Below are 72,089 nucleotides of genomic sequence, written 5' to 3'. Positions count from 1 at the left end.
TATAGAAAATTGGCATTTTTGAATGTTTTAGAATTTCTTAAGTTTGGTTTGAAGTTGATTTTGATGTTATCGATGTCCGTTTGGGGTTTCGAGCCTTGGAATAGGTTCGTATCGTGATTTGTGAGTTGCACGCAAACTTTGGCGTCATTCCAAAATGTTTTGATATGGTTCGGACGCGTTCATCGAAGTTTGAAAGTTTGAAAGTTAAAAGAAGGATTTCAACCGTCGCTTTGCAGTTTTGATGATGTTTGGCATGATTTGAGGCCTCGACTAAATTTGTAATGTGTTTTGGGATGCGTTGGTATGTTTGGACGGGACCCCAGGAGCCTCGGGTGCAAATCGGATTGGAAACGGATCGAGTTTGGACTTGGGAGAACTGCTGAGGCAGCTGGGAAATGGTGTAATCGCACCTGCGGAAAAAAAGTGGTTTATGTGACGCCGCAGAAGCGACCAGGCAAGCGCAGGAGCGGATTTTGGTTGGGAAGTGCTGGGACTGCAGATGCGGTCATTTTTGCCACAGAAGCGGAACCACACCTGCGGAGGGGAATCGCAGAAGCGGAACCGCACCTGTGGAGGGGAATCGTAGAAGTGGGGGCGTGATCTCGTCCAAGTCACACCTCTATTTGAGGTTATGAAAAGGTCGATGCAATAGTAATGCCCAACAGAGAATCGGGGTCGAATTCCAAAGAGAGCTATATGAATGGGATTTAGAAGTATATATTATGGTGAATGAGCTTGAACTATCTTAAATTACACTTCCACAATATTTGGTTGATTCTAGATCTAGTTTAAACTAAGATTGCAAGATAAATAATTAAAACTAAGAAATTATTTTTGTTGTTGCTTTCAAATAGTGTAAAAGGCCTAGGGCTATGACCTTCACCTAGGTGTTTGACTAAGGGGTTGTAAACTGTAAAGCTTGTTTCGTTGGTCGTGGTGTATTATAGCTATCAACACTCAAGTACCCACTCAATACCTCTCAGTAAGAGAGTGATTTTTTCCAATTTGGCTTTCTCAAGTCCAAATGGGTATTGAACAAAATAGTTGATAAAATGCTCAAGTCAGATTTTATTATCTCTAGGTTCAACCCTTTAATTGGGACTATCAATCTCTTGATTTTGTCCCAAATTCTTGTTAGCCAAGTTTTCCTAGACTAAGTCTCCCTTCCTCAAGAAGAGACCAAGTCAAATAGGCATGAACTAATGTTTGTAACCATTAATTCTACAATCAAAAGCAAGAACAAGGCTAAATAATAAACTCTCAACCATAAACAAGCCATAAATCAAACACCCATTAGGTTTACATACTAGGGTTGGGTTACAACCCTAGTTAGAAATCTAGCTACTCATAATGGGTATAGAAGAAAATAAAGAAGAAAACATGATAAAACTGATATATTGCAAGATTAAAAGATAAAAATCCAATGTTAAATCACCAAAGTAAGCTAAAGTTACCTAAAAGGCAAGTAAAAACGGCTACAGGACTTTCAATATTTCAAACTTGACCTAATTTCGTGAAACTAGTCTATTTATACAAAGCTGGAATTTTTAGACAAAAATGCCCTTTTGGAGGTTCTGCGGCCGCACAATTCCATGTGCGGTCCGCACTTCTCTTCAGTCTTGACAGGAGTTGACTCTACGGCCGCACAATTCTAGATTGCGGCCGCATCTCTCATATTTTGCGGTCCGCACAACTCTTGGTGCGGCTGCACAACGCTCTTTTGCAGATCGCACATTTCTGAGTGCGGCCGCGTAGCTGATTTCTGCGGAGGCACAATTATTGTGCGGTCCACATTTATTTTTGAGATTGAAATGAGACTCTCTAAACTTTAGCTCTTGCATAGCTTCTGCGGCCTCACAAAAATTGTGTGGTCCGCACTTTGCACTTGGACTCTGTTAACTTTCCTTCACATTTTGCGGCCGCAGATAAAAATCTGAGGTCCGCACTTGAGCTTCTGTGCCTGATTTTTGTCCTTGAGTTCAGATCATTCCTTTTTGAGTTGGATTTCATCTTAGTGTCTCATTTTTCAATACTCCTGCAATTAAGCATATTTCATCAGTTTTCGAGAATACAATTAAATTATTTTGGACTAAAACGAGAGTTAAAAAACGCTAATAAGTAGTCAAATTCCCTACTTATCAACTCCCCCAAACTTAAGCTTTTGCTTGTCCGCAAGCAAATAAGGTAATTCCCATCTCCACAAGATAAGAACTATTCCAGCTAATCTAAGGTGTATCAAACACACATCAATTGGGACCAACAATTACCCACAACACTTATGAATTATCAACAAGGCAATGATTTGAAGTTTAAAGCACAAATAGTTCTAATGTGACACTTGAGCATCAAGAGTTGACTTTATTCATCAAGGAAGCTCGATCTTTCATGTAGGTCATTATGGATTCCAAACTCCTCTTCTTCTACTCTCCGTTTGCACCTCACTTAAGAATGTAATACTCAATTTAAAGTTTTGTGAAAGGTTCGCTCATCTCTTTTAAAAGAATGTTGCAAGTACGGCTTTAAGTACCATAGGCTTGCCCCCCCATGTAAATCACCACTAATGTAAGCTCACTCAGCTTGAAATAACATAGGGCGTTTTAGGAATGTAATGAAGGCTTTTGGACTAAGGTTGGATATACTATGATAGAACGGGTTCATCTTTCCTTAAGCACTCCATTTTCTCTTATCGGCTCATGCTATGCCACTTTTAGGAGGCATTTTCTTTCCCATAGGCGGGTTAGAAAGACTTAGCATTACTCTTTCTTGGTTATGATATTCATTTCCTCCTTCTTTGTTTTCTCCATGCTTTGCATCATTACCATTCTTTGAATTCCCTTCAATTTTTCAACTTATTCACTTTCTTTTTTGCATTTTTTTCTTTTTGTTCTTCTTTCTTTTTCTTGCCTTCCCTTTTCTTCATTTCTTTTCTCTTTTTATGCCTTTATACCTTTTTCAAACTCCTCGTTTCTCCCCCAAGCTTATGTTTTAGCCAATTATTTCTCAAGAGTGTTAAGGGGCCAAGAGAGTGTCACTACAAAACGGGTAAAGGCTTGTAACATGTTTATCAAATGAGAAAGGTTTTAGGTTCAAATGGGTTGACTAGGGATAACAACTTCGACGGGTCATGGAAAATTTCAAGCGGGTCAAGGAGAGCCTACAATCACTTCTCAAGCCAAGCAAAACTTAATATTTCGCCTAGAAACACATTCGGGGCAAGTTCTAGACCATTTGCACGGGTACTTGGACTTGCAACAAAATCATCTCACCTCTCACGCAGCTGGAATGTAAAAAAGGATATAGTCGAGGGCCCATAACGACCATATTCAAGATTGAAAATCACTATGGCTCGACTAAACCATTCGATGATTGCCTAAGTCAACGCAAGAGTCACAAGGTCGCTAATTAGAGCTACTTCTTTCCCGAGAAACTTGTTTTTAACCATAAACACGTAGTTAAGTGTGCTGGTACCAAGTGAAGCATGTTTGACTCTTTTATTCATTACTACTACTATTCTTACCTAAACATCAAAAATGGACTCACTCCCTTAAGAAGGTTGTCATGCCATCCATCGTTGGGAAGAATCACCCGGATCACACAAAAACTACCTTTGGAAAGAACCGTGGCATTAAAAAACCATAGGCTTATTGACTACTAAAAACATAAAAAGAAGCTACAAAATTAAACATAGACTAATAAGAAAACAAAATAAAGAAGCTACAAAGAAAACTACTAAAGACATAAATGAATGTACATACTGAGAGGGGAAAATATAGAATATATACATCAATAGAGAAAGAGGGAAGAATATATACCTAAATAAAAGGAAAGAGGAAAATGTTATCAGTTATTACAAACCAAATGTCAAATATCCAAATATCAAATAAACTCCACCCCCTGAATAAAAATAAGCATTGTCCCCAATGCTAAACAAAATAAGAATAAGGAAAGGTAAGAGTAAAGAGGACTCCCTATGTGGCCTTGGACATCTATGTGTCCATATCAGCGTCACCGCCCTCAGTCTCCTCTAACTGGATCTTATCATCCCCAGCTCTGGGAGTAACTGGATTAGTGAACATCTGGCGCACCGCCTCAGCAGTGTCGGCAGCCATGTATGGCTTCTCAGACTAGCCAACTGGATCTACTGGTGCTACTGGGTCTGTCCCCATCAGCATGTCAAATGGAAGGTCACCAGCTGCTGCTATCTTAGTTACCTCTCTCATCAGTCTGTCAACTGATTTCTTGGACGCCTGGGATTACTTCATTTTCTTTACCTACTTCCCAAGCTCCTCAATCACTATGCCATGTGCTACCAGGGTGTTCATGATAGTGGCCTGGTTCTCCAAGATCTTCTTTAATGTGTCCTCCACTGTCAAAGGAATTTGGGGTGCCGAGATGGATGATTGTGCTGCAACAGCACTGGATTTGTCAGTCAACTTTGTAGTGGTTGTCTGCATCTAGTTGTTGAGGCTCGCCAGTGTTTGGGAGACTCGTAGTGCAGTTAGTGGATGAGCAGGCATGGGCACTGGCTTCAAAACCGATGTGGAAGGCACTGATGCTGAAGGACCTGAAGAAAGAGGTGGAGGCATAGATGCTGCACTATCAGAAGGATTTGCTTAAGTAGATGGCATGTCAACTATCCTAGTAGCTACCCCGGCAGGCTCATCATACTGTCCTGCAGTAGTAGAGGGCTTACCTATCTTTTTTGGGTTTCCACCATCCATCAACGAATACCACGAGAAAGGCTTCTTCGCCTTCACCTTGGTGTCAAAATCCCTTGGTTCCACTGCCGCATCTGTGAGGTACTCAGTGATAGTGTTGGGATACGGGTAGGAGGTGTCACATTGCCTGGAAATCAAGGACATGTTGACCGATATCACAGCACCCACATTGATTGGGTACCCGTCCATGATCGAGGCGAATAGCACTGCTTGCTGGATTGGTAGATTTGTTGTATTCCGGCATGGGTCTATTCTGCTACACACAAATGTTTGCCATCCCTTTGCCTCAAAATGCAGGGTGTTCCGCTGAATTGGAATCCATGTTGTATCCATGGTGGTGGTGGTTCCGGAGCTGCCAGAAGCTCAGCTAGCCATGGGAGAGCTGCATCGCCCATAGCCAGTTTTTCCAAGTATTGCACTGGCTCCACATCCTCCAACCTTAGGTATGTGTTCAGGGTGGTTTGGTCAAACCTCACTTTCAAGTTCCTCACTTTCGTCACTTTGGTCCCCTTCTTGATGTGTGCCACGTTGGCATAAAATTCCCGGACCAAGTGCTCTTTGGCATCCACTACACTTTGAGTGAACCATTTCAACCCTTTTATTTCCCGAAATTGTCTTAACACATTTGGGTTGTATCAATCCAGATCTTTCAACACAAGCTGGCACTCAAGAGTGAGCGATCTCTGCGGCCACCACTCTCAGAACCTGTTGAATGCAGTCAGGCTCACAAACCTATCTTCCTAAACGTCCTTTTTCTTTGACCTCTCCAGGCCTGCAACTCTGGTATCACTGGTATCGCCCCCTCGGCCATCATTCGGGATATCAACCACATCCACTGTAGTAACTGGTGCATTAGGGGCATGTGTAGATGAAGGCTCTGAAGCCTAACTGTTCCCTTCCGACCCCTCAGAAGTACTCTCAGAAGAGGTAGGCTCATTTCTCAATCGGTATCTATCCTGGGGTAGTTGTGGCTGTGATTGCACAGCAGGCTGCCTTTGCACTGAGTCGCCCTCTGATACTTCCCTAGATGGGGCATATGAACTTGATTCGGAGAGCTCCGACTGTCTACCTCGGCCTGTTGTTGCCTTCTTACTGGTCATTTTTTGGAGGGTGAGGGGTAAGGTGTTTTTGCCTCTGCCTCTAGAAGCTTCAGCCCTCCCCTTTGATGTATCACCACGACCACGTGATCTAACCATATTCTGCACAAAATAGCAGTAAGAGTCAGTTCTAGTTAAGTGCAAGTGAGCAGAAAATTTTTAGAACAAAACATGTTGCAGGTTAAGGAAGTGCGGACCGCACATTTTTTAGTGCAGCCACAGATGGGGTTGTGCAGACCGCACAATTTGAAAGTGCGGTCGCAGTGATGATTCTTCGATCCGCACAATTTTGGGTGCGGCCGCACATTGAAACTTCAAAAATGACAACTCTTTGAAGACAGAGAATTGCTTGATCTACGGCCGCACACACTTTTCTGCGGCCGCGGTTCAATTTATGCGGACCGCACAATTTTGGGTGCAGCTGCACATTGAAACATCAAAAATGACAACTCTCTGAAGACAGAGAATTGCTTGATCTGCGGCCGCGGTTGAATTTCTGTGGACCGCACAATTTTAAGTGTGTACGCACAATCATTCTACACCAAATGCCCTAGCCTACTGATTTGCGGACCGCATAATTTCTTATGCGGCCGCACAATTCAAAACTTTATCGGGCAGATTCTAGGGTTTCTACTTTTACGCACAATTTGGACATGGTAGTAGCAATTAAACTATATAAACCAAATACCTATCCCCCATATAGCAACTAGGAGTTTAACCACACAAAATACAGTCCATATGGTTATGAATTTGACAATTGGAAATAACTAAACAAATTATCAACTAAATTAAGAAAATTGAAAAATTCTAAGGATGATTTGAACATACCAGTGATGAAGTGGTATTAAGGAGTGATCAAAGATGATGAAATGAGTGTTAGATGCGTGAATCAATTGAGTGCATTGTGTTTGCCTTTGTGTTAAATGTTCAAAGTTCGTAAAGTCTCAACAGTAGTGAGAAGGCTACTATTTATACTTGACCGGTTAGGTCAAGAGTTCAAGAGATGAGTGTGGCCGCACAATTTAATGTGCTGTCCGTACTCCTTTACCTGTTACACATTTACCCTTTGTTAATCTGCGATCCGCACATTTTTTAGTGTGGCCGTAGATTTTGGTGCGGCTGCACTTTGGCCATTTCTCTGACAGGCAAACTTCAGAGAGTTTGCAATTTTTTAATCTCCAGTTGTGCGGTCCGCACAAGAATTGTGCGGCCGCAGATCCCTTTCTACTATGGCATTCCAAATTGTGCGGTCCGCACTTTTTTCACACTTAGCCATTTTTTCTAAGCACAGTCCCTGTAAAGCATAATCATTCCTGCAACACACTTCAAAACCAGTTAGCACAAAAGAAGATCTATCTAAAGAAGAAGAAAAAGAATAAGAAAAAGAAACATGGGTTGCCTCCAAAGAAGCGCCTGATTTAACGATGCGGCACGACGCAGATTACCATCACTTCAAATGAATCACTGCCACCACGTGGACATCATCAACTTGTCCCAAATAATGCTTCACCCGATGACCATTGACTCGGAATACCTCATTATTTTTATTCTTCAAGTCCAATGCATCAAAAGGTGTCACACCCACAATTTCAAAGGGACCACTCCATTTGGATTTCAACTTTTCAGGAAACATCTTCAATCGTGAATTGAACAACAACACAAGATCACCTTCTTTAAACTCCTTGTTCTGAATGTACTTTTCATGGAGGTACTTCATCTTTTCCTTGTATTAAGGATGAACTTGTATATGCATAATGCATGTTATCGGAATTCATCTAGCTCATTCAAATGTGCAACCCGCAATGCGGAAGCTGCATCCCAATCAAGATTTAGCTTCTTCAAAGCCCACATGGCCTTATGCTCAAGTTCCACCGGAATGTGACAAGCTTTGCCAAACACCAACCGGTATGGAGACATCCCGATAGGAGTTTTGAAAGTAGTCCGATAAGCCCATAGTGCATCATCAAGCTTCTTTGATCAATCTGTCCTATTAACATTTACTGTTTTGGACAAAATACTCTTTATCTCCCGGTTGGAGACTTTCACTTGACCACTTTCTTGAGGATGATAGGGAGTCGTAACTTTCTGAGTGACACCATACTTGGTGAGTAAGGTATCAAAATCTTTATTGCAAAAATGCGATCCCACATCACTTATGATAGCCCTTGGAGTTCCAAATCTTGTGAAAATATTATTTTTCAAAAACGCCACCACACTTATCGCTTCACTGTTGGGTAGAGCAACGGCCTCAACCCATTTTGACACATAAGCAATAGCTACCAAGATATAGGTGTTTCCAAAAGAACTCACAAAGGGACCCATGAAGTCAATACCCCATACATCGAAAATATCAATCTCCAAAATGGTGGTGAGGGAAATTTTATTTTTCTTTGAGATTCCACCGGCCCTTTGACATTCATCACAACGCTTGACGAGATCACTTGCATCCTTGTAAATAGTGGGCCAATAGAAACCGCAACTTAACACTTTGGCCGACGTTCTTGCTCCACCATGATGACCACTATATGGCGAAGAATGACAAGCCCCAAGAATTTCACATTGTTCCTCCTCCGGTACACATCTTCTAATCACTACATCCGTACAAATCTGGAAAAGGTACGGTTCATCCCAATAATAGTCTTGGCAATCCCGTTTGAGCTTCTTCCTTTGGTTTGAAGAGAACCCATCCGGTATAATACCACTCATAAGAAAATTTTCTAGATCCGTGAACCATGGCACCTCTTTCATTGAAATGGCTAAGAGTTGCTTATCGGGGAAGGAGTCATTGATTTCAAGGCCATCATGCGGCCTCCCCTCCTCCTCCAAATGAGACAAGTGGTCCGCCACTTGGTTTTACTTCCTTTTCGGACTTGGATGTCTATGTCAAACTCTTGCAAAAAAAGCACCCACCTCATGAACCGGGCTTTGGAATATTTCTTGCTCATAAGGTAACAAAGTACCGCATGATCCGTGTGGACACTCACTTTTGCACCCATCAAGTACAAGCGGAACTTTTCAATAGCAAACACAATGGCAAGGAGCTCTTTTTCGGTCACAGTGTAATTGACTTGGGCATCATTCATTGTCTTACTAGCATAGTATACCGGATGAAAGATCTTGTTGATACGTTGCCCCAGAACTGCTCCAACCGCCACATCACTAGCATCACACATGAGCTCAAAAGGAATGCTCCAATTCGGGGCGGTGATAATGGGAGTAGTTGTCAACTTGAACTTGAGCAATTTGAATGCTCTCATGCAATCATAATTGAAGTGAAATTTAGCATCTTTCTCCAAAAGCTTGCACAAGGGTTCACCACCTTGGAAAAATCCTTTATGAAACGCCGGTAGAACCCCGGGTGACCCAAGAAACTTCTCGCGCCCTTCATGGATGTTGGAGGTGGAAGTTTAGAAATCGCCTCTATTTTTGCCTTGTCAACCTCAATCCCCTTCTTTGAAATCTTGTGGCCAAGGACAATACCCTCCTAGACCATGAAATGGAATTTCTCCCAATTCAACACCAAGTTTGTCTCTTCACATCCTGCCAAGACCTATCCAAATTTGCCAAGCAATCATCAAAGGAATTCCCGACTACCGAAAAGTCATCCATGAAGACTTCAAGGTAGTCCTCTTCCATATTCGTAAAGATCGTCATCATACACCATTGAAAAGTTACTAGTGCATTGCATAAGCCAAATGGCATCCGCTTGAAAGCGAAAGTGCCATAGGAACAAGTGAAGGTTGTTTTATCTTGATCTTCCGGGGCAATAAGGATTTGATTGTAGCCAGAATATCCATCTAGAAAGCAATAGAATGCCCGGCCGGCCAACCTATCAAGCATTTGGTCAAGAAAGGGTAATGGGAAATGGTCTTTCCTTGTGACTTTGTTTAGTTTCCTATAGTCCATACACACTCTCCACCCGGTTACTGTTCTTGTTGGAATCAACTTGTTCTTATAATTGGTGACCACAGTTATGCCCCCCCTTCTTCGGAACGCATTGCATTGGAGAAGTCCACGAACTATCAGAAATGGGGTAGATAAACCCAATATCCAACCACTTTATGATCTCCTTTTTGACCACCTCTTGCATTGCTTTATTGAGTCTCCTTTGATGTTCAATGGAGGGTTTGGCATCTTCCTCCAAATTTATCTTGTGCATGCAAAATATGGGGCTTATTCCCCAAATATCCACCAAAGTCCACCCAATAGATTTCTTCCTCTTGTTGAGCACCGCCAATGTAGAGTCAACCTGCACGTTAGTCAAACAAGAGGAAAGAATAGCCGGTAAAGTAGACCAAGGGCCAAGAAATTCATACCTGAGATGTAGAGGCAATGGCTTCAACTCCAAGATAGGAGGCTCTTCAATTGAAGGCTTTGTAAGAGGAGTTTTTCTATTTTCAAGATCCAAGGAAAGTTTCCGAGGTGCATAATTGTATGACCCCATCCCTTGCAAAGAATTTACACATTCCATGGAACCATCCATTTTTCCATCATCAAAATTTAGCAAAACGGCCTCCAACATGTCATCCACATTAATCGTGGCACTTGTATCATTAATAATAACATCGGTCACCAAGTCCACACACATACTTCATTGCTATTCGGTTGCCTCATAGATTTGCACACATGGAACATCGCATTTTCATCACTCACCCGGAAAGTGAGTTCACCGGCTTCCACATCAACAAGAGCCTTTCCCATAGCAAGGAAAGGCCTACCAAGAATAATCGGTACCTCATAGTCCACTTCACAATCAAGAATAACAAAATCCGCCGGGATAATGAATTTATCAACATGAACCAACACATCATCAATTATACCCAATGGTCTCTTCATGGTACGATCCGCCATTTGTAATCTCATAGATATGGGTCTTCGTTGCCCAATTCCCAAAGTCTTAAAAACTGAATAGGGCATCAAATTGATACTTGCCCAAGGATCACAAAGAGCTTTAGCAAAGCTGGCACTTCCAATGGTACAAGGGATTGTGAAAGCACCGGGATCTTCCAATTTAGAAGCTATTGAATGCACAATTACACTCACTTGATGAGTCATCTTTATAGTTTCACAATTCATCGACCGCTTCTTTGTCACCAAGTCCTTCATGAACTTTGAATAACCGGGCATTTGCTCCAAAGCCTCAACCAATGGCACATTAATAGATAGACTCTTCATCATGTTAATGAACTTTTTGAATTGATTCTCGCCATTTTGCTTGGCAAGCCTTTGAGGATATGGATGAGGAGGCATTGGCATTGGTGCCTTAGCCTTTGGCTCTACCGATTTTGGTATGTCAACAATGTTCTCCCAAGATGGGTTCACTTCGTCTTGAGTCTCCTCCACATTGTCATCAATATCAATTCTTATTTCATCATTTGCTTGCACCACATTGTTTGAGATCTCATCTTCTTGTACCACTTACTCATCATCCATAATTTTCCTTTGACTTGAGGTATGTGCATCCCCACCTTTTTCACTCCTTGTAGAAACTGCCATGGCATGTCCCGTGTTGTTCCCATCCTTTGGGTTCACCACCGTATCACTTGGTGCCCCCTTAGGACGAGTGTTTAAAGCTTGCAAGATTTGCCCCCAAAACTTCCAAATTGAGAATTGAAGTGTTGTGAGAGGCTAGTTGGGCATCAGAGTCGGCATTCTTCTCCATCATTTGTTTTAACATGTTCTCAATTCGTCCCATCTCATTGTTGGAAGAGCTTGGACCATGGGAAGGATAAGGAGGCGGGTTGCTCGGTTGTTGATACATCGGGGGCCTTTGAAAGCCCGACCCCCAATTTCCTTGGTTATTATTCCATACCCCTTGGTTGTTGCCTCCCCAATATCCTTTACTATTGCCACTCCAATTGCCTTGGTTATTTTGACCATTCCAATTTCCTTGATTGTTTTGATTGTTCCAATTCCCTTGGTTGTTACCACCATTCCAATTACATTGGTTGCTAGAATTCCAATTCCCTTGATTACCATAAGGTCGCCATTGTTGTTGATTCGGGCCTTGAGAATTGTTTCTTTGCCCTTGGAAGTTGTTCACATATTGTACTTCCTCCTCTTGTTCATTGTAAGATTCATCTTTATCAAATCCACTATCTTCTTGCACATAATGTTCCGCACGGTTTTGCACTTGAGGACCCTTTTGCCTTCTCTTGTTTACCATCGTATTAACTCCCTCCATTGCATTGACTTGCTTAGGACCTTGCACTTGTTGAAGTTGAGCCTTGTCTAATTGATTCATTGTGGTGGTCAACTCGGCAATTGCTTGCCCATGATCACGCAATTCTTTATGTAGGTGAATCACGTTTGGATCACCTTGAGCAAAATTTGCTCTACTTTGCCATGCCGATGAAGTATCCTCCATTTCATCTAAGATCTCACAAGCTTATGCATATGGTATTGTCATGAAATTTCCACTGGCAAGTTGGTTGACCACGTATTGATTGGTAGTATTGACCCCTCTATAGAAAGTTTGTTGAATCATGGCCTCCGTCGTGTCATTGTTTGGGCACTCTTTCACCATAGTTCAGTACCTCTCCCATATTTCATGCAACAGCTCATTAGGTTCTTGTTTGAATGCTAGAATCTCGTCTCTAAGAATAGCCATATGCCCGGGAGAAAAGAACTTGAAAATAAATTTCTTCGCCAATTCATCCCATGTATGTATGGAATGGTTTGGCAACCTTTCTAACCAATCCAAGGCTTTACCCCATAGAGAGAAAGGAAATAGCCTCAACCTTAAAGAATCCTTGGAGACGTTTGTCTGTTTACTCCCCCAGCAAGTGTCCACAAACCCTATCAAGTGTTTGTACGCATTTTGATTCGGAGCCTCGGTGAAGAATCCTCGTTGCTCTAGCAATGTGAGCATAACAATTGTGATTTAAAAGTTTCCCGCCCTAATGCGAGGCGGGACTATGGCACTTGCATACCCTTCATTCGGCAACACCTGGTGTGGAGCCGCTCTTGGTGGAGTTAGGGGTGGAATGGGAACGTTGTCTTCAGGCGGTCGGCCTCGTCTATTTTCTTGAGGTTCAAGAGGAACCTCTTCTACTTGGTCATCTTCCACGTCCACATCCCCCAAAGGCATATTTCCGAGAGGATCATTGTTGTTGAGAGCTATTGTTTCACCTACAATTGTTTCACCTACAATTGTTTCATCAAAAAGATTAGTAACATGGAAGGAAAAGAAGACAATTCACACACAAAACCAAATATATAGCTAAATTCATTTTTAGCTCCCCGGCAACGGCGCCAAAAATTGAACTCGTCCAAGTCACACCTCTATTTAAGGTTATGAAACGGTCGATGCAATAGTAATATCCAACAGAGAGTCGGGGTCGAATTCCACATGGAGCTATATGAATGGGATTTAGAAGTATATATTATGGTGAATGAGCTTGAACTATCTTAAATTACACTTCCATAACATTTGGTTGATTCTAGATCTAGTTTAAACTAAGATTGCAAGATAAATAATTAAAACTAAGAAATTATTTTTGTTGTTGCTTTCAGATAGTGTAAAAGGCCTAAGGCTATGACCTTCACCTAGGTATTTGCCTAATGGGTTGTAAACTGTAAAAGCTTATTTCGTTGGTCGGTGTGTATTATAGCTATCAACACTCAAGTACCCACTCAATACCTCTCGGTAAGAGAGTAATTTTTCCCAATTTGGCTTTCTCAAGTCCAAATGAGTATTGAACAAAACAATTGATAAAATGCTCAAGTCGGGTTTTACTATCTCTAGGTTCAACCCTTCAATTGGGACTATCAATCTCTTGATTTTGTCCCAAATTCTTGTTAGCCAAGTTTTCCTAGACTAAGTCTCTCTTTCTCAAGAAGAGACCAAGTCAAATAGGCATGAACTAATGTTTGCAACCATTAATTCTACAATCAAAAGCAAGAACAAGGCTAAATAATAAACTCCCAACCATAAACAATCCATAAATCAAACATCCATTAGGTTTACACACTAGGGTTGGGTCACAACCCTAGTTAGAAATCTAACTACTCATAATGGGTATAGAAGAAAATAAAGAAGAAAAGATGATAAAACTAATATATTGCAAGATTAAAAGATAAAAATCCAATGTTAAATCACCAAAGTAAGCTAAAGTTGCCTAAAGAGGCAAGTAAAAACGGATACAGGATTTTCAATATTTCAAACTTGACCTAATTTCGTGAAACTAGTCTATTTATACAAAGCTGGAATTTTCGAACAAAAATGCCCTTTCGGAGGTTTTGCGGCCGCACAATTCCATGTGCGGTCCATACTTCTATTCAGTCTTGACAGGAGTTGACTCTGCGGCCGCACAATTCTGGATTGCGGCTGCATCTCTCATATTCTGCGGTTCGCATAATTTTTGGTGCAGCCGCACAGGGCTCTTCTGCGGACCGCACATTTCTGAGTGCGGTCGCGTAGCTGATTTCTGTTGCCGCACAATTATTGTGCGGTCCGCATTTCTTTTTGAGATTGAAATGAGACTCTCTGAACTTTAGCTCTTGCATAGCTTCTGCGGCCGCACAATAATTGTGCGGTCTGCACTTTGCACTTGGACTCTGTTAAATTTTCTTCACATTTTGCGGCCGCAGAAAAAAATCGGTGGTCCGCACTTGAGCTTCTATGCCTGATTTTTGTCCTTGAGTTCAGATCACTCCTTTTTGAGTTGGATTTCATCTTAGTAACTCATTTTTCAATACTCCTGCAATTAAGCATATTTCATCAGTTTTCGAAATACAATTAAATACTTTTGGACTAAAACGAGAGCTAAAAAGTGCTAATAAGTAGTCAATATCCCCACGTATCAAGGCGCAGGTGCGCAACAAGCACCGCAGATGCGGACGCCGACCTGGCCTGGGTTCTCGCAGGTGCAAAATTGAAGCCGCAGAAGCGGTTGTGGCAGAAGCAACCAGGGGACCGCAGATGCGAAAATATTGTTGGGCAGAGTTGTTTTAAGAACGTGATGTGGCTCTTCTTCTTTCATTTTTCACTTGGGTTGGCCGAATTTGGGGAGCCATTTTGGGGGGATTTTCATAAAAAACATAAGGTAAGTGATTTCTCACCTATTACAAGTTAAATACATGGGTTATATATAGATTTAAACATGGAATTTAGTAGAAATTTGAGATTTTGGTAGAAAACCTAGAATTTTGTATTTTTGAATTTTGACCACGAAATTGGACATGGAATTGGGAATAAACCATATATTTGAGTTCATAGTGTTATGGGTAAAGTTTATCTTCGAAAACTTTGGGAATCCAGGCACGTGGGCCTGAGGGTTTATTTTATTGACTTTTCGAGCGAAATTAGGAATTGTTATGAATTGATTTATTATGAGTATTAAAGTACATTTTTATTTTGTTTGCACATTGTTTGACTAGTTTTGGAGCGACGAGCATCGATTTGAGGTGCTAGAGAGGTTTTGGAGCATGTTATTTTGTTTGCACATTGCTTCCGGTGATCCTCTGGGTGTAGAAGCGCAGCTTTTGCGGGGACTTTTTGGTGAGCTACATTTCCTTGTTACGATCCGCAACATACAGAGTCTCCATCATCGTTATTTATTATCCCCATCTAACTTGTATTTCAGACGGTTGTTGTATTATTCTTGTACTCCTTAGTAGATGTTCATGTACTTGTGACACCGGATTTTGGGGGTTCCTACTGATTGTTCCTTATTGTAGTTCATGCAATTGTTATCATTTCACTTTGAAACTTATATTTTTATATAGGAATTGGAAAAATAATATCACCTATTTTCTACGAGTACCAGCTTCTATACTATTTATTTATTGGGAATTATGATTTTAAAGTAATCAAAATAAGTAATTAAGTTGACCGATCACGTTGGCTTGTCTGACGGCGGCGTAAGGCGCCATCACGACCTATAGTGGGTTTTGGGTCATGACATAACCTGGCTTTCTTGATAATTTAACCTATTGTATTCGAGGCATACTATAGGAATAAAGGACAAAAATGTTGGAAATGTGTTATAGCATGAAGAGTAAATTACTACAAGAAATAACGATGAAACGATATACTAAACCACGTAGTATAACTACGTATTATTTTGATATTTTTGTTGTTCCTTATTTTTGTTTGACCCAAAATACAAATCTTGGTTCAACCAATTAGATTTATATAAAGAAGAGTCAATCTTAGCTAATAATAATATCCAAAAGATAAAGTTATTGGTTTTATGACAGATAATATGTATATTTGACCGAATGGTAATGATGTGAGCACTAATAATAGTATTCAATGATCCAACAAGGTGGAAGATAGCATTAAATAGTAATAAATAGCAATGAATGGCATTTAAGTAAATAAAAACGTGTGACTCACTCGAAAAGGGGTGGGATCCATGGATATTCTTTCTGACAATGAAGAATGATTGATGAACCTTAGAACACTCAGGTTGTTCTCGGATTAAATGGAAAAGCTAGACAAGAATCTTAGTAAAAATGTTGTTTTCATATGCTTGTAATATGATCAGATTCTTTCTATAAAGTCAATGTATTTTCTTACAAGTGTATATCTCTTGTCCCCTATAATTGTGTCTCTTTCTATTTATAGGGGAGATATTTCTAGAAACCCTAATAGTACAGGTACAAATAATATCCATTAGAATATTCTCTTAAGTGTCATATCTTAAAACTAGCTGTTATAACTCTGTCTAAGATGCTCAACCTTGACCTTGACCTATGACAACTTCTCGACCTTGATCTTTACTGACTCCTCAACCGCAACCTTCATCATTTCTGGAACCACTTCGACCTTGGACAGGTCCCCATTAGAGTCGTATTAGTGACATATGGTAGTCTGTGAATGCCTCCTTAATGTTAACATAGTTTGATCATATTAGAGATAATTTTTGACCCATATAGTTAGTCCCTCCGCTTATTGAGGTCGTCGTCGTAGGTGAGCTTAATGAGCGAATAATGTCATTTTCGGTTGAACTTATCGAGTAAGCTGCAAGAGTCGTAATCGTCATGTCGAACATGCCACGTTGCCCTTTATGGGCCGTATATTTCAAATACCACAAGTTTCCCGGGCAATTTTGTTGGAGTTATCCTGTCCAAGGAATAGAATGACATCATAATATCAGGTGTCATTATGACGCAAATTCCTGATATGTTGCCTCAATTCATGTGTGACTCTTGATTGGATCTACCGTTTCGATTCCGGTGCCAATTAAGATGAACCGTTTTCGGGTTTAGTGCCATGATCTCTATAAATAGAGGTTTGTGGACTTGAGTTTGAAGTTTATTTCTTCTAACTTTCTAGAGCACCATCCTTCTTTTTGCCATTTTATTCTCTAAACTTCCTTTCCTCACTCTGTTGCCCTACTTCATTCCCATTCTTTCCCGCTTGTTATTCTTCTTTACTACCTTGCATCAAGTCTAATTTACCATCAAACACTGGTGAAGGGAGTTGCATTCATCCTTTAGCAGTTGTGTTTCCTTCTCATGGGGAGGGTACTTCCACTATTGTTGATGAAGAAGCATTTCCGTCAGTGGAGAAAATAATCCCCCGCAATCCTAACGTTAAGTCCGACCTCACCAAATCACTAGACATCGTGCCTGGAATTTTCCAATCGACGATGACGCCTAAAGAATTGGCAGAACTCAAGGCCAAGTTTGGCCTTCCAAACCATGTCGAACTGATCCCGGTTGGTGAGGATGTGGTATAGGTTCATCGCCCCGGATACTGCACTCTATATGCTTATCCCTTCCTCATCGGTTATTCGTTCCCCCTCATTCCGTTAGTGGGAAAATTCTGTCATCACTACGGTGTCTGCCCTACTCAGCTTGCGTCGTACGTCTACAAAATTATTAGAATGCTGACCAAATTTACCGAGCTGGCCGGGTTTGAACTGACACTGCAGTATTTGGATCATCTCTTTGCCCCTACATTTTATAGAGGAACGATGCTGAATCTTTGCCATCATGGAGGCAAATGTTGGGTGGTGAAGACGGATGATAAGTGCAGTCGCTAATTCTGACTCAATTTTTTCTACTTCAGGACCGAGGACGTGATGGCTTTCCCAAGGCTTGGAATTACATATGTAAGTGCTCATTCTTTGTTTGCTTTCCTTTACTTGCTCGGCATTAATTGAAGGACCTTCCCTTTCCTTGTAGCAAACAATCAGCCTCCCCTTTTAGTCACGTGCATTTCTGACTGGGTCGAGCAAATCCTTCCCCATGTCGTAGGGATCCGCGACTGGCCGAGCTTTATCAAGAAGTTCAGACCAGATCTTCCTTCGAAAGGTAACCTCTTCTATTTTCCTGTGGTATTTTCATTTTTTGTTGTACGTCGATTCATTTTGCTAACTTCAACATTTGTTTCTTTCCCAGGCTGGGGGTCTTTTCGAAGGAGTCGGGCACCGGTGCCAACCTTTTGAAGGAAGGCTGTTGTACCTTTGGCTTCCGCCCCTATTGCGACTACCGTCGCTTCTGTGCCGACCCCTCCCTCGGCTACCGCAGTCCAAGAACTTGCTTCTGTTCTGTCTACTATGACGATATTTCTCCTGAGGACAGTAGTCTAATGCCTCGTAAGCGGAGAGCCACGGATGCGGGAGGAGAAAGGCCAGTAGTCATCGACTTGGAAGAAGGAGATTTCATTCTTCGAGAGATGACAATAATGCATGTTGGAGAAAGCACTAGGGTGGACTCCGAGGTTTCGTATTTGGAGGACATGAACGTGAGTGCACCGATGCATACCACGGGGAAGACGGTCAAAGGCGGGATGTTTGACGATGGCCATGTACTTTCAAGGCAAGAGAAATCTTCATCTTCTAGGGCTACAGTGGATGTCCCCTCTTCTACTGGTGGCATAGAGAAGGTCGTTACTGAAGAGGACGTCGGATCTGACTCCGATATGGATCTACACGAGTTGAGGATGATCGACGAGGGACTTACTCAACTCGAGGTGAGGTTGGAAGGGGGCTCCAGAACTATTACGATCCCAATGGATCGTAATCTTCTTTTAAATTTCGAGAAAGTAGCCCCTACCCTTGGTCCTCTTTATTCTGAGGTTGAGGGTACGACCCTCGAGATGATAAACGACAACACTCTGTCGAATAACAATTCTGCTCTCCGTGTAAGTACGACTATCGTCTATTCTTTTCCTTATGCTTTAGTTTCTTTATAAGTTCTAACTCATTTTATTTGTTTTATAGACGGTTATTCTAGAGACTGAGAGTGCTCGACAGGAGAAGAGATATAAAGACATTTATGTGAGGATGAAGGACAAGTATACAAAGTGCCTTGGGAAGTATCAGGAGCTCCGGTGTCAGCTTCACGAAGGCGGCCATGTTCGGATCCTGAAGGACGACTTAAGAAGAGGGACGAGGAGCTGATGTGGGTTGTTGAGAAATGCAGTGTCCTTGAAGGGATATTGAGGAGCAAAAAGGAGGAGCTTGAGCTTAGTAGGGGCATAGAGGCCCAATGCAGCGATCTCCAAGCCCAAGTGGTCCAGCTGTGAGGCCAACTCGAAGAGTGCCAGTTCAAGGCAGAGGCTCTCAGTGGCGAGGTCACCAAGAAAAAGGAAGAGCTTGATAAGGCAGAGTTTGCTCGGTCGGAGGCTTGGAGAAGGGTGGAGTTCCTTGAATTAGCGAACTGAACCCTTCGTTCTGAGCGATAAAATGACTTGTCGACGGTGAGAGCTAAAGAAGAACGGCTCGATGAAAGGATTGGGGAGTTGGAAAAAGACACCTCCGATCTTTATGATTGAGTTGCTACTCTGGAGGCCGAGAAGGCCAAACTTCTTGCAAGGACTTCTTCATCTACAGTTTTTGGCTTCCCCAACATTACTTGTGAGCTCTATGAAGAATTGATTCATGCCGAGGAACAATTAGATGTGCTTCGTGAGTTGCATGTGGCGGGCTCCGATCCCGCCGTGCACTTTGAGGATGCTCAGGTCTAGGCTCATGAGGCTCGGATTACTTGTGGCTACGACTCGTCTATGCCTCACCCTGGCGAAGAAGAGGAAAACGGGGAGGATATTATAGATCGCCTTGAGGATGAGGCCTGGTACGATTCTATTTACCCTCCAAGCAAGGATGGAGAGGGCGTTGAAGATCGAACCGGTGAAGACGTTGTGGGTGGTGATGGCAATGGCCAACAGTAGTTTGTTTTTAAAAGTTTGTGTATTTTTGCTGGCGTCTTCAAGAGCCGTTGTAAGAAACCTTTGTAAAGGTCTATAAATATCATAGTTGGTTTTTGCTTTCATTTGTGCCTTTCTTATTTGTTGTGGTTTGTTCCTGTACTTTGCATGTTTTGCTCCTTCATACTTTTGTTTCTATTCTTTGACTGGTTGTAGTCTTTGGATTGAATAGCTATGGGCTGAATTACCCCTTTGTCCGTATAGATCAAGTATGTCTGCGGATCGATCGGTTAGGTTTGAACTTGGTAGGACTTAGCTTTTTTCGGTTAAGTTTAACCTTCTATCGAAATGTGACTGAGGGCCAATAGGTGTCATTTGAACTTGGTCGAACTTAACCTCTTTAAATCGCAGTTGAGGGCCGGTAGGTGTTTCTCGAACTTGGTCGAATTTTAACCTTTTGCAGGTATTGTTCGAGTTGGGTCGAACTTGATCTTTTATTAAGGTGCGACCGGGGGCCAATAGGTATTGTTCGAGCTGGGTCAAACTTATACCTTTTATTAATGTGCGGCCGAGGCCCGATAGGTGTTGTTCGAGCTGGGTCGAACTTAAACTTTTGTTAATGTGCGGACGAGGGCCAACATGTGTTGTTTGAGTTGGGTCGAACTTAACCTTTTGATAATGTGCGGGCGAGGCCAATAGGTGTTGTCCGAGTTGGGTCGAACTTAACCTTTTGTTAATGTACTGCCGAGGGCCAACAGGTGTTGTTCGAGCTGGGTCGAACTTAACCTTTTGTTAATGTGCGGCTGAGGGCCGATAGGTGTTGTTCGAGCTAGGTCAAACTTTACCTTTTATTAATTATGCGGCCAAGGGTCGACAAGTGTTGTTCAAGCAGGGTCGAACTTAGCCTTTTGTTGAGGTGTTTCTGATAAACGTAAGTTTCTTATTACTTTGATGTTGTTGCTCTGATAACATGATTAGAGAAAGTTACAAAGTTTGGGCATTGGCTGGCGTTCCAGTCCTAGTCCCAATCTAGTTAGTCCCTTCATTGCTTGACAAGGCCTTCTTCATCTATGGCTTTTGGCTTCCCCAATGTTCCTTGTGAGCTGTATGAAGAATTAATTCATGCTGAGGAACAATTAGATGTGCTTCGTGAGTTGCATATGGCAGGCTCCGATCCGGCCGTGCGCTTTGAGGATGCTCGGGTCAAGGCTTGTGAGGCTCGAATTACTTGTGGTTATGACCCGTCTACGTCTCACCTTGGCGAAGAAGATGAAGACGGGGAGGATGTTATAGATCGCCTTGAGGATGAGGCCTGGTACAATTCTATTTACCCTACAAGTAAGGATGGAGAGGGCGTTGAAGATCGGACCGGTGAAGACATTGTGGGTCGTGATGGCAATGGCCAGCAGTAGTTTGTTTTTAAAAGTTTGTGTATTTTTGCTGGCATCTTCAAGAACCGTTGTAAGAAACCTTTGTCTATAAATATCATAGTTGGTTTTTTCTTTCATTTGTGCCTTTCTTATTTGCCGTGGTTTGTTCCTGTACTTTGCGTGTTTTGCTCCTTCATACTTTCATTGTTGTACTTTGACTGGTTGTAGCCTTTGGATTTAATAGCTATGGGCTGAATTACCCCTTTGTCCGTATAGATCGAGTATGTCTGCGGATCGATCGGTTAGGTTTGAACTTGGTAGGACTTAGATTTTTGTTCGGTTAAGTTTAACCTTCTATCGAAATGTGACCGAGGGCCGATAGGTGTCATTTGAACTTGGTCGAACTTAACCTCTTTAAATCGCGGTCGAGGGCCGGTAGATGTTGCTCGAACTTAGTCAAATTTTAACCTTTTGCTGGTGTTGTTCGAGTTGGGTCTAACTTGATCTTTTATTAAGCCAATAGGTATTGTTTGAGCTGGGTCAAACTTATACCTTTTATTAATGTGCGGCCGAGGGCCGATAGGTGTTGTTCAACTCGAACTTAACCTTTTGTTAATGTGCGGATGAGGGCCAACAAGTGTTGTTCGAGCTGGGTCGAACTTAACCTTTTGTTAATGTGCAGGCGAGGCCAATAGGTGTTGTCCGAGTTGGGTCGAACTTAACCTTTTGTTAATGTGTGGCCGAGGGCCGATAGGTGTTGTTCGAGTCGGGTCGAACTTAACCTTTTATTAATGGCGCGGCCGAGGGCCGACAAGTGTTATTCGAGCAGGGTCGAACTTAGCCCTTTGTTGAGGTATTTCTGATAAACGTAAGTTTCTTATTACTTTGACGTTGTTTCTCTGATTACATGATTAGAGAAAGTTATAAAGTTTTGGCATTGGCTAGCATTCCAGTCCCATTCACAATCTATTTTGTCCTTTCATTGCTTGACTTGGAGAATATTAAGGAGTCGGGCAATGAAACAGAAAAACAGTCCCTCCCCTGCATACTTTGATTCGAAGTGCCCCTTTTGTCGCCTCGTTAAAAACCTCCTTAAGAAAACCCTAATGGGACAAAACTCAAGTGGGGGAAAAAGAATACGACTTAGGGACACCTCTTCCTTTTAGAAGTTGAAGTATTTGAGGTGGTTGATATTCCAATTGTTTGGTAATTGTTTTCCTTCCATCGTCTCTAATTGGAACGAACTCTTGTTTGCTTTGGCTGTAATTTTGTAAGGGTCGTCTTAGTTCGTTCCTAGTTTGCCTTCCCGCGGGTCTTTGCTTGCTTGACTTTTGGCTTTCAGTACGTAATCCCCGACTATAAACGGCCGAACCTTTTCTTTCTTATTGTAGTAACATTCTGTTGCTTTTGGGCGACCATCCTTATGTATGTCATATCTCTTTGTTCGTCGATCTCATCGAGTTCCTGCCTTCTACTCTCGTCATTACTAGTACCGCTTTCATGGGAGTACCTTGGCTGGGTTCTCCGACTTCGACTGGTATGACTGCTTCGATCCCATGGACCAGAGAGTAGGGTGTCTCTCTTGGCTCGTCTTCGGGATTGTTTTATACGCCCATAATACTTTTGGGAGTATCTCCGGCCACAGTCCCTTAGCGTCTTCGAGCTTTCTCTTCATGATGTTTAATATGAACTTGTTGGAGGATTCTACCTGCCCGTTACCTGCCGGGTGATACGGGTTGAAAGTATCCTCTTAATATGCCATTTCTCGAAGAATTTGACTGTTTTTTTTTTTGTGAAGTGGAGTCCGTTGTCGCAGTTGATCTCCTTAGGTTGGTGATCTCGTCCAATTTCACTCCTCTATTTGAGGATATGAAAACGGTCGATGCAATAGTAATACCCAACAAGGAGTCGGGGTCGATTTTCCACAAGGAGCTATGAATGGGTCTTAGGGATATATATTATAGTGTATGAGTTTGAATTATCTCAAATTACACTTCCACAAACTTTGGTTGTTTCTAGGTCTAATTTTAAACTAAGATTACAAACTAAGAATTTAAACTAGGATATTATTTTTGGTTGTTTTTCAAATGTTATAAAAGGCCTAGGGCTATGACCTTTATCTAGGTGTTCGCTTAATGGGTTGTAAGCCTTAAAGCTTGTTTTATTGGTCGGGGTGTATTATAGACATCAACACTCAAATACACACTGAATACCTCTCGGTCAGAGAGTGATTTTGCCCAATTTGGCTTTCTCAAGTCCAAATGGGTATTGAACAAAGCAGTTGATAATAAGCTCAAGTCGGATTTTACTATCTCTAGATTTAACCCATTAATTGGGTTTATCAATCTCTCGATTGACCCAATTCCTTGCTAGCCAAGTTTTCCTAGACTAAGTCTCTCTTTTTCAAGTAGAGACCCAGTCAATTAGGCATGAAATAATTTTTGCAACCATTACATCTTCAATTAAAAGCAAGAACAAGGCTAGATAATCAACACCCAACCATAAACAAGCAATAAATCAAACACCCGTCAAGTTACACACTAGGGTTGGGTCACAACCCTAGTGAAAATCTAGCTACTCATGCTTAAATTAGAAGATAAAGAAGAAGAAGTGATAATTAAAACCATATTAATGACTAAAATGATAAAACTAATATTCAAAAAGCTAAAAATAGCTAAATCTACTAAAAGAAGCAAAGTAAATGGCTGCTGATGTCAAAAGTTACCAAAGTTGCCCTAAAAAGGTGAAACTATTCTATTTATACAGTGCTGGAATTTTCGGACAAAATTGCCCTTACGGAGGTTCTGCGGCCGCACAATTCCATGTGTTGTCCGCACTTTTCTTCAGCTTGGCAGGATTGGACTTTTGCGGCCACACAATTCTGAATCGCGGCCGCATCTCTCCCTTTCTGCAGTCCGAACATTTCTGAGTGAGGCCGCACATGGCTCTTCTACGGACCGCACAAATGTTGTTGCGGCCGCACAACTGATCTTCTGCGGCTGCACAATAATTATGCGGTCCGCACTTCCTTTTAGCTTGAAATGAGAACTCTCTGAACTTCTGATCTTGCTTAGCTTCTGCGGTCGCACATTTCATGTGCGGACCGCATTTTTCATTTGTCTCCGATAAGCTTGCCTTCACAATCTGCGATTGCAGATGATATTCTACGGTCCGCACTTTGAACTTTTGTGCCTGTTTTTGTTCTTGAGTTCAGATCACTCCTTCATGAGTTAGATTTCATCTTAGTGGCTCATTTTCCAATATTCCTGCAATTAAGCATATTGTATCAGTTTTCGGAAACACAATTAAACGCCTTTGGGCTAAAACGAAAGCTAAAAGGCGCTAATAAGTAGTCAAAATTCCCACTTATCAGTAGGCCAAATCGGCAGATGTTGTTTCTCTATATAAAGGGGATTACCTCTTGCTCGCGTATTTGGGCGAACGCTCCTGCTTCCACCCATTTAGAAAAATAGTCAACTAAAACCAAAAGGAATCATACATTACCTCACCCTGATGGGAGGGGACCCACGATGTCCAATCCCCACTTGATGAACGGCCACGGAGAGGTGACTGAGTGGAGATGTTCGCCTGCTTGGTGAATTATTGGGGCGTATTTCTGACATTGTTCGCATTTCTTCACAAATTATGAGGCATCCTTTTTCATGGTGGGCCAATAGTATCCTGCCCGTATGAGACATCTAATGAGTGCTCGATTGCCGGAGTGAGCGTCGTAATGGCCTTCATGGACTTCTTCGAGGACGTGTTGGGTTTGGTTTAGGCCCAAACATTTCTCCAGAGGTCCACTGTATGTCCATTGTATGCTAATGTAAAATGGGAGATTGCATACCTTTACTTTCTCGGATTAGGACTGCACTTACTGCCACTTCGGAGACGGCCAGGTAAATGAGGAGATGTTCCCCGGTTTTGGGCTTTGAGATTAGAGGTGGTGATGACAGAAACGCCTTCAGTTCTCGCAGAGCATGTATGCACTCAGCCATCTATTCGAGGTCGTTATCCTTTTTAGTATGCCAAAAAATTTATGACATCTATCATATGACCACGAGATGAATCTCGATAAGGCGACGATTCAACCAGTCAACCTTTGGACTTGCTTCTTGGTAGTCATGAGTTCTGGTATCCCTTCGATACCTTTGATTTGGTCTGGATTGACCTCCATCCCCCATTGCGACACTAAGAAGCCCAAGAACTTTCCCGAGGCTACGCCAAACACGCATTTCTCTGGGTTTAGTTTCATTATGTACCATCTCAGCATGTCGAAAGCTTAATTCAAATGGTCGATATGGTCCTCTACGTACGGATTTGACTAGCATATCATCGATATATACCTCCATGGTCTTGCCAAGCTGATCTTTGAACATTTTTGTGACCAATCTTTGATAGGTAGCCATGCGTTCTTCAGCCCAAATGGCATGACCTTATAATAATATGTTCCTCAGTGGGGGATGAACATGTTTTTCTCCTGGTCCTCTTCTTCCATAAGTGTCTGATTATAGCCCGAGTACGCGTCCAAAAAACTCAACAGCTCGTGCCCGGCCATTGCGTCGATGAGTTGGTCGATATGTGGTAACAGGAACGAATCCTTCGGACATGCTTTGTTCAAGTTCGTGAAGTCTACGCACATCTGCCATTTCCCGTTTTTTGTTTTGACTATCACTACATTGGCGATCCACTTGGGGTATTTCAACTCCCGGATGAAGCCATTTTCTAATAGCTTAGCCACCTCTTTATGGACAGCATCGTTGATGGAGGGGTTGAATTTTTGTCTGGCCTGCCTTACTGGTTCTTGGAGTTTGCAGTTGATGTAGGCCCTTTTGTTGTAGTCGCGGGGATCTAATTGAACGGGTTCGAGATCCTCTATAGTCAGGTCCGCGGCTTCAACTATTTCAGGATCCATAATGACGTACCTGGTCTCTTCTTGTGTCAACCTCGACCTTGTTGATTGGTATGCCTCTTTCTCCATGTCTTTTTTCTGTTAGGTTGTCGTGTTGTCTAAGGAGATGCGGTAGCATTCCCGGGACGTGCGATGTTCTCCCCGTATGTTGAATATCCCCCAAGCTGTTGGAAATTTGATTACTTGGAATAAGCTGGAGGGGACAACTCTCATGGGATGTATCCATAGTCATCCTACTATGGAATTATATGCGGTGGCCTGGTCCATGATGTGGAATGTCATCTCCAGCGTTATGCTGCCGGCCAAGACGGGGAGTGTAATTTCTCCCAATGTCCGTTCAACTACATTATTAAAATCAGTTAGTATGATGTAGCGTGGCACTATCTTGTCCTCGAGTCTCATCTGGGTGAGGACTAGGGGATGGATAATGCACGCTCTACTCCCATCGTCCACCATGATACGTTTGACATTACTATATAAAATATGCAAAGAACTGACGAGAGCATCTTTGTGAGGAGTCAAACCGTCGGCATCTGATTCGTCAAAGATGATACTTTCTTCAAGTATGTTATACCGTTCGTGGGTGGTAGATCTTTTGAGCTTGTGAGTGACAGTGAATTTAACTTCGTTGATGGAGGCATTATCGTTGCCACTGATGATTATGTTGATAGTGTGAGCTGGTGATGGTGGCTTCGGCGGGCCTTGACGTTCACATCCTCTAGCTAAGTTATTTCTCCCCTTGTTGCTCAGCAACTCTTTGATGTGTCCCTGTTGCAACATGTTCACAACTTCTTGCCTGAGGGCGATGCAATTTTCTATCTTGTGTCCGCGCTCCTGGTGGAATTTTCAAAGGCCATCGGATTTTCTAGTGCTCGGATTGGACCTCATCTCGGGCGACCATTTCACCTTCGTTCCGAGTTTTTCCAGAGCATAGACTATTTTTGTAGGTGACACACAAAAATTGTGAGCAGATAATAAGGGAGCCATACCTCTCTCATTCCGGTAAGTCCCCGTCCTCGGCCTGGATGAGCCTTCACCATAGCAGAAAGCAGGCGGCGCGGGGGCTCTAACATATGGCTGATATTATTCCCTGTTGGGCTGTGATACCGGGTGATCCCTCCTTATGTTATCTCTTCGTTCTTTCCTGGGCTCGGCTTGTATCGAGATGAGTCGTCGAGTTGGTCCGTTGAGGTCATCATCATCTGCTTGGACTTCGGCATAGTAGGCATTATAGATTTCGTCCCAAGTGGTTGGAGGATATTTCATCAACCGGCTCAGCAGTTTTCTGGTTGCTCTTTAACCCTCTCTACTCAACCCATTCTGAAAAGTCGTGACCGTCATCCCCTCGGACACGTTTGGTAGGGTCATTCTTACCCTATTGAATCGGGCGAGGAAATCCCTCAGTCCCTCTCCTAGGGGCTGCTTGATGGCAAATATGTCGTTTACTCTTATTTCAACTTTCTTGGCTTCGACATGCACCGTTACGAACTTATCGGTCATTTCTTCGAAGGTTTCTATGGAGAGGGCTAGTAGCTGTGAGTACCATGTTAATGCCCCTCCCATAAGGGTTTCGCTAAATTTCTTCAATAAAATAGAGGACACTTGTTCCTTGGTGAGGTCGTTGCCCTTCACGACGGTAACATAATGAGTCACGTGATCTTCGGGTTCAGTCATTCCGTCGTATATCCTGAGATAAGGTGGCATTTTGAAGGTCTTTGGTATGGCATGCGAGGCTACTTCCTCGTTGTACGGCTGCTCTACGAATCTACCGGCGTCCCTCTTTGGTAGTAGATTAGGGGCGCCTGGTATCTTGTCGACTCGTTCTTGGTGTTCTTTCGTTTGATCTCTGAGCGCTTTATTTTCATTCTCCATTTCTTCATCCTCTTTAGAACAACGGCGAGGACGTTGTCACCTGCATTGTTAGTAACATTATGAGTTATACCTGGCATTGGAGGGTCTGGTTGGCCGCCCTGTTCGTCTGCTCGTTGAACTATGTGGGCTCTTGCGGTCTCTGTAGTCATGCATGGAGTGGGCTTGTTGAACACGCTTACTAGCGTATCAGACAACCACGCTTCGAGGAGATTTTTCATGGCCGGTGGTGTCCCCTCTCCTGTGGACGTGGAGGCCCTTTTTTCATTTGGTTTTGTTATGCTACAATGGGGGGGAGGTGACCTCTCGCGCCTGGGGGAGGCAATGAGTGTCACATCATCGCCTAATGTTTCACAGCTCTCGTTGATAGCGTTCATGTGGTTGCCAGGGAAATCACATGTCACTTTAGTCCTATCTTCTTGGTTACCTGCCATGTAGGTTTCCGTACATGCAAAAAAAAAAAAAAAAGATCTTGGGGTTTGTTAGGTTAGTGACTCACGTTAATTATAGATATAAAGGAAACTAAAAAATTTACTAAGAAGTTCCTACAGTGTCAAACGGTTTGACTCAAAATACAGATCTTGGTTCAACTAATTAGATTTAAATAAAGAAGAGTCAATCTTAGCTAATAATAATATTCAAAAGATAAGATTATTGGTTTTATGACAGATAATATGTATATTTGACCAAATAGTAATGAATGTGACCACTAATAACAATATTCAATGATCCAACAAGGTGGAAGATAGCATTAAATAGTAATAAATGACATTTAAGAAAATAAAAACGTGTGAGTCATCCGAAAAGGGGTGTGATCCGTGGATATTCTTTTTGACAATGAAGAATGATTGATGAGCCTTAGAACAATTAGGTTGTTCTTGGATCAAGTGGAAAAGTTAGAAAGAATCTTAGTAAAAATGTTATTTTTGTATGCTTGTAATATGGTCAGATTCTTTCTATAAAGTCAATGTATTTTCTTACAAGTGAATATCTCTTGTCCCCTATCATTATGTCTCTTTCTATTTATATAGGACATATTTCTAGAAACCCTAATAGTACAGGTAAGAATATCCACTAGAATATTCTCTTTAGTGTCCTATCTTAAAACTAGTTGTTATAACTCTGTCTAGGATGCTCGACCTCGACCTTGATCCTTGTTGACTCCTTGACCGCATTCATCATTTATGGAACCACTTCGACCTTGGGCAGGTCCCCATTAGAGTCGTATTAGTGACATATGGCAGTATGTGAATACCTCCTTAATGTTAACATGGTTTGATCATATTAGAGATAATTTTTAACCCATACAATTTTATGGTCATCATTAGAATGCCATGTTTAAATAATTACCAAAACATTCCTTTTAAGTTCTTTTTTCAGTTCACTTTTTTTTCACCGTTGTGTCCGCATCCTTTTCTAGTTATGACAGGTTAAAACTTATAATTTTGTTTTGTTTTTAACTCAGTAGATAAGAGGTTGTAACTCTGGTTGCGGTACACGGGTTCATTACTAGCATCCTTTCTTAATCCCTATTAACTACATGAAAAAGAATCGAAAAATTGTCACAAGGATTTGGGATCTGTACGCACCCCGTGCAAAGTTTTGGGCCTATTTCCCAACATCTCCGAAGCTTAAGAGGGAAGTAGGAGTAACTTTTGCTTTTAATGAGAGTCCCTTCTTGCAAAATGTTCATTGCAATTTGCAACCTGTGAAAATGAAGCCGAGACTCGCTGCTTCAATTTCTGCTTTAATGGCCGGTAAAAATCTCTGTAAAACCCTAACTTTTTACTGTTTTTCAAATAACTCCCTTCCCGTTAAACTGTTCATTTACCTCCGCCGCAGGTGAACGTGCCGGAATCTGCAAAGCCATTTCCGGCATATTATCGGAATCTCAAACATTCAACGGCGGCCGAAACTGCAGCAGGTAAAATACGATTTAAAGCTTGTGATTTAATGGAGTAGCTTTTTTCTTGGTAGTTTTACAAATAAAGATTAAGCAACAGTAAAAATCGAAATATGAAAAAATTTCTGCGTCAGTGTGCCAATAGTAGGAGGATTAATAGCCTACCTATATCCCTTTTTCAATTTTATCCTGGTTATTAGTGCTAATATAGATTCTTTAAATGTGAAAATTATCAAAATATTTCATTTTTAGCATTGGCTAATATCACTGCAATTTTTACACCATCAATGCAATTTAGTTGGTTATAGCAGGTTATCAACATATTTTCCAGGTTACCATATTAGACTTGACATGAACAGTTTACCTACTGCTATAGGTCGATGGTCTAAAAAATTTATACGCCGTCAATGCACATAACTTAAACTCTGTAATTCATCTTGATATTTTCGCTTATGAATTATAGTTCATCTATTCGTTGTTATTATTATTTACTAATTGAGGACGATGTTAATTGTCAATAGAACTTTAAATCACATGTAATCGAGCAAAAAAGAGAGAAGAGTTGACATGAGAGTCTTTTCTCGTAGAGAGAGGGAAACCAATGCCAAGTTCGGCAATATTCCGAATGCATTTTAGCTGAAATCTTGTAGGAGTAATTTTTAACTGGGACAGTTATGTAATTTTTACTTCAAAGATATAGATGTTGTAGCACCCAAGGGTATGGCCTAGTTGTCAATGAAGTGGGTTGAGAACCATGAGGTCTCAGGTTCAAATCCCAACGAAGACAAAAATACTAGGTGATTTTTCCCATCTGTTTCGACAGAGTTACCTTGTACCTATTGCTAGTAGGAGATAGCAGGTATCACGTGGAATCAGTTGAGGTGCACGCAAGCTGGCCCGGACACCAGGGTTATTAAAAAAGAGATATAGATGTTGTTACTTGTTACTACTTACTAGAAGCACGCCAAGGCAAATGCACCTAGGAATATGTATATAGAGCAGGATATAGTGATGTTAAGATTGGATTAGACCAAGAAGCCATTTTATAGATTAACCAAAATATAATGGATGGACGATGAAGCAGATTCAGTTTTTGTCTTTCCTTAGACCATTCCCTCTTTTACTATAGTGGAGATTATTGAACATGCTCATAAGACAACAGAAGAATGAATGTTTTCTTTTGTAGAGGTATAAATAGCAATTGGGCTGTATTACGCCGACTCTGGTTCTAAGCATCCTTTCTTCCCTGCTATGCTTAGGAAGTTATGTGGATCCTTTGAGTGCTAAATTGATGCCTAATTGAGATTCAGGTGACTAGTGTGTAACCTACAATTTAGGAATAGTTATTCTCCAGAGCCGGCTGAAAATATGCCATTTTTTGCAATTCACTCACAAAGGGCCGCTTGACACTCAACCCTCACCATACTACATAAAGGGTGGGGTAGATTTCCTCTTATCTATCTCTGTATACAGTGCTTGTGGATAACCATTCACATAGGTCACGTGCTATTCAGTAAGTACCCTGTGCATATAAAGTATCTCCGAAAGCTTGTCATGGATATGTCTTTGGCTGGTATATTAACTAAAAGGAAAAGGTTTCCAGCTGTATGAGTGTGAATGCCAAATACTCATTCAGAGTCTCTCTTTTGACCTTTCCTTCCTCAATTAGTATTCTTGTCTAATTCATCAGTCATTCTCATTGCTCACTAAAAATGGATTCTAGTGTTATTGGTTTAATATAGTTTTTCTATTCTCTATCATGCGTCAACATTCTACCGCATACTTTATAGAATGTATTTGTGTTCATGTATAAATGTTTGGATAACTTCTGCATAAAAACAGCAAGAGATGGTTTGTTTTGTGTGTTTGTTCGAGTTCAAGATCATTAGCCTATCCACAATGAATTCAATCCAAAGTTAACTTAACTTTTAGAAATTGAATGGATAGCTCCCTCTATTGGTTTTTTTAATAAGCAATGTGGAAGCTCCCTCTGATGGGCTTAGATTGCAAAGTTGAAATCGATTATGCAATTATGCACAGATCCCGTAATTATGACATTGATATTAATAATATGGTCGTTTGGCTCCTACAGCCTTTTGGTTATACATCAAACAATGCTGGCATTTGCTGTTGGGCAAACAAAATTTGTCTCATAGAGCAGATGAATTGACTTGGGATTGAGTCACAGTTGATTGATCGATTGATGAGATAACAGAGGGAAAACAGTGGACTAGGTCTAATCTGTTTGATTAAATACTCCCCCTGTCTCATTTAGGTGTCCCATTTTATTTGGCACAATTATTAAGGTAAGAAAATCTAATTGAAAATGAGTCCAAAAGTGTAGTATATAAAGTGAACTTGAAGAAATTTGAACTTTGCTTTGTTCAAATGTGGGCTTTGCAGCACCTTTTAAACAATAGAATGTAGAATATTGAAAGAATATTAAGTTCTTTTTTTTTATTAAAAAGAATTGAACAATTTCTCGATTTGTGCATGTCATCCTTGCGTAGGGGCCATACTAATATTTTCTGTAGCAGACCAATTTTATCAGATGTCGCCGAAGGGACAAATAGTTAACTCAATTTTGGAATAGGGTTGTAAATCTTTGCAATTAACACCTTTGCACAATAGGTGAAAATGGGTACAGAAGTGGTGATAAAGTTGATTTGGAAAAATGTGAACTTTTTTTGCTAAAAAATGGGTCCAACAACCATTTTACTAATAGAATATTTGATGAAGAATTTTATGAATAGATGAAAAAGGTAATAATCTCCATCAGAATAAGTTGACAATTTTGGAACAACCTAAAATAGAAATAGATAAATTTGTTAGTATGAAGGAAGTAGTAATTAGTAAATCTTCAGAGATAACACCTTTGCACAATAGTGTTCGGGTGAAGGCCAACAAATAATCAGCGCATGGAGAAAACCAAGGGCAAGCTGTAGAAACTAAAAGTACTGAATGTGTCAAAAGCATAGCAAAGACCTCTTGGCATAATAGCTAGTGAAAAGGATAAACTACCTTCTTAAAGGCTCAATAGCTTTCAGCATTGTGAGAAGGCACGGGAGAAAATATGTTATTGATATTGGATAATAAATACAATACAAGAGGTCCATATTTATAGCTATACACTACAAGAAGATATTACTCATCTTCCAATGTGGGACAAGATTACACTATACATATCTGTAAACTAACATTCCCCCTCAAGCCGATGCATACACATCATATGTACCGAGCTTGTTACACATGTAACTAATACGAGAACCAGTAAGAGACTTAATGAAAATATCTGCTAGTTGATCATTCGACTTTACAAACTTTGTAACAATATTTTTTTCTCTGACAAAGTGACAGTCGATCTCAATGTGTTTAGTTCTCTCATGGAACACCGAATTTGACGCAATATGAAGAGCAGCTTGGTTATCACACACCAGTTTCATCTTGCTGATTTTTCCGAACTCTAACTCTTTGAGCAACTGCTTGACCCAAACTAACTCACACGTCGCCATAGCCATGGCCCGATATTTGGCTTCGGCGCTAGATCGAGCAACTACATTTTGTTTCTTGCTCTTCCACGAGACCAAATTACCTCCTACTAGAACACAATATCCAGACGTAGAACGTCTATCAAAAGGTGATCCTGCCCAATCAGCATCTGTGTACCCAACAATCTGCTCGTGGCCTCGATCCTCGAATAGTAATCCTTTGTCTGGAGCTGACTTTATATACCGAAGAATGCGAACAACTGCATCCAAGTGACTATCACAGGGAAAATCCATAAACTGACTTACAACACTCACCGGAAAAGAAATGCCAGGTCTAGTCACTGTGAGGTAATTCAATTTGCCAACTAACCTCCTATATCTCGTAGGGTCTCTAAGAGGCTCCCCCTGTCCCGACAGAAGCTTAGCATTTAGATCCATAGGAGAGTCAATAGGTCTGCAACCCATCATTCCAGTCTCCTCAAGAATGTCTAAGGCATACTTACGCTATGAAATAACAATACATGAGCTAGACTGAGCGACCTCAATACCTAGAAAATACTTAAATCTGTCCAGATTCTTAGTCTGGAAGTGCTGAAAGAGATGTTGCTTCAGATTAGTAATACCATCCTTATCATTACCAGTAATAACAATATCATCAACATAAACCACTAGATAAATACACATATTAGGAGCAGGATGCCGATAAAACAAAGAGTGATCAGCCTCACTACGAGTCATGCCGAACTCCTGAATAATTGTGCTGAACTTACCAAACCAAGCTCGAGGGGACTGTTTCAAACCATATATTGACCTGCGCAATCTGCACACACAACCATTAAACTCCCCCTGAGCAACAAAATCAGGTTGTTGCTCCATATAAACTTCTTCCTCAAGATCACCGTGGAGAAAAGCATTTTTAATGTCCAACTGATAAAGAGGCCAATGACGTACAACAACCATGGACAAAAAGAGACGAACAGATGCTACTTTAGCCACGGGAGAGAAAGTATCACTATAATCAAGCCCAAAAATCTGAGTATATCCTTTTGCAACAAGACGAGCCTTAAGCCGATCAACCTGGCCATCCGGGCCGACTTTGACTGCATAAACCCAACGACAACCAACAGTAGACTTATCTGCAGGAATAGGAACAAGCTCCCAAGTGTCACTCGCATGTAAAGCAGACATTTCGTCAATCATAGCATGTCACCATCCTGGATGAGATAGTGCCTCACCTGTAGACTTAGGGATGGAAACAGTGGACAAAGAAGATATAAAAGCATAATGAGGTGACGACAGACGATGATAACTTAAACCGACATAGTGGGGATTAGGATTAAGTGTGGATCGTACACCTTTGCGGAGTGCAATTGGTTGACTAAGAGGAGACAAGTCCGCAGTAGGTGCAGAATCTGATGCGGGGCGTGAATCACCTGGGCCTGATGCTGGATGTGGACGACGATGATAAGTCAAGAGTGGTGGAGCTGCAGAAGGTTGAACTGGATTATGTGGAGGAGCGTGGCGGCTTTTCTGCCGGATAAAATTTCAGGGGTTGGTCGGAGGGTGATCTACCTCGTGGTGGAGTTGGTTTTAGCACAACACCGACAAAAAGTGACTTTCACTTAGACAAGCCTTAGGTCACCGGAAAAATTACACGATGACTAAATTCTTTCTTCCCGGTTAACGTTGGAATGACGCACAACGATCTTTTCTCACTAATGCTCTGATACCATGTGAGAAGGCACGGGAGAAAATATGTTATTGATATTGGATAATAAATACAATACAAGAGGTCCCTATTTATAGTTATACACTATAAGGAGATATTACTCATCTTCCAATGTGGGACAAGACTACAATATACATATCTGTAAACTAACAAGCATAATTACTTAGATGAACAGTTAAAATAGTATCGGGAGGTTTTAGTTAAGGAGAATTATAATTTGCTAAGCTGGGCAGGTACATGAGAAATACTTCAGGTGTATCAAAGTTGGAAGGCAAAGAAAGGGCAAAAAAGACGTTGGCATTTTGTCATTAACCCTCTCTTCCGTGCTAGGTCAACCTGTGGATTTTCCAGTATAGCGTGGATTTTGTAGACATTAATATTCTTATTATTTTTAAGGCCAAATGCCATGCATTCTTATTGATTATTGTACTATTCTCACACCTTAAAGTTGTCCAGCTTCCAGTTCCAAAGATTTAAGAGCTCAAAGGGTTTACAATTTGTTTGTGATGACGATGATGACTTCTCAGAATTGGGTTCTCCAGTAGAAAGAGCCATTGGGCAGCTGAAGTTATTAACGGAGAAGCCTGACCCTTTTGTGGTATGCCTTTCTGATTTATTAAGAGCTATATATTATATGTCCATATAGGACTTCTTACCATTGGGTACATGGACTGATTTGTTTGAAGATGTTACCAATACCTTTTGAGCCACAGAAACATGATAATGGTAGAAAAGTATCTTCAAGCAAGTCTTCTCGCAGTGAAAGCAAGCAAAGCAGAAAAGGCGGAATCTTAAATCTTGATAAACCTCATCAAACTTCTTGTGAGTTTGGCAATGGCGATGATGCTTCTGGATCGATTTATACAACTTCGGATGCTGCTAGGATGAATGTTCGGAGGTCAATCTCAGTTGGGAATGTACCTTCTACCATCAGCCTTTCTCAGCTTGTAGAAGCAGTTTCAGTCTTTGGAAAGGTCTGTACTGCCTCAGTCCGGGATCTGCCTGATGGGCTTAACTGTTGGGACATCCAATTCGAGGTATGCTATTGATTCTGGAACTTCTGCTCATTAAATTCTCCTCATTGAGGAAAAGTTTGTTTATTAACTGTTGTTAACTGTTGGCAAGAGCTTAGAATCCTGCAACAGAGCAACTAGAGCTGGTGCGTTAACTGTTGGGAAGTCTCGTCTTCAAATCCATCCTCTGCGGGCTTCGATGGTTGTTACTATCAGGATTAAAGGCATATCCAGAGATGCTTCCTTTGGTGAGATACATTCAATCTGTAAAGTTGGCACAACAGAAGGATTGGCATGGGTAAGCAAGGATAGTGTTGATGCCTTATTTACAGTTGAGACTGACACAGAATCGCAATCAATCCTCAAAAAGTAAGTGGTGGTTCAACCTGGAATACAAAATGTTTTATTGTTACTGCATTCATCTGTTTTAACTCTTGTAGGTTAGGGGACTGGGTTATTTTTTTTGATTACTTTGCTATCTCAAAAGTATAAAACTGTTCTCATGGTTTCCTTTGGGAAGGAGTTGGAGGGGAGAAATTAATCCAGAAACCGCTTCTCTTTATTACTGCATCAACATTAATCATGTTCCTCAATATTCCATGTAGTTTTTCACCGACTCTTAGCATCAGTACTCCATATTGTTTGCATATTATTAACTATGAGAGGACTGATATTGACATCTGGTCATTGAGTATTATATCTTCCTCTTTTCCTTAGCAAAACATATTATCTTCCATTATTTGTGGACACTGGTTGATAACCTATGGTATTTCAACTATCTTTTGGCCAAGAATTTTAAATATGTCAATCCGAAATCAAGTTGCTGTTCATCTTGTTTCCAATTTAATTGTGCCTGTACTCTAGTGGATGAGAATATATATACTTGGTGTAACTTACTTATGCATTTCTCTCTTCTTAGGTTAAATGGTACTACTGTTGGTGGTCATCGCCTGTCAGCTTCTTTACTATCGAGCAACTCATCCTCTGCTTCCATGTCTGCAAATGAGGATGCTAGATGCAAGATGGGTTTACAAATTAGTAGTTACTTGACAGTACTCAAATTGCAACTTGAGGAAAAGAAAGTGCATTTGGAGGATCTTCAGATGCTGCATGAGGGAATAATGCACCTTGAAGATCTGCCTTCCAACATTGATTAATCTGACATTTGATTCATGATTTTCAAATTGTTTTCTCTATTCAAGAATGTTCACTTGCTAACAACAGGGTCACTCTCTTCAAGCCTCTCTGTACCCCCTTCCCGCAAACCCTTCAGGTGGCCCCTTGCCCTTGCTTTTAGTTGCTGAAATGAGCCTTTTTGCAGCCTGTCCCATTTGTAAAGGATTGGCTGTCCTATATATGTGCAATAGCGGTGGTGACAGTCAAATATTCAAGGGGATTTTTGCAAATTATCCCTATATGAAAGGATAGTTAACTTTTCCCTTGAGCATGTTCCAACTTTAATTTCTTAATTGACTGATTTCATTATCATATTTGCTGGGCAGGAAAGCTTAATTAAGCTACGCCTGACTATCAGATCATTATCGGGCATTGCTGTGTGTTCTTCCGAGAGAAAGCAAACAAGATGATGGGGCCATTCTGACCAACCCTAAGTCAATGGCCCTTCTTTTTGTTCTCTATACTTTTTACAGCCTCATTTCTAGTAACTGAAAACGCTATTACTGGAGGGACCCTTTTGGAAAAGTCTATTGGTCGATGATTTGTTTTGTGGTGGTTGTTACCATTGATTGCTAACCCGTGCTCGGTTCTTCATTGCCTGTCGCTATCACTGGCTATCTCCTCTCCTAATCCACTTTTAATTTCATTAAGTAAACTTGGATTCAAATTAGATTACCCAAATACATGGAGTAGGAAAAATTGCTCTGTGGACGTAATTTTAGAAAGAAAAATGAAATACTCTTGAATTACTTTGGTATACCCTGAATATCCAACTGGTTGAAGACTACGGGAGTATGTGAGATGGACAAGTTTGAGAACATAGAGGGAATTGTAGAGTGGAATAGAGAAAAGGAAAAGGAAGTCGAATTGGCCTGGATTTCTCAGTTCCTTATCATCATATTACGTACCATACACTGAGATCTAGTTAAATACATACTCTTCACATGTTTTCTTATACTTCTGTTTCTGTTCATATGTTTTTTCAACTAAGAAATGAAAATTTTGAAAGAGTAGTAGAGGGAGCAGGGAAGTGGGGAGGACAAAGAAAGAATGACCCAAATAATCAGGGAATTCTGTGAACGAAGGCCCATTTTCTGAAAGTTGTTCTATTTGAGCATAAAGTGCACAAGTCATTTACTGAAGGTTTTAGTTGTGCACAAGTGCAGTAATTGAATTCATTAAGGACAGAGACAGGGATTGTGTTTAATCTACAGGTTCATCTCCTTTCGGCCCCATATTCAAAATTCTACAAGAACTCTCCCCATTTTCGGGTGCTGATACACTCATTGAGGAGCATTGTTCAATCTTATATTCCCTCTCATCAACTAAAGACTTCATGTAGGAACAAGGCCGGTCCTCGGTCTCCATATGACTAGGCTCCAGCCCTGGACTAAGTTGCAACTCAAATGATGATGGTCCGAGAGGTTGAGTCCTCATTTGCACAGATCGCAAAAGTGCAGCTCTCCTTAAGTCAGCAGAGTGGCATATGTCACTGGGTGATGATGGAAATCGACCCTCAGAATCAGAGCCTCGTTGACGAGGCTGTGAGGATGTGGCAGGAGGGAAGTTGCAGGAATTTGACGGGTATGACGTGGAGGGAGGGCCTGATGAGAACCCATTCAAAGGTCTGTGATATCGGTAGGGTGAGACTGGACTAGTTGGTGTGCTCTCAGATTGGGGGGAGCTGGTAATTGTCAAAGGTTCATAGCATCGTGAGTCATCCGAATCTTCTGACATTGGGGAATACTGAAAGGACATCTCGTCCCTGAAAAAACAATAATATAAAGTCAAATAAAGCTTGATAACAAATAAAAAGGGTGACAGCAAATATAGCATCTTCATCTGTCAACTATATTTCATATTCAGATGCACATGAGCAGGGGCAGATCCAGCCCTTTGGTACCGGGTTTATCTGAACCCGGTACTTTCGGCGCTGAGCATAAATTTGTGTAAAAATTCACTAAAATTGCAACAAATAGTAGATATGAACCCATAAATATAAAAATATCATGAGTTCAAAACTAAAAACTTTAAAAGTTGAACTCATAGAGTTTAAATATATCCTCCTCTGCACATAGTTTGTCAAGTTGCAAATAATTAGGACATTCAAAACTCGGGAAGAATTCAGGTAGTCTATCTCTACAAGTGATTCGGAGAGAGATAAAATGAAAATAAATGCTCCTAAAAAATAACCATATCCAAAAGCATGTATTGTGATAGATTGGTCCATCTACACATTAGTGTCTGTGTCTTCCTCATCGTGTGTGGTTCAGTAAGGGATTAGGGAATTTTGGTCTTCAGAGGACCAAAATGACCAAGATAATCGTATTGATCATATCTTCAAAACAGTGTAATTTTGCTTGATTGTCACAGAAACCCCCCCCCCCCCCCAAACCCCCCAACCAAAAATGAAAATTTAAATGATGGTGCTGTTTTATTTAACAGCAGACTACAGAGTCCTGACATTGCACGGCACATCAGGTTTTCTTACAACAAAATCGAAGGCAAGTCACCCCTTTTTAGAATTTTTGGAACTATAAAACCATACAGCGTTGACCCCTCTGTTACGCTCAAAAAACGACCATACGGTTTGTATTTCCTTGCCAGCCATTTTTTGCTCTAAACTCCAATTGCCATGACAGGAGACACCAACAGAGGGCTCACTGCTAGCTTCATCTAGTAATCCTTTGAGATGTTCGCAATGTCAGTGTATGTAAAGCTCTCAACACTTCACTTTTCGCAACAGAATTGCTCTTACAGTCACTACAAGGTTCACAGAGTCATAGTAGATGAATCGAACTATGATCATCATAGAATCAGCGAAAACTAGAACCCTCTTCAGAAAAAGACAGGAGACAGCTGCCAGATGACAAACCGCATCTACCAACTCTAGTTTCCTATCATTCATCACTCCATTACTGATGAATGGAAAAGCTGCTACCTTTTGAGCATCTTAACTCTACAAGTTTTGAGGTTGCTTAAAATATACTAATTTATCTGTCAAAGATGCACAGACACGAAACACCGCAGAATCCCGCACCACAGTATATTCACTTGCAACTAGACCCATACAAACTGCCATAATATTGTGTTTCATCAGTTTGCAGATCTTAGGGTTTTTTTCCCAAGTACTCTCCTACATAGGACCAACTCCTACCTATAGCATAGTATTATGACTATGAAATTCAAGAGGTCAATTTAAAGGACTAATAGAAGATGAAATGGCGAAACTCAAACAGTGGAGTATGCATCATGCTTGGCCATTTTTATCCAAGGGAAATATGTGTAAAAACGTTTGAGGAAGTAACAAAAAGTTCAGGTAGCTACTCTGCATCTTACCTTGTTTGTTTGATGCTTCCCACTTACACAGAGTATATTCTCTGATATTATAACAATAAGGCAGGTAAGTTTCAAGTGAAAATTGGAAATGGACAGGACACTACATAGACTGTGCAAGTCATGAAAGTTATTGGATGTTGAAGTACCCAGATCCTTGCTAATCAGATATAATATAGTTTACTTCTTGCTTCATTTTGTTTTATGCGGAGGAGGGTAACAGAACAAAAGAAGCCAGAAGTTCGATTTAGCCTTCTAGTAACTTTTGAAATGTAACAATTAATAGATGTTAAAGGTCCTAAGGAAACCTAATATAGACCAGCATCAACTACAGCATCCACCATAGTTGAACAATTGATGTACATGGAAGAAGAAAAGCAACTTCTCTGTCTGCTCTCTCTCGATTTAGCTCCACTACCTCGCAGAAATAAAATTCAACATATGTTGTAAAAGCCTATAAATATTATGTCCCAAAGCACCAACATTCAGGTAGAGGTATCAATAAATCTCTCTGGATAATAAACAGTTCTCTCAAGACTCAGCTTACTGTAAGGACTATCACGAACATATAACTTAACAAAGGATTTGTACTTGGAGCATAAGCTTAAGGTCAGAGTGTCATTTCAGACTTTCAACAGTCACTGAAGTTGGATTAAAGTTGGAATAAGAAAGTAATTCTCTACATAAAATGAGAAACAGAAATTGCTTAAAATCTGTGTAATTTTCCGTCTTGCAAAATAGTAGAAAGTTCATCACCTGATATAAAGCATGTTTTCGGATCTTGAGGGAGAATCCACTATATTATCTGGTAAGGAGTCTCCCACTGTCAGTCCATTTAAACTTGACGCCATTATCTGCAGAATTCCTCAAGTTACGTCATAAATAGCAAAAGCAACTAGCACACAAAGCCAGTACTCACACGGCAAAGAACATGCGTTTCAAGTACTAGCCGCATATCCAACTTCAAAAATTACAATCAACATAAGAATCCGAAAATAAACATTTACTAAACACTTGTAACTTTAATAACCTTGTTAAGAAAAAATCTTTGGGAATATTCAATCAGCTGCATTTCAATCCTAAACTACTCTTTATCCAAACAAACACTACAGTTTTTACTCTATTTGTCCTCTTTAATACACCGAATTAGATTCGTGGAAACAAATATTAATGGTCGTAATTTGATAAAGAAAATATCACACCGGAACTGAATTATTTATAAATTTGAGTTCATGAAAGTTATATAGAAATGAAATGCTCAAACATGTCGAAATGTCCCAAATAAAAGAGTATTACGTAAATTAAGACATAGAGAGTATGATTAACAAAATCGGCGAGCTTCTAATTCGAAGCCCAGATACACATTTTAAAAGAAAAGAAGAATTCGAGAAGGGGACACACCTCACTAAGATATCGTTTGTGAGAGTGGAGATTATCGAGATAAACCTCGTCTTCTGGGTCTCTATTTCTCTTACCGCATGGAGACGATGTGGCTGACGATGCTGCTGCCGTCGCCGGAGCTGACGACGGCGACGAACCCGTCTCCGAGCCCATAATCCCAAAGAGGAAAATCAATCCTTTTTCCCCCTGTTTCTGGAGTTCAATGTCAGACTAAAACCGATCAAGCACCCAACAAAACCAAAATTTAACGGCTCTAGTTATCTTTTTTGCTTAAAATGGCTTTAATTATACAAAAAGGTGAATATAAAATAAAAAAGATTTCGATACTAGTTGAAATGATGCCAGGTCATTTGTCCACTTGTCTCTAAATGTAAGCCCCTTCATTTATGGGCTTAGGCCTTTATTAAGTCAAAATAGCACTTGCTAGCCATTTTTCAGACCGATAATCAAAAAAAATAGCCAGAGTTTGCAAAGTTAGTGAAAATAGCTATTATTTGATTAAAATACGGAAAGTTCAAGCATAATATATGGGATTATAGAGCTGATGCATATAAACTTCCAACATATTATGCTGGAACTCCACGACACAAAAAGTTCCAGCATAATATGCGGGTTGGAGATCCTGCATATAAACTTCCAACATATTATGATGGAACTCCAGCACATTATAAAATTATAGCATATTATGTTGGAAGCTCATATAAAAAAATTTGAACTTCGGCATATTATGCTGGAATATTTTCGGATTTTAACAGTGTTTTTGTTCAAATTATGTCTTTACATAAAAAGTAACTAAATTTTGATTACTTTTAAACCGTGGTTATTTTTCAACTACCAGTTATAAATCTAGAAATTTTGTAGTTTCACCCTTAAATTAATGCTTGTAACTTTCATTTTCTTAAACATTTGGGATTTTTACGCAAATAGTCGGTCGCATTGTTTACTTTTCTTAGTTATAACTTATACACTAATTATATATAATTATACATATATTACCTATAAATTATATATTTATTATATATTTATTAGTAATATTTAGTTTAAGCGATTTTATGAATGGCTGTTTATATTAATTCTTCTATACATTTTCTGGCAAAAGACAAGCATATGCCTAAATTGCACAATAAATTTCATTTCTCGAACACTACTAGAATTCGGCAAAAACCGACCAAAGTTGGTTGGCTTTTCAAAATATTTTATTTTTTATTTTTTGTTTACGAAACCGACCAACGTTGGTCGGTTTTCTTTGGCGCAAAAATGCGGGAAACTATTTTTGAGTCCCACAGAATTTATTTTTCAAGAAAACGACCAACTTTGGTCGGTTTTTCAATTAAAATAATTAAAAAATAATATTAAAAAAACCGACCAAAATTGATCGGTTAATTCGGCCGGTCATTTTAAAAAACCGACCAACTTTGGTCAGTTATTTTCGTGCGAAAATATAATTAAAGAGTATAAATCAAATAAAAGACAGTCTTAAAACAAAATGCACCAATGGTCTAGTGGTAGAATAGTATCGTGCCACAGTACAGACCCCGGTTCGATTCCCAGATGGTGAATTTTTTGATTACATAATTAAAATACCGACCAAATTTGGTTGTGTTTTTTTTTTGCAATATTTTTTTTTTTGAATTTAATTCACCGACCAAAGTTGGTCGGTATTCCTTTCCGATCCCTAAAATACCGTTCACACGTAAATGGCGCGTTTTGGTCGGTTATTGGTCATTACCGACCAACTTTGGTCGGTTTTTACCGGATTTCTAGTAGTGGAACCTATATGATTTCAGCTTCTTCTGTTTACTTTTGTGACTTTTGTCTTACCTTTTTCTTTTACTTTTTTCCTCAAATTGCAAAATAAATTTAATAAATATTTACTCAACTTTTTTTATTACACTAAATTTATTAAATTATTTTTTGTATTAAAAAACATTCAATTTTACCTAAGTATCGGGAATGTTGAAAAAAAATTAAATTACTTATTTATCATGAAAAAATATTATTCTACTTTACCTAAGAATTATATAAAATCACTGTGAGAAAACAATGGAGATATTTTCTACTCATGATAATTAGGTGAATTTGAGTTAAATTTTTTATTACAAAAAGATGTAGTGACTTTTTTGTGATATCATTGTTCAGTGGCGTTTTTTCACACACAAAAAAAAAAAGGTTTAATGACGTGGTACAATAAAGAAAATTGAGATTTGAGTCGCAGTTTCCTGAAACTACCCCTCAATTCGCAAGAGCGTTAAAAAAAAATTACTCTCCCGGTTACATTTTATGTGTATTAGTTTGACATGACATGATATTTAAGTAAATAAGAAAGATATTTGAATTTTATAGTTTTAAATTAAAGATGTATATAATGGTACCAAATGTACATTGAATGATCTTAAACTACTATGTGGGATATTGAAATTAAAAGAGTTACTAAATATAAAAAGTGACATTTATTTTTAAACGGACTAAAAAGGAAAATATGACGTATAAATTGAAACATGAGAGTATCTATTATCTGTCGTGATTTCTAAAAATAGTTATCTAAAATTATTTGTCATTTTAGAAGTTCAAAACAAAATTAATTATTTTTGCTCATTTCACCTTTAGTAGTAATTGTTCTTGAAAATGAAGATGTCACATAAATAGAATAAATATTCAATGAAGATAGATTATATCTTAAGACATAAATAAGGGCAAAAAAGTCAAAACTCTCTTCTAATCAATATTTCTTAAGGGTTGTTTACCCGAAAAATAGATAGAGTTGAATTTATACGTAGTTCCAAGGATATGTGGCGCAACTTAATACAAATTGTAAGGATAAATATAAATATAAATATGGACTGCAAAGAATGCGAAATAGATAAGGTTGTAAAGAAAATGAATCTTAGGACTCAACAAGTAGAATCAATTTAAGAAGCCTGAAAGAACGATTATTTACTATGGGAGAATATAGTATTTTTATTACAATGTAAGCCTGGAAAAACTTGCCTTTACAGAAATGATAATCATGCCCTTTATAGTAGAGGGACTTTGCTCTAAGCATAATAAAAAAAATACTCAGTGGGAGACCCATGATAAATCATCTTTTCCACAATTTCTACCAAGATTCTCTCTAGTGGGATTGCAACGACTTTTGTCTAGGAGCTCGATCTTGCCTAGAGCCCTCGATTTTGGTTTGAGCTCGATTCTGACTCGAGCTCTCGATCTTGGCTCAAGCTCGATTCTGACTCGAGCTCTCGAATTGATTCGGGGTCAATGTTGGTTGGTCTCTGGATCATAAGCATGATAGATTTACTCTGCATCATAGTTCGATTTGGATTCGAGCTCGATAGCAATGTCGAACTCGGCATGGATCGGCCCCTCGGGTTCGAGGCTTGTTTGTTCCATCTTTGGAATCTCATTTCGATCGATCATCGTTCGAACTCGATCGGACGTGCGAAGGCCGAAATCTATTTCGACCGTATACAGATAGTCACCTCGTTTTTCAGGAAGAATGTAGTGAGAAACGATATGATTTTTTAACGGCTCGATAAGATTACAACCTAACGTCCCCATCGGGCTCGATCATGATGCATGTGCTAGTTGTCCCGTCGGTTTAGTCTTTCAAGGCATTTAATGCATGTCAGACAGTGGTCGGCCACCGCTGATACTGAACCGCCATCGCTTAAGCCTATAAATAACCCTTCCTCTTACCTTTTTACCACTTTTACATCTTCAATCTTCCAATATTTCCCAAGTCTCTTTTCGTATTTTCTGATTTACCCGCAAGTATGTGATTTCCCAAATCCCCTTTTCAATTATTCCAAATCTTTGTCACTTTCTTCTATTCCTCACCTTTGAATTCGAAAATGGAGAAAACATCACAAACCATTCCTCAGAAAGAGAAGGCTTCATCTTCACAGTGTGCCATCGATGAGACACTGGCAGAACCACATCCCGAGGAGTGCGTTCCCGGGGCATGTGTTCTTACTTCTGATTTTAAGGCCAATAAAGGCTCATCGGTCCCTGGCTGGTGCGAGCCAGTATCGAGGTACATGTGTTCGATAAACGAGAAGCACCTCAAACAGCTAAAGAAGGATTGCAATTGGGGTGAAAAAGAAATAATAATTCCTACTCCTGACGAAGATATCACTTCTTACGTGAAAGGGTTTTTGAAAGTGTATACTTACCCTTTCACGTTAGGTCCCCTCGATTCCGTTATTATTAACTTCTGTCGTCAATACCAGATAACCCTAGGCCAAGTCCATCCTTCTTTTTGGCGGATCGTTATCCTGATACGATATTTTGTGAGCAAAATCGAGGGGATGTCGTACCCTCGACCATCTTATTTGATTATACCGTCCTCGAATTTTTTGAGGAGGGTTAATAAAACTTCAGCGTCGGGCTACCAAGGCTTTGTTCTCGAGCATTGACGAGGATGGGGATCGGGGTTGGATGGGCAGGTTCGTTCGAGTGAGGACTTCGGACCTAATTCCGACTGAAAAGATGCCCCTTCCCGAGGAGTGGAATATGAAACGTAAGTGTGATCCTACTGTTACTTCTACTTTATTCTTTCATTTCTTCTCTCATCGACACTCCTTCTTTTGTGATGTAGTGGTTCCCTGGATGCCCGGAGCAGTTCCCGATCTCAAGAACTAGGTACGAGCTCTTGTTTCGACCTCCACATACGCCGAGCGCTCATGGCGTGATTTGTCAAAAGGTCAGTGGGAGGCAAAAAATCATGGTAAGCCTATTTCTCATACTCTTTGATAATTCAAATGAGGTGGTTTTCAAAATATTTTATTAAGATTTTCCATATGCAGGTTTGGGTAAAGATGCGGTTTTGAGGCCCTTGTCCAATGAGGAAGAATTTTTGGCCTATATCCAAAAGCCGGTGAAGGGAAATAAAAAGAAAAGAGCCTCCATTCCCGAAGATCCAAAACCGTAGAAGAGGACGGATCGTAAGCCGAACAAGAATGCCATTCCTTTGACCGTGGAATCAGTTCTGTGTCTAAGGGATGAAGATGAAGAAGAAGAAGAAGAAGAAGAAGAAGAAGAAGAAGAAGAAGAAGAAGAAGAAGAAGAAGAAGAAGAAGAAGAAAATAATGGGTCCGTGCTGGCAGCCCGAACGAAGAGAACCACTGATGCCCCATCGGCAGCTGGATCGATGATTCTTCATGAGTCTCCGCCTCGAACTGAGGATATACCGGAGAAAGATTCGGGTAGAGTTCCCGAAATATGGGAGATCGAAGACGCATCTCATCGGAGCCAACTAGCAGGGGATATAACTAAAGGGGCCCTCGAATCCCCTCGAACCGAAGAGAATGCTCCTCGTGATTTATTTGGGGCAGCAGCAATCGAGGATTCGCCTACCTTTCCCGCTTTTTCCGCAGGGGTGATTCGGGAAGCCCAAGCTCCGGGGGTCCTCGATCTAGACAAGCCTCACGATGTAGAGGATCCCTTTCGTGACCTGATTACCGGTATCGAGGACGTTGCCGGTACTGGTGATGAATCAGATCTTTCTCACGGGGTGTGGCAGGCTTTGAATCGGGTAAGCTTTAAAATTATTTTGTCGGTGCTACCTTTATATTTACTTTTCGTTAACTTCGTTTCTTGTTTCTTTGTAGGCAACGACAGTTCATCGAGAAGCATGTTCTCGGTCCCAAAATAAGTTGCATCGATACGAGGCTGACCTACAATGGGCTACTGATGAGAGGAACTCCCTTGGACTTCTCTTAGGGCAGAGAGAAGATAAAATAAAAGACCTCCGAGCTGAGTTGGCCAAGGCTTATCGATATCAGACCGATTTGTCTGAGCATGTAATGATACTTTTAAAGCCTATGGGATTGATACCGGAATGATGGCTAATTTTTCGGTCTCACAGTTGCAGCAAAAAATCGAGATGATTGGGAAGCTTCGTGAGGAGGTTGATGTGATAAAAGCGGAGTCTTTACAGTGGAAAGAAGGAATGGACTGCTTTGCTGCAGAGAAAGAAACTGCTCGAGCCTAGTTATCATCGGTCGAAACCCAACTTCATAGAATGAAGGAAAAGGGCCTGGTTCAAGTAAGAAGAATATAGGAGCTTGAGGCTCGGTTGGCCTCTGTACTTGCCAAGGCCGAATTTGATGTCGAAAAGGCAAAGGCCGATGCGGATGCACTCGTGGACGTCTATTGGGCCGATGCTGAAGCTGCCCAGGTCCAAGCAAGAGAGGCAGTCAAGTCCGCCGATACTCGAGCACATTGGGTCACCGAGCTTGCTAAGTGCCGATCCCGAAGGGAAACCCTCGAGGAGATCCATGCTCGCGATTTCGATCTCGCTGAAGAGATAAAAAGGGCCAAAGAGCTCAAAGCTGATGTTGAAGCTCTGGTTTCTGATAACGATGATGATGATGATGATGATGATGATGATGATGATGATGATGATGATGGGAGTAAGAGCGGATCCGAGAATGGGGAGAGCCCGATAAAGAAGGGACCGCTCTTGAGGATGACTAAGAATTTTAGTCCTTAGTTTTTACGTTGTAATCAACCATGTAGATAATTTTGTATATAGATAATTTTGCCGACTTGCTTCTATTTTGTGAAGACTTTATTAATGCCTTATGAATGATTTAAATAACTTAAATCAAATTTGGACTTTCGTAGCCTCTATAATCGAGCGAGTGCTTACTCAAACTTGAAGTGATGTAGCCCTTAGGCTTATTAGTTGAGTCAATTATTTGAGCTCGAAGAAATATAGCCCGTAGGCGTAATGGTCGAGTGAGTGCTTGCTTGAACTCGAAATGAAAGTATTGCTCGAACTCAAAATAAAAAATATCTCGTAGGTTTAGTAGTCGAGTGAATGATTCGAACTCGAAGTAATGTAGCCCGTAGGCATAATGGTTGAGTGAGTACTTACTCGAACTCGAAATAAAAAGTAGTATGTAGGATTAGTAGTCGAGTGAATGATTCGAACTCGAAGAAATGTAGCTCGTAGGCGTAATGGTCGAGTGAGTGCTTGCTCGAACTCGAAATAAAAGTATCCCGTAGGCTTAGTAGTCGAGTGAATGATTCAAACTCGAAGTAATGTAGCTCGTAGGCGTAATGGTCGGGTGAGTGCTTGCTCGAACTCGAAATAAAAAGTGGCCCGTAAGCTTAATAGTTGAGTGAATGATTCGAACTCGAAGTAATGTAGCCCGTAGGCGTAATGGTCGAGTGAGTGCTTGCTCGAACTCGAAATAAAAAGTAGTATGTAGGATTAGTAGTCGAGTGAATGATTCAAACTCGAAGTAATGTAGCTCGTAGGCGTAATGGTCGAGTTAGTACTTGCTCGAACTCGAAATAAAAAGTAGCATGTAGGCTTAGTAGTCGAGTGAATGATTCGAACTCGAAGTAATGTAGCATGTAGGATTAGTAGTCGAATGAATGATTCGAACTCGAAGTAATGTAGCCCGTAGGCATAATGGTCGAGTGAGTTGTTTGCTCGAACTCGAAATGAAAGTAGCCCGTAGGCTTAGTGGTCGAGTTTATCTTAATTCCGTTTGTATAATCTCCAAATAGAGGAATTTTTCTTGGACATAAGATGTTGGCAAACTTTCTTTGCAAGTCACTATACATGTGTTTATGTTTCACGTCTGGGTTCGGGCCAACTACATGAGCATGGTTCATTTTGACCATTTGGCTCTTACAACTTTTCATATTGGAAAACCGTTGTTGCGAAATAACTTTCTTGCATCAGAACTTGATATATTTGAGGGCTAATGCCCCCCCAGTATTCGAGGTCGATTGTAAAGAGGCCTCGGATACTATTGTAAGCGCAGTATGATCATTGGTTGCCTCACTAAAAATCTTGCCGAAAAACCCATTTGGGATAAAACCGGTCTAAGGGAAAAAGAGTGCAACGCGTGCTTTCGAATCTTGGGGCTTCGTATTGAAGGATCCACCTTAGCTCATGATCGGACTTCTGCAGGGGTTAGTTTTGAAATGTAAATGAATATGGGAGGGTCGTACCTTAGCAGTAGTATCGTTTCAGATGTGACACATTCCAATTGCTTGATAATTGTTTGTTGTTTATAATGTCGAGCTTGTATGAACCCTTTCCGGCATTCTCGAGAACCTGATATGGTCCTTCCCAGTTCGGTCCTAGTTTTCCTTTGTTCGGATTTCGGGTATTGAGGGTAACTTTCCTCAGCACTAAGTCCCCGGGCTTGAAATGACGGAGCTTGGTTCTTCGATTATAATATCTTTCGATTCATTGCTTTTGGGGGGCCAATTGGACGAGAGCAGCTTCTCGTTTTTCGTTCGATAAATCGAGGCTAGTGTTCATAGACTCGTTATTTGATTCTTCTGTCGTGTATCAAAATCTGGTACTGGGTTCGCCGACTTCGACTGGTATCAATGCTTCGGACCCATATACTAAGGAGAACGGGGTTGCTCCCATACTGGATTTTGATGTCGTTTGATATGCCCAAAGGACTTCGGGTAGGATTTCTCTCCACTTTCCTTTAGCGTCGTTCAGCCTCTTCTTTAGGTTTTGAATGATAGTTTTGTTCGTTGATTTGGCCTGTCTGTTCCCACGAGGGTGATATGGTGTTGATAATATCCTTATTATTTTGTGGTCTTCGAAGAATTTTGTCACTTTTCTACCCACAAATTGTTTCCCATTGTCACATACTATTTTGGCGGGTATTCCGAATCGACATACGATATGATCCCAGATAAAGTCTATAACTTCTCTCTCTCTTACTTTATCGAAGGTTTGGGTTGAAAATAGTCAGTCATAAATAAAATAAATTTAGCTTTACCTTGGGTCGATGGTAGAGGACCGACGATATCCATTCCCCATTTCATGAATGGTCATGGGGATAGGACTGAGTGAAGTTGTTCTCCGGGTTGATGGATCATTGGTGCAAACCTTTGATATTTGTCATATTTTTGAACAAATTCCTTCGCATCTTTGCCCATATCGATCCAATAATACCCTGCCCTGATTATTTTTCGGACTAAAGGATCGGCACCGGAGTGATTCCCTCAAGTGCCCTCGTGCACCTCACGTAAGATGTAATCGGTATCTCCTGGACCCAAGCATACCGCCAATGGTCCATCGAATGTCCTTCGGTATAGCGTTCCATCTGAAGCCAACGTGAATCGAGCGCTTTAGTCCGTAGGGCCCTTGAATCTTTAGGGTCCGATGGGAGCTTTTTGTTCTTTAAGTATTCCATATACTTATTTCTCCAATCCCGAGTTAAGCTCGTAGAATTTATCTCGGCGTGACCTTCTTCGATCACGGATCTCGAGAGTTGAACGACAGTCCCCGAGCTCAAGTTACCTTCCTCGACCGATGATCCCAAATTCACAAGTGCATCAGCCTCACTGTTTTGCTCTCGTGGAACATGCTGTAAAGTCCATTGTTTGAAATGGTGCAAAGTGACATGTAGTTTATCCAAATATCTTTGCATTCTATCGTTTTGAACTTCGAAGGTTTTGTTTACTTGACTTACCACCAACAAAGAGTCACATTTGGCTTCAATAACTTCTGCTCCCAAGGTTTTAGCTAGCTCGAGACCTGCAATCATGGCCTCATACTCGGCCTCATTGTTAGTCAACCTGGTAGCTTTAATAGATTGCCTAATAGTGTTACCTGTGGGTGGCTTTAAAACTATGCCTAGACCGGACCTCTTCACGTTCGAAGCCCCATCCGTAAAAAGGATCCATACCCTCGATGACGTACTTGATTTCAAAAGGAGTTCTTTTTCGACTTCGGGTACGAGGGTTGGCGTGAAATCGGCCACGAAGTCTGCTAAAATTTGAGACTTGATGGCCGTACGGGGTTGATATTCGATGTCGTACCCACTGAGTTCGATGGCCCATTTGGCCAGTTGGCCTGATAGTTCGGGCTTGTGCAAAATATTACAAAGTGGGTAAGTCGTTAATACGCATATGGGATGACATTGAAAGTACGGTCGTAATTTTCTAGAGGCGCTTATCAGTGCAAGTGCCAATTTTTCTAGGTGTGGATATCTAGTTTATGTTTCTCCTAAGGTTCGACTTATGTAATAAATGGGAAACTGCTTACCTTGCTCTTCCCGAGCTAGGACACCGCTTACTGCTATTTCCGATACTGCCAAGTATAAGTAAAGTTTTTCGTCTGTTTTCGGAGTGTGAAGTAGTAGTGGGCTCGACAGATATTGTTTTAGTTCCTTTAATGCATGTTGGCATTTCGGGGTCTAAGCAAAATCGTTCTTCTTTTTGAGTAAGGAGAAAAATTTGTGACTTCGATCTGATGATCTCGAAATGAATCGGCCTAAGGCCGCAATCCATCCCGTTAGCCTTTGTACAACTTTCACGTTGTCCATGATGGTGATGTCTTCGATGGCCTTGATTTTATCGGGGTTCATCTCGATTCCCCGATTTGACACCATGAAGCCGAGGAACTTTCCTGAACCAACCCAGAAAGCATATTTTTTGGGGTTGAGTTTCATGTTGTATTTCCTTAAAATCTCGAACGTTTCCTGCAAATGGGTCAGATGGTCCTCTGCGCGTAGGGATTTAACTAACATGTCATCAATATAAACTTTCATCGATTTACCAATTTGTTCCTCGAACATTTTATTTACTAAGTGTTGGTAAGTAGCCCCTGCATTTTTTAGCCCGAAAGGCATCACATTATAACAATATATTCCATATTTTGTGACAAATGAAGTATTTTCCTGGTCCTCTGGGTTCATCTGGATTTTATTATATCCGTAATAAGCATCGAGAAAACTGAGGATCTCGTGACCGGCCGTGGCATCGATCATGCGATCGATGTTGGGCAGCGGAAAAGAATCTTTGGGGCATGCTTTGTTCAAATCCTTATAGTCCACACACATTCTAAGTTTGTTCCCTTTTTTAGGCACTACCACTATATTGGCTAACCATTCGGGATATTTCACCTCCCGAATGGACCCTACCTTGAGAAGTTTGGTTACCTCATCTTTTATGAATGCGTGTTTTACCTCGGACTGGGGTCTTCTCTTTTGCTTCACCGGTCTGAACTTAGGGTCCAAGCTTAGCCGATGCGTCGTTACGTCCGGTGGGATACCTGTTATATCTAAATAGGACCATGCAAAGCAATCAATGTTATCGATAAGAAATTAATTAAGTTTCTTCCTGAGTTTGGGGCTCAACCCCGTTCCCAGGTATACCTTTCGTTCGGGCCAGTGCTCGATTAGTATGGCTTGCTCCAGTTCCTCAATTGTTAATTTGGTGGCATTGGAGTTATCGGGAATCACGAAGGATCGAGGGATCCTCTGATCATCATTTTCTTCGATCTTCTGGTTATCTGGTTCGGTCGAAGCCGATGTCTGTGATTGCTATTTGGTATCTCGTTCCCCTTCTGAGCCCGAGCCCGTTACTGGCGAAGGCGAGGATATTGATTTCGCTTCCTCGATGACGAACATTTCTTTCGCGGCTGGTTATTCTCCGTACACTATTTTGAATCCTTTCGTTGTTGGAAATTTGAGGACCTAGTGTAGGGTCGAAGGTACAACTCTCATGTTGTGGATCCATGGCCTTCCGAAAAGGGCGTTGTATCTCATGTCGCCTTCGATCAGGTGAAACTTTGTTTCCTGGATGGTTCCGACACTTTTATTGGTAGAATTATCTCGCCTTTGGTGGTTTCACATGCCATATTGAATCCGTTTAGAATCAGGGTTGCGGGTACGATCTGGTCCTGCAGGCCGAGTTGTTCTACAACCTTTAACCTGATGATGTTGGCCGAGCTACCTGGATCAATCAACACACGCTTAACTTTAGTTTTAATCATGAGTATGGATATTACCAGTGCATCGTTATGAGGTTGTATGACTCCTTCTGCATCTTCGTCATTGAAGGACAAAGTTCATAAGGGTGTGTAATCTTGAGTTCGAGATCGCTTTTCTCTCACAATTGATGTTTTAGTGCGTTTAAGCACTGGTCCCTGAGGGGTATCGGCGTCGCCAATGATCATGTGAATGACGTGTTATGGTTCTTCTTGTTCGTTTTGCTTGCCGAAATCCCTATTTTTAAAATGGTTCTTCGCCCTATCGCTCAAGAATTCCCGAAGGTACCCTTTGTTAAATAACCGGGCTAATTCTTCTCTTAGTTGCCTGCAATCTTCCGTTATGTGGCCATGGATGCCATGATATTCACACGTTTGATTGGGATTCCTCTGGGCAGGATTGGTCTGCATGGGTCGAGGCCATTTAGTGTCTTTGATGCATCCGATAGCTGATACGATGGCGGATGCATCAACGCTGAAGTTATATTCCGATAACTGAGGTGCTTCCTTAGATTCGACAGGCCTATCGAAACTACTTCTGTTATTAGCCCCCGGGACCCTTGACCTCGATCACTTATTTTGTTATTTTTGCCTGAGGTTATGTCTCGATTTACTGACTCTGTGGCTTTCGTTGTACGGTTGGTATCGATCCCCAATCGGACCTCGTTCCCGATTAGTATCCCTTCGAACAGCGGGTTCAGACCCCAATTGATAATCTTCGACCCTAATTTTTGATTGGTACCGATTGTGTACGTCGGCCCATGTGATGGCTGGGTATTCAATCAAGTTATGCTTTAATCATCGTGAAGCCGTCGAACTTCACTCGTTTAAACCTTGAGTGAAAGCCTAAATAGACCAATCGTCTGTGACTGGTGGCAAGTCCATTCGTTACATTTGAAAACGAGACACGAACTCCCTCGGCATCTCGTTATCCTTTTGTCTTACCTTGAAGAGGTCTGATTTCCTCATTGCGACTTTTTTGGCGCCGGCATGTGCTTTCACAAAAGAATCTGCTAACATGATGAACGAGTCGATAGAATTGGGCGGTAGGTTGTGATACCAAATCATTGCCCCATTCGAGAGGGTCTCTCCGAATTTTTTTAGCAACTTAGATTCGATTTCATCGTCTTCTAAATCATTGCCATTGATGGCACATGTGTAAGAAGTGACATGCTCGTTGGGATCAGTCGTTCCGTTATATTTGGGAATTTCGGGCATACGGAATTTTTTGGGTATTGGTTTTGGGGCTGCGCTCGAGGGAAAAGGTTTTTGCATGATTTTTTTCGAATCCAACCGTTTTATCATTGGTGGAAGTCCCGGGATCTGATAGATCCTAGAGTTATATGTTTCTACTTTTTTATCATTGGCTTCGACTCGCTTTGTGAGTTCCTCGAGCAATTTAGCAATTTCGGGAGTAGTCCCCGATTCTTGCTCATTTAACTTCACTATGGCTGGCTCCGTTTTGTGGGTGATTTCTCGAGGTGGATTGGGCTCCGGCCTGCTTTGTAGCTGGGTTGGGCCCCGCAACTAAGTTATTGCTTCTTATTGGGCTTGCAACATTTTGAAAATCACACGCAAGCTAACGTCATTTTCCTCGACGTTATGGGTATCTCGAGCCGCAGACCGAGTGCCACCATGGATGATATTCTCGGGTTCAGCATATAGGTTCGCCTCAATGGCTATATGCGAATTGATGTCTATTGGCGCTCCGATTCATACTCCAACGGCGTTTACAGGTAGTCTTTCAGTACTGGGTGTCAAGTTATTCTTTTTGTCTTGAAGATCGGCCCCGTTATCGATCAGTAAAGCCATTTGATCGATGGTTAGTTGTAGATAATCTGAAATCCAAGATTTTTTCGGAAACAAGCGCAAAACACAATGGTGTAATTTTTTAGATTCGTATCAAATAACCACTGTTATCCTTGGCCCCACGGTGGGCGCCCACCTCTTTACCCGAAAAATGGATAGAGTTGAATTTATATGTAGTTTCAAGGATATGTGGCGCAACTTAATACAAATTGTAAGGATAAATATAAATATGGACTGGAAAAAATGTGAAATAGATAAGGTGGTAAAGAAAATGAATCTTAGGACTCAACAAGTAGAATCAATTTAAGAAGTCTGAAAGAACGATTCTTTACTATGGGAGAATATAGTATTTTTATTACAATGTAAGCCTAGAAAAACTTGCCTTTACAGAAATGATAACCATGCCCTTTATAGTAGAGGGACTTTGCTCTAAGCATAAAAAATAAAAATAAAAACTCAGTGGGAGACCCATGATAAATCAACTTTTCCACAATTTCTGCCAAGATTCTCTCTAGTGGGATTGCAACGACTTTTGTCTGCGAGCTCGATCTTGGCTCAAGCTCGATTTTGACTCGAGCTCTCAAATTGATTCGGGATCAATGTTGGTTGGTCTCTGGATCATAAGCATGATAAATTTACTCTGCATCATAGTTCGATTTGGATTCGAGCTCGATAACGATGTCGAACTCGACATGGATCGGCCCCTCAGGTTCGAGGCTTGTTTGTTCCATCTTCGCAATCTCACTTCGATCGATCATCGTTCGAACTCGATCGGACGTCCGAATGTCGCAATCTATTTCGACCGTATACAAGGGTCATGTAAAAGAGAAATATGACAGATAATTTGAGACAAGGAGAGTATTAAATGCCAATTAACTAACTCTATTATCACCAAAGATTGTGATGGATGGATAAAATCTTTTCACTCTCAACGAGAAGGGTCAAGCCCGAAAATAAAAATAAAATCTTAATAGGAAAGACTTTTCGCTTTAATATGTCTTATCCAATATGAACTTGGATTAGTCGAACCCAATACGGATTAGAACAACAAAAATAACCTATTAGATCCTCACTAAGACATCTGAGGAAAGAAGGAAACATGAAACGTCAAAGGAAGTAGGAGAAAATGAAACAAAAAGGTATTGGCAAGGATCAGATTTCAATATTCTTTTTAACTTTTGAAGTCTTGAACTTGTCCACATAAAGGAATTGAGTACTGAACAGTTGTCCCCTTAAAGCAAGCGTTTTGTTGGAGCAAATGGAGTTGTCGGGGATATAAGCATGTGAATTGTCAATTGTTGTATTAGGGTACGTGATTGCAAAGAACTTGGCCCCAATACCAAACATCATAGCAGCTAACATGCTTCCACGTACACCATTATTACTCATCACTTATCCTGTAAATAGGCCATGACTAACTTTTATTATTTCATCAATTTTTCTTTTATTTAGATAAATTTGAACCAAGTTTTACCTTCACATTTTTCATTTGAGTAAATTAAACTTAAATACATATGACACGCAGAGGCAGAGCTAGTTGAAACTTGGAAGGATGGGGTTTAACTGAATCTCAAAGGGAGTTCAAAAGTAATTTAACGTCACTAACTATAAACGACTATAACTCGGTGGTCAATTAAGTCATCATCAACAATTAACTTGAAAGAAGACAAAGTGGGCAATCAAATCATCAACAATTATTTCAAGAGAAGATAAAATAACAAATCACCATGGCCTAGCTTTACAAGAGAGGTTCGGATGGAGTGATTCTCCTCCAAAAAAATTCTATATGTGATTTTTTTGTTTGTCATTCAGTTCCGATATAAGTATTGAGCAGGGGCGGCCTCACCCTAAAGCAAGCACTTGCTTTAGGTCCCAAAAATTTAAGGGCCCAAAATTACTATTTTTCTATATATATTAGTATATTATTTATATAATTATTTCTTATTATTAATAAATTTATTTTTTTATTGTCATATTAATTTTTAATAACTCGATTTCTTCCTCTAATTAATATAACTAAAATAGTTTTCTATCAATCTTATTTTACTTTTTTACTTAATTATATTTCTCTATTCATTAGTTGGTCACGTAACTATATCTAATAATCTAACTTATTATTTATCTTTCTTACATAAATTATACTCTCTCTGTCTCAATTTATATGAAAGTGTTTGACTGGACATGGAGTTTATGAAATAAAGGAAGGCTTTTGAAACTTGTAATCTTAAATAAATCATAGAAATTTGTGGGCTAGAAATTATCTCATTAATGGTAAAAAGAAAAATCTAAAGTTGAATTGTTACCAAATATAGAAAGGGACTTACTAAAAAAAATGAGTCACTTAAGTTGGGACGAAGGAAGTATGTTTTCTGGGTTCTCCCATTTCAGTTGTGATGCAATCAACGTTAAATTCATTTAATTTTCTGTACTTTATAAAACTAAGTTCTCATTTTTTTAATTCCACATCCTCACTTGTCTAATTTTTTAAAAAACGATGTTCATTAAATTATATATATATATATATATATATATATATATATATATATATATATATATATATATAAAAAAAATTCTATATGTGATTTTTTGTTTGTCATTCAGTATCCGATATGCGTATTGGGGTTCGATTAAATTCGAATATGTCAGGAAGTCCTATATTGAGGAATAAAGTGCTCCCTAACAGAAATGATTCCATATCCAAAGCTCAAACCCTAAATTTCTACTACTTAAGGATAAAATGAGTACTTACCATTCTATCACAACCCTTGTTAATTACATGTGATATTCGAAATGTGTATATAGTGGTGGCAAAATGAATAAAAGAAAATAATTATTCACTCATATTATTCATTTTGGATAGTGAACTTTTAAAAATGGGTTGAATACGGATAAGAAGTTAAGAACGATATTATCCATTAAAAAAATGGATAACAATAGATAACTAATGAGTTTAACTTTTATATTTGTAAAGCCTCAAATTGGATTCCTCGAGTTTGGGAGACTAGGAATCCCAAAAGTGATCATATTCAATAAGCTATAGATAATATAGATATCCATATTATCCACCGGTTAACTTATTTTTTTATCTGTGTGAAATATAAGTCGGGTCGTATAATTTATCCATTTTTGTATTAACCATTTTTTACCTGTCACATATCCGACCTGACCCGCTCGTTTGCCACCCCACCTGTATATGAAGCGATTTTACCTAAAGATTCTTGAATAATGATCAAAATAGTTTCAGATGTTCATAACAAATATTCACCTTTGATGAATTGACCTTAGTTTTTATTTTCTTTTGTGAGCCAATCTTATTGACTAATAAAAAACTAGTTTAGGCTCAAACAAGTGTTAATTACTAGGAGTACTATATACTTGCCCTTTTTCGATCTACTATCATTAGTTTACTTACGTCTCCGTAGCAATATCACATTTTCGGTGCATTAACTTTATACAGGCTTGAAAACGTTGTTAGTTGTTTTAAACCAATGATTATTGAACTTTTTCGTATAGCAGCTTATATTTACCACGAAAAGTTAAATTTGAATCTTCAAATAACCGCACACATGACTCGACTGTGCCTCAATCTTCAATACTATATATTTAACGAGCACTAACTGGCACAACATTAAATATCTCAACTTGCTATCTAATGATAATAAAAAGCATGAAAAAGGAACAGAAAAGAAATAGAGAATAACAACCTTGGCATAAGCCAAGGGTATGATTTTATCAAGAAAGTAAACATCCTTATCTTCTTTACAAGAAAATAAAAACCTAAAAATTGAATTGTTGATGCTTCTGACTTTGGCAGTCATGCTCAATTAACTATCTTAATTAAGTACTCCATTTGGATAAGTACTTATCTTGTGGTGCACCACGCAGCAAGAGGGTGGCAGGTTGGCAAGGAAATGTGTGCTATTTATAATCATTACAAGGCACTATATTTTTGCGTATGCAATGATAGTCTTCGTCAATCTATTATTCTCCAAACTCTTGCCTCAATTTTTTCTTTTTGGAGTAAAATTACTCCAACCATTATCCCATTCTTTACTCCAAAAAAATATTTTTTATTTTATATTCTTCTATATCTTTAATATTATATTATTATCTTTTATTTAAATTTTATATTATTTCTATTTTAAAAATTCTATTTTTTTTACATATTCATCACATATAATTTAATATAAAATTATTTTATACCATAAATTTTTAAATAATATAATTTGTAAGCAAATATTATAGATTATATATATTAATGGATAATTCAAATAAAAGTGAAATCATTGAGATACAAGATAATTAAATATATATTATATTATGGTAAAATTCAGATTAAATATTACATAAATATTCAACTTCCACCTCTAGTAAAATCAATGTGGATTCTATTGTCGATTCGACTTGTCATGAATTTTTGCGACAAGAACAAAAACGAATAATGTATAAAAGAAGTCAACAATTTCCACAGTCACAACCACAACAATCACCGGCCTCATTCACTCAATACTATAATGATTTTGGTGTATCTCGAAACGACATAGGTCCCTACTAAGTTATTATGCTATTTACCGTAGTTTTAATTTTTATGTATTTGTATTTTCCAATTTTCATGTATTTCCAATTTTAATGTATTTTCATTTTATGTATTTTCAATTTTTACTTTTCAATTTTAGCAACATCTAATATTTTATATTCGCACCTTTCAATTTTAGCAACATCTAATATTTTATATTTGCATCATTCATTTTTTTAGATGATTGTATATTTTTTGTACAATTATAACTTATAAAAAAATTAACTTACAAATTTATATAAAAATAATAAATGTAAGAAAATTAATTTATCAAAATTATACGCCAAAGTTAAGATGTAAAATTAAAATTATAAAGATATTACATAAACATAATTAGGTATATATAAAGAGATAAATTAAAAGAGTTAAATAATAAAAATAACAATAAAGTAAGAATGAATAGTGATGGATGAGATGAATAGTGTCACTCCAAATTTGGATAATTCATTCCCCATTTTGGAGGCAAAAATGGGGGAGCATTTGAGCCATATTTTAACAAAAAAAAGACTGCATTTCAAAGGAATGGGGGAAGGTTGGAGATACCCTTATTGTACGTTGAGAAGTAAAAGTCAATAAGAAATAAAAACAATTAAAAAAATAATGAAACACTCAGATAAGTTGTGGTCCATTGATGAATTGGAACATAAATGACGAAAGATTAGTGTTTAAATGATGGACAAAATTTAAATGTGGTGGATAACAATATACTCAGTATAATCTCATATAGTGGGGTTTGAAGAGGGTAGTGTGTACGCAGACCTTACCCCTACCTTGTGGAGGTAGAGATGATATTTTCAATAGATCATCGGCTCAGGAAAGTATAGGTACCACAATAATAACAAGAAAACAATAAGGGACAACATCGAGAAACCATGTAAAAACAGCATACATAACAAGATAGTAAGATAATCAAAACGCAAAAGACGACAGATATGCAAAGAAACCTAATACCAACCAAATGCGATAGTACATACTTACACTACCGGTATGAATAATGTAGATTGCCTAACCTACTATATCCTAATCCTCGACCTCCACACCTTCCTATCAAGGGTCATGTCCTCGGTCAGCTGTAGTTGCGCCATGTCATGCCTAATTACCTCACTCCAACTCTTCTTCGGCCTACATCTACCTCTCCTAAGGCCTTCCAGTGTCAACCTCTCACACCTTCTTACCGGGGCGTCTGTACTTCTCTTTCTCACATGACCAAACAATCTAAGGCGTGCTTCCCGCATCTTGTCCTCAATAGGGGCCACACCCACCTTGTACCGAATAACTTCATTCCTAATCCTATCTAACCTGGTGTGTCTGCACATCCATCTCAATGTCCTCATCTCTGCAACCTTCATCTTCTAGACGTGGGAGCTCTTGACTGCCCAACACTCAGCCCCGTACAACATAGCCGGTCTGACCACCGCTCTATAAAACACACCTTTAAGTTTTGGTGGTACCTTCTTGTCACAAAAAATATCGGAAACAAGTCTCCATTTCATCCATTCCGACCCTATACGGTGTGTGACATATTCATCAATCTCCCCATCCCCTGTATAATAGACCCAAGATATTTAAAACTTTCCCTCCTAGAGATGACTTGTGAATCTAGCCTCACATCCCCTTCCACTCCTTGAGTAGCACCACTAAACTTGCACTCTGAGTACTCTGTCTAGGTTCTGCTCAGCTTGAAACTTTTGGACTCAAGGTAAATAAAAATTACTTATAGAATTACTTAACCCTTGCAAAACACGATAAATAAATTGCAGACACTACAGTTATTATAAAAAGAGTTAAAAGAGCAATCGCAATTATAGAATATACTTATAAGTACGGATTTGTTCCAAAAAGTAATAGAGGCTAAGGATTCAAAGGTGCCACATCATGACAGGCTCAGAACATAATCAGATAGGTCCAGTCTTCAATTATTTTATATTTGTTTCATGGTAATTATTATATAATGCCCAATGTTAAAATACGTGGTTTTCTTCTAATGGATATGCTTATTTTCTTCTCTCACAAGCTCTTTCCCGTTTGACCAACGCAAGTCTGAAACCATGGGGCCCATTGTAGGGTTGCCTAATTAACTAAGTACTATGGGGCCGCGAAAATGTTTCCATAAAAAATATTTTCCTCGAAAATGGATGAGTTTTGTCCGTTATTTTCATTTGGTTGGTTGGTTGATGAAAATATTTTTTCTAAAAATATTTTATAGTGTTTGGTTAGATAGTAGAAAATATTTTTTAGAAAAATATTTTTTTATGCTACTCTACTTATCCCTTCCCCACAAGTCCCTCATGTTTCTTGTGCTCCCCCCAAATACCCAACGTTTTCAAGACGTTATCTTCTTTATTTAATTATTCTTCTAAATATTCCACACGAACCCAAAGGAACTAATGTGTTGTTTTACTTTTTTACGTAAAAATAACGTTAAAATTTGTGCTCCATAATTAAAAAAGAAATACTTCTTTTTTTGGTTAAAAAAGAAAGTATTCTTTCTACAACATTGAAATAAAGTACTCATGCTGTTGAAATGAAAGAAAATATATTTTTTACATCATGAAAGAAAAGTAGTGTTTTTGTTAAAATGGAAAAAAAAGATTATTTTATATCGTGAAAAGAAAATACTCATTTACTGAAATGAAAAAAAAAGTACTCATCTATAACATGAAAAGAAGGTACTATTAATAATATTTGTATTTAAGTTGGGGTGAGGGCGGAGCAGAGCGGGGCAGGGTGGGTGTGGGGATGTGGGGGTGGGCTGATAGGGGTTAGTGAGGATGGAGAATAGGGTGGGGAAGGTTGAAAAAGAGTTTTGGAAAATATTTTCTCTTCTCTTGATATGGAAATATTTTTCTCCAATTGGAGGAAAATGAGTTAATGAAAAAAATATTTTTCAAAACATTTAAGCCAATCAAACATGCGAAAATTAAAAAATATTTTTCGAAAAATATTGAAACACACCCTACATATACTATTATTTGCTTTACCACTCATGTCACTCTCTTTTTACTCTAATTTTTTTTAAGTTTTGACAAGACGGGTAAGGATTAAGAAAGAAAAGAACATAAAAAGTAAACGCATAAGAAAGAAAGAAAAAACACATGAGCAGATGAAGAATTAGAACATAGAAGTATAGACTAAATAGTTGGAAACTTTAGAGTCAATATAGTACTCCATCCGTTCCAGTTTATTTGAAAATATTTCTTTTTTGGTCCATTCTAAAAAGAATGATCCCTTCCTAAATTTAAAATAATATTGCTTAAACTTATAATTCTACTCTTAATGAGAAACTTTTATAACCACACAAATACTTTGTGTCACGACTCAAATTCACCTGTAGGTCGTGATGACACCCAACACTACAGCTAGGCAAGCCAACTAATAAATGAAGCATATATTGATAAAATTTAAAAGCAAGAAAATATAAACCCAAACTCTACTAATGTGTGTGCCAAGACCTGGTGTCACAAGTGAATGGGCATCTAGTAGATTATACAAAACTCCAAATACTGTCTGAAATGAAATAGACAGAATGCAAATATAAGAAAAGACACTGGTAGCTGCAGAACGGCTCAGAAAGGCAGCTCACCACTATGCCTCGGGATGACGTGGGTATGTGATGATAGGTCCTCCACTAGTACTTGTCTCAGATCCTGCACAAAAGTGCAGCAAGTGTAGTATGAGTACGTAAACAACGTGTACCCAGTAAGTATCAAGCCTAATCTAGAAGTGGTAGAGACGAGATGGCCGACTTTGACACTCAATATGGTTCAATAATAATAACTGAAATAAAACTAGGATTTTTAAATCAGTATGATTTACAGAATTTACGATAATTTATTTAATCAGCGAAAATAATCAAATTCCTTCCAATGTAAAAATTCTCAATATATTAATTAAATTTCTTCAATACAAATAATTTCTAATTTATCAATTAAATCTCATTTACAGGAGTAACAATTAATTCCTTAACAAGCAAGAATAATAATTCATTAAATTCCAAGGATTTTTCAATTTATTAATTATCTTCACAAGCTGAAATAAATTATTAAAGTATCGTGTAATTATTATTATTAAGCACGATTTCTGCCGAGGACGTACGACCCGATCCACAGTGTCGTGTACACTGCCGAGGGACGTGCGACGCGATCCATAGATGCATCTATCATGCCGAGGCATTCGGCCCGCTCCACAAGAAAGGAGAACATTTTCTTATATGCCTCCGGAAGGAGAGTATATTTATTATAAGGTAAATTCGGGAGGAGAATAATTTTTTTTAACAATTAATTGATTTAAACAAAAATTAAGCATATGAAAAATTTATTTTTTTTTACTTTTCATAACAATTCACAATATATACATCAATTATTTTAATTAATAAAGAATACAATTCACACAAGTAATTCATGCTTTGAGTCTTAAACTACCCGGACTTTAGCATTAATAGTAGCTACGCACGGACTCTCATCACCTCGTGCGTACGTAGCCCCCGCAATTAGCAACAATTATTCAATTTAATCCCTATGGGGTAATTTTCCCCTCACAAGATTAGACAAGAGACTTACCTCGTCATGCTCCAATTTAATCCACTATAAGGCCTTTTCCACGATTATCCAACTCTATCTGGCTCGAATCTAGCCAAAATAATTCGATACAATCACTAAAAATTATAGGAATCAATTCTATAAGAAAATACTACATTTTTAATAAAAATCCCGAAATTAATTAAAAATTCGTCCGTGGGGCCCACGTCTCGGAATCCGGCAAAAGTTACGAAATCCGACAACCCATTCAATTACGAGTCCAACCATACCAGTTTCACTCAAATCCGACTCCGAATCGATACCGAAATCTCAAAAATTCGTTTCAATGAGATTTCTAAAAATTTCCTAAATTTAAATCTCAAAATACTAATTTATGGTGAAAACAATGATATACTTGTATATGTAGACCAAATCCGAGTTAGAATCACTTACCCCAATGTTTTTCCCTTGAAAATCTGTCAAAAGTCGCCTCTGCTCAAGCTCAAGTTCGTCAAAAATGGCAAATGGACCGAATGTCCTCTGTTTTTATAACTTACAGCTCTGTCCAGTTCGATCAAGGAGCTCGATTTTGGGAGCTCGATCAAGGGAGCTCGATTTTGGGAGCTCGATCATGGGAGCTCGATCTTGGGAGCTGGTCATGGCCTCGATCAGGCCTCGAGCCTGGGACATGGTCATGGCCTCGATCAAGTTCGATCTTGGGTTTTGATCGTGGCCCTCGAGCCTTGCCTTCGATCGTGGCTTCGATACTGAGCCTCGTCCCTGGCTTCGACTCAGGCCTCGATCGTGGGCTCGATATCTGAGTTCGATCTGGGGCTCGATCATAGCCCAGAATATACAGCAGAAGAAAAAATTGCAGTAGCTTTTTAAGTCCAACTTTTGATCCGTTAACCATCCGAAACTCACCCGAGGCCCTCGGGACCTCAACCAAATATACCAACAAGTTCTAAAACATCATACGAACTTAGTCGAACCTCTAAATCACATCAAACAATGCTAAAATCATGAATCATACCCCAATTCAAGCTTAATGAAACTAAGAGTTTTCAACTTCTACATTCGATATCGGAACCTATCAAATCAACTCCGATTGACCTCAAATTTTACACACAAGTCATAAATTACATAGCGGAGCTATGAAAATTTTTGGAACTAGATTCCGACTCCGGTATCAAAAAGTCAACTCATCGGTCAAATTTTCAAACTTAAATTCTTGTTTTTAGCCATTTCAAGCCTAATTTAACTACGGACTTCCAAATAAAATTTTGAACACGCTCCTAAGTCCAAAATCACCATATGGAGTGCTGAATAAGTGTGGATATCTGTTCCGTATGTTTTTCTCAGCCTCCCAAGTCGCTTCTTCGACTGGTTGGCCCCTCCACTGGACTTTTACTGCAGAAATCCTCTTGGACCTCAACTGGCGAATCTGTTTATCAACAATGGCAATTGGCTCCTCTTTATAACCCAAGCTATTATCTAGCTGAACTGTGATAAAGTCTAACACATGTGATAGGTCGGCATGATACTTTCAGAGCATAGATACGTGAAAAATCGGATGAACTCCCGATAGGCTGGGAGGCAATGCAAGCTCATAAGCAACCTCCCTAACTCGTTTCAACACCTCAAATGGGCCTATAAACCTTGGGCTCAACTTGCCCTTCTTCCCGAATCTCATAATTTCCTTCATCGGCTAAACCTTCAAGAGAACTTTTTCACCTACCATAAATGATATATCATGCACTTTCTGATCCGCGTAACTCTTTTGTCTGGACTGTGCTATACGAAGTCGTTCCTGAATCAACTTTACCTTTTCCAAGGCATCTCTTACCAAATCAGTACCATATAACTTAGCCTCACCTGGCTCAAACCATCCGATAGGTGAACGACATCGCCGACCATATAAAGCCTCAAATGGAGCCATCTCGATGCTCGATTGGTAACTGTTATTATAAGCAAACTCGGCCAAAGGCAGGAAACGATCCCACTGACCTCCAAAGTCAATCACACATGCCCTGAGCATATCCTCCAAAATCTGAATTGTCCTCTCTGACTGTCTATCGGTCTGCGGATGAAAGGCTGTGCTGAGCTCTACACGGGTCCCCAACTCACTCTGTACTGCTCTCCAGAAATGTGAAGTAAACTGAGGGCCTCTATCTGATATGATGGAAATTGGCACACCGTGCAACCGAACTATCTCCTGAATATAAATCTGGGCCAACCTCTCTGAAGTATACGTAGTCACAACAGGAATAAAATGTGCCGACTTAGTCAACCTGTCAACAATCACCCAAACTGCATCAAACTTCCTCAAGGTCCGCGGCAACCCAACTACAAAGTCCATAGTATTTCGTTCCCATTTCCACTCTGGTATAGTCATCTGCTGAAGTAGGCCACCTGGCCTCTGGTGCTCATATTTAATTTGTTGGCAATTTAGACACCTAGATACATACTCAACTATGTCCTTTTTCATTCATTGCCACCAATAATGTTGCCTCAAGTCATGATACATCTTAGTAGCACCTGGATGAATAGAATACCGAGAACTGTGTGCCTCTTCCAGGATCTTTTTCCTCAGTCCATCCACATTAGGAACACATAGACGATCCTGGAGTCGCAGAACACCATCCGCTCTAATAGTAACTTCCTTGGCACCACCTCGTAGTACCGTTTCACGAAGAACCATCAAGTATGGGTCATCATATTGGCGAGCCTTGATCTGCTCAAATAGTGAAGATTGGGCCACCACACATGCAAGAACTCGGTTGGGCTCTGAAATATCCAGCCTCACAAGTTTGTTAGCCAAGGACTGAATATCTGAGGCTAATGGCCTTTCCTCTGCTGAAATGAAAGCCAAACTACCCATACACTCCGCCTTCCTGCTCAAGGCATCTGCAACCACATTTGCTTTGCCCGGATGATACAAGATATTAATGTCATAATCTTTTAGTAACTCCAGCCATCTGCGCTGCCTTAAATTTAGATCCCTCTGCTTGAACAAATGCTGCAAACTGCGATGATCAGTGTAAACTTCACAAGACACCCCATAAAGATAATGCCTCCAAATCTTTAAAGCGTGAACAATCGCAGCTAACTCCAAATCATGTACTGGATAATTCTTCTCGTGGGGCTTCAGCTGACGTGAAGCATATGCAATAACTCGTCTTTCCTGCATCAATACACAACCCAAGCCAACGCGTGACGTGTCGCAATATACTGTATATATTCCCGAACCAGATGGTAACACTAACACGGGTGATGTAGTCAGTGCTGTCTTGAGCTTCTAAAAGCTTGACTCACAATCATCGTACCATCGGAACTGAACACCCTTCTGGGTTAATTTGGTTAATGGTGCTGCAATAGATGAAAAACCTTCCACGAACCGATGATAAAAACCTGCTAAACCCAGAAAACTCCTTATCTCAGTCGCCGAAGTGGGACGATGCCAATTCTGAACTGCCTCAATCTTTTTGGGATCAACTTTAATACCTTCGCCCGATACAATATGTCCCAAAAATACTACAGACTCTAGCCAAAACTCACATTTAGAGAATTTAGCATATAGCTTTTGTTCCCGCAATGTCTGAAGCACTACTCTTATATGTTGCTCATGTTCCTCCTTACTGCGCGAATAGATTAATATGTCATCAATGAAGACAATGACAAACGAATCAATATATGGCATGAATACCCTGTTCATCAGATCCATAAACACTGCCGGGGTATTAGTTAAACCGAAGGACATCACCAGAAACTCATAATGACCATATCTAGTCCGAAAAGCAGTCTTCGGAACATCCGAATCCCGAATCTTCAACTGATGGTACCCCGACCTCAAGTCGATCTTAGAGAATACCCTAGCACCCTGCAACTGATCAAATAGATCATCAATACGCGGCAACGGGTACTTGTTCTTAAGAGTGACTTTGTTTAATTGGCGATAATCAATACACATCTGCATTGTTCCATCCTTCTTTTTCACAAATAATACTGGTGCACCCCAAAGCGATACACTCGGTCTGACGAACCCTTTGGCTAGTAACTCTTCAAGCTGTTCTTTCAATTCTTTCGGAGCCATGCGATACAGTGGGATAGATATAGGCTGGGTATCTGAAGCCAAGTCAATACAGAAATCAATATCATGATCAGGTGGCATACCTGGAAGATCTGACGGAAATACATCGGGGAACTCCCGAACTACAAGCACTGAATCAATAGCCGAAGTCTCTGCAGTAGTATCCCGAACATAGGCTAGATAAGCCAAACAACCCTTCTCAACCATGTGTTGAGCCTTTATAACAGAAATAACTTGATTAAATGAACTAACAGGCGAACCCTTCCACTCCAGCTTAGGAAATGCTGGAATAGCTAAGGTAACAGTCTTGGCATGACAATCTAGAATAACATGATATAAAGATAACCAGTCCATTCCCAGAATAATTTCAAAATCGGTCATCTCAAGCAATAGGAGATCTGCTCTAGTTTCATAACCACAGAATGTAATAATACAGGACCGGTAGATCCGGTTCACAACAACAGAATCGCCCACAGGAGTGAACACATAAACAGGAGTACTCAAGGACTCACGAGAAACACCCAGGAATGGAGCAAATAGAGATGACACATATGAATACGTAGATCCTGGATCAAATAATACTGAGGCATCTTTGCCACAAACAGAAATAATACCTGTAATCACGGTATTTGAGGCCTCTGCATCTGGTCTAGCAGGAAAAGCATAGAACCGAGCTGGACCGCCAACTATCTGGCCTCCGCCTGGCTAACCTCCACCTCTAGGACAGCCCCTACCCACCTGTCCTCCACCTCCGGGTGGTCGGACTACTGGTGGAGCAACTGGTCCGGTAAGCATAGGCTGTTGACCCTGCTGTACTGGTCTACCCCGAAGCCTGGGGCAAAACCTCCACATGTGACTGGGATCCCCGCACTCGTAATAACTCTTCGGTGCGATGGGCTGCTGACTAAGTGTCTAGCCCTGGGGACGTGAATACCCACTGGGAGGACTCTGAATAGCTGGTGGGCGGTAAGAACTCTCTGGGATAGCACTGAGATAAGGTCGCACTGGAGCACCTCGAGGAGGTGGTGGTGCTGGATATGGGGGTCTGCTGGACTGCCCCTTCACGAACTGACCTCTGCCCCCGGACGGAGCACCTCTGAACTCTCCAGAGTACCTGAACCGCTTATCTCTCATAATCTGCTCTCAGCTCCGCTGACGTACACCCTCAATCCTCCGGGCTATCTCCACAACTCGCTCATAAGAAGTACCCATCTCAACCTCTCGAGCCATAGTGGCCTGAATACCAGTATGTAAATCGGCTACAAACCTTACCACTATCTCCGCCTCAGTAGGGAGTATCATTAGTGCATGGCGAGATAATTCAGAAAACCTCGCCTCATAATCAGTCACTGACATCTGACCCTGCTGGAGCTGCTCAAACTGAAACCGCAACTCTTCCCTCTGGGAGGGTGGAATATACATGTCCAAGAAGATACGGGTGAACCTGTCCCAAGTCATGGGAGGAGAATCTGCTGGTCTGCCAAGAGCATAAGACTGCCACCATCTACGGGCTCTACCCTCTAGCTGAAAAGTAGCGAAATCAACCCCATGGGATTCCAATATCCTCATGTTGTACAGTCTATCCTTGCAACGATCAATGAAATCCTGTGGATCCTCATGTCGCTCACACCCGAAGATAGGAGGATGTAGTCAAGTCCATTTGTCCAATAGTTTCTGAGGATCGGCGGCTACAGCTGGCCTGGGCTCAGGTGTAACTTCTGCCACTAGCTGGGCTCCACCCACGGGTAGTGCACCCTGGGTCTGATATACAGCAGCTGCCTGTCCATGAGCCTGCGCGGTAGGGGTCTGTGCTCCCCCGCCCGCCTGCGATGTGGCTGGGTCTGCCAGAAATAAACCGGCCTGAGTCATATTGTCCATGAATCGCAACATACGACCCATGACATCCTGAAATACCGGTGCAGATGTGAAGTCCGCCGGAGCTGGCTCTGCCACAGGCACCTCACCCTGCTCCTCAATAATGGGATTCTCTGCTGGATCCACTGGCGGCATAACCGGAATAGTCCTGGGACGTCCTCGCCCTCTACCACGGGCTGGAGCCCTCCCTCGGCCTCTAGCAACTAGGGGAGTAGCTCTTTCTTAGTCTGGAACTTCATTCGAGCGCGTTCTCACCATCTGTGAGAAAATAAGAGAAGGATTTTTAGTGCTACATTAATTGCACGATGGAATGTGAAGAAAGGTAATTTCCTAACACCTATAGCCTCTCGAAGATAAGTACAGACGTCTCCGTACCGATCCACAAGACTCTATTAGGTCTGCTCATAACTTGTGAGACCTACGTGAACCTAGTGCTCTGATACAATATTGTTAAGACTCAAATTCACATGTAGGTCGTGATGGCGCCCAACACTACAGCTAGGCAAACCAACTAATAAATTAAGCATACATTGATAAAATTTAAAACCAAGAAAATATAAACACAAACTCTACCAATGTGTGTGCCAAGACTTGGTGTCACAAGTGAATGAGCATCTAGTAGATTATACAAAACTCCAAATACTGTCTGAAATGAAATAGACAGAATGTAAATATAAGAAGAGACACCGGTAGCTGCAGAACGGCTCAGAAAGGCAGCTCACCACTATGCCTCAGGATGACGTAGGTATGTGATGATAGGTCCTTTACTAGTGCCTGTCTTAGATCCTGCACAAAAAGTGCAGCAAGTGTAGTATGAGTACGTAAACAACGTGTACCCAGTAAGTATCAAGCCTAATCTAGAAGTGGTAGAGACGAGATGGCCGACTTTGACACTCACTATGAGTCAATAATAATAACTGAAATAAAACTAGAATTTTTAAATCAGCATGATTTACAGAATTTACGATAATTTATTTAATCAGCGAAAATAATCAAATTCCTTCCAATGTAAAAATTCTCAATATATTAATTAAATTCCTTCAATTCAAATAAATTCTAATTTATCAGTTAAATCTCATTTACAGGAGTAACAATTAATTCCTTAACAAGCAAGAATAATAATTCATTAAATTTCAAGAATTTTTCAATTTATTAATTAGCTTCACAAGCTGAAATAAATTATTAAAGTATCGTGTAATTATTATTATTAAGCACGATTTCTGCCGAGGACGTACGGCCCGATCCAGAGTGTCGTGTACACTGCCGAGGAGAACAATTTCTTTTAACAATTAATTAATTTAAACAAAAATTAAGCATATGAAAATTTCATATTTTTTTACTTTTCATA

At 40.1% G+C, this 72,089-nt stretch overlaps 2 protein-coding genes and 1 non-coding gene across 4 annotated transcripts; 1 reads left to right on the top strand and 2 right to left on the bottom strand.

Moving 5' to 3' along the window:
- Window positions 1-29,538: 29,538 nt before the first annotated feature.
- Window positions 29,539-37,647, top strand: LOC107798461 (uncharacterized). 2 transcript variants are annotated; one of them, XM_016621466.2, is made up of 6 exons: window positions 29,539-29,827; window positions 29,913-29,994; window positions 35,647-35,788; window positions 35,904-36,227; window positions 36,316-36,572; window positions 37,123-37,647. In XM_016621466.2, the coding sequence occupies exons 1-6, from the start codon at window positions 29,611-29,613 to the stop codon at window positions 37,358-37,360; spliced, it is 1,260 nt and encodes a 419-aa protein (XP_016476952.1). In that variant the 5' UTR covers window positions 29,539-29,610; the 3' UTR covers window positions 37,361-37,647. The 2 variants fall into 2 exon arrangements, with proteins under 2 accessions (XP_016476952.1, XP_016476951.1); XM_016621465.2 differs by having other exon boundaries at window positions 35,877-36,227.
- LOC142174048 (U6 spliceosomal RNA) lies at window positions 32,438-32,540 on the bottom strand. Its single transcript, XR_012703403.1, has one exon. It is a non-coding gene; the product is annotated as a U6 spliceosomal RNA (small nuclear RNA).
- Window positions 37,648-38,523: 876 nt separating the features above from the next.
- LOC107798459 (uncharacterized) lies at window positions 38,524-42,385 on the bottom strand. Its single transcript, XM_075237894.1, has 3 exons — window positions 42,117-42,385; window positions 41,472-41,569; window positions 38,524-39,144 (listed from the first exon to the last, which is right to left on the bottom strand). The coding sequence occupies exons 1-3, from the start codon at window positions 42,267-42,269 to the stop codon at window positions 38,583-38,585; spliced, it is 813 nt and encodes a 270-aa protein (XP_075093995.1). The 5' UTR covers window positions 42,270-42,385; the 3' UTR covers window positions 38,524-38,582.
- Window positions 42,386-72,089: the final 29,704 nt, after the last annotated feature.

The sequence above is a fragment of the Nicotiana tabacum genome, chromosome 19, assembly GCF_000715075.1.
Source record: "Nicotiana tabacum cultivar K326 chromosome 19, ASM71507v2, whole genome shotgun sequence".
Classification (NCBI taxonomy): Eukaryota; Viridiplantae; Streptophyta; class Magnoliopsida; order Solanales; family Solanaceae; genus Nicotiana; species Nicotiana tabacum.
This window is presented reverse-complemented; position numbering and strand designations above follow the sequence as displayed.

What these genes read in the sequence shown, in the direction of transcription:
- LOC107798461 (XM_016621465.2), top strand. Translation starts at nt 29,611, where the DNA reads ATGAAAAAGAATCGAAAAATTGTCACAAGGATTTGGGATCTGTACGCA. An exon ending in GGCGGCCGAAACTGCAGCAG is followed by an intron (nt 29,995 to 35,646) that starts GTAAAATACGAT and finishes AAAGTTGTCCAG; the next exon opens with CTTCCAGTTCCAAAGATTTA. An exon ending in TCGCAATCAATCCTCAAAAA is followed by an intron (nt 36,573 to 37,122) that starts GTAAGTGGTGGT and finishes CTCTCTTCTTAG; the next exon opens with GTTAAATGGTACTACTGTTG.
- LOC107798459 (XM_075237894.1), bottom strand. Translation starts at nt 42,269, where the DNA reads ATGGGCTCGGAGACGGGTTCGTCGCCGTCGTCAGCTCCGGCGACGGCA. An exon ending in ACAAACGATATCTTAGTGAG is followed by an intron (nt 41,570 to 42,116) that starts GTGTGTCCCCTT and finishes GGAATTCTGCAG; the next exon opens with ATAATGGCGTCAAGTTTAAA. An exon ending in GAAAACATGCTTTATATCAG is followed by an intron (nt 39,145 to 41,471) that starts GTGATGAACTTT and finishes TTGTTTTTTCAG; the next exon opens with GGACGAGATGTCCTTTCAGT.